At 40.5% G+C, this 68,794-nt stretch overlaps 2 protein-coding genes across 2 annotated transcripts; both read right to left on the minus strand.

The window, feature by feature from the left end:
* Positions 1–13,492: 13,492 nt before the first annotated feature.
* Positions 13,493–14,551, minus strand: LOC118773623 (C-C chemokine receptor type 4-like). Its single transcript, XM_036522638.1, has one exon. The coding sequence runs from the start codon at positions 14,549–14,551 to the stop codon at positions 13,493–13,495; it is 1,059 nt and encodes a 352-aa protein (XP_036378531.1).
* Positions 14,552–20,277: 5,726 nt separating this feature from the next.
* On the minus strand, positions 20,278–55,978 carry LOC118796245 (collagen alpha-1(XXI) chain-like). Its single transcript, XM_036555053.1, has 29 exons — positions 55,894–55,978; positions 54,988–55,548; positions 54,369–54,534; positions 53,255–53,480; positions 49,913–50,086; positions 49,580–49,657; positions 49,394–49,405; positions 49,234–49,317; positions 48,399–48,452; positions 47,490–47,543; positions 47,288–47,341; positions 47,150–47,203; positions 46,697–46,750; positions 46,039–46,092; positions 45,226–45,279; positions 32,958–33,011; positions 28,483–28,527; positions 28,211–28,264; positions 27,266–27,319; positions 26,811–26,864; positions 25,647–25,718; positions 24,868–24,903; positions 24,318–24,362; positions 23,845–23,877; positions 23,418–23,564; positions 23,283–23,337; positions 21,701–21,892; positions 20,921–20,998; positions 20,278–20,468 (listed from the first exon to the last, which is right to left on the minus strand). The coding sequence occupies exons 1-29, from the start codon at positions 55,976–55,978 to the stop codon at positions 20,278–20,280; spliced, it is 2,874 nt and encodes a 957-aa protein (XP_036410946.1).
* Positions 55,979–68,794: the final 12,816 nt, after the last annotated feature.

The raw sequence follows: 68,794 nt of genomic DNA on the forward strand, positions 1-68,794 counted from the left end.
TTTGTGTTATTTTACTTAAGACCACTAGCTGGGGACGCAAACATTCAATCCTGTATATCCAGAAGGCACATCTGGCATTTCCTGTTAAATTCTTGAATATACGTCATTACCATTTACAAATGTCAATAACATGGCCTCTTTACAACTCTGTCTTTTTATTTCAACAAACTGGGAGGAGAGAATGTACAGGGGAAATACTCACACATCTTGCTTTAACCTACTCCTGAAGTAAAAAATTTAATGGTATGACAAGTATTGCAGCTGAATTTTGTAAATGTCATAGCACTGACTGTACTGGTACAGCCCAAACCCCTGTCTCTCAATCAGCATTTGATGTGCGCTTTCAAGTAAAGGCAGTTGTGCAAATTTATACAAACCTTCTGCGCTCCGTTAATTTGCAAAAATAAATAATTAAATAAATAAATATAAAAATAAAAAATACAGCCTGCTACATGGATTGGATATCAATACTACATTCAAAGAGATGATGTGATTCTTTTTTTATCATGGCACTCTCCAAGCATGAAATATTAATTGTGTGTTTACGAAGTAGTATGTCTGGAAGGATCACAGTGGGAAAAACATTGTAAAATGCTTAACAGCTGCGCCAGTCCTGCTCTGTTATGTATGATGATATGTTGGTAGAGGCAATTATAACTACAGATTTGCCTCAATATTTTCAATCTGTGTTGAAAAGAAGGCATATTTAACACTCTGAAGTGCTTTTGTTATTCTTATTCTTGATAGCCTGCTCTTGCAGCCCTGTATTTAATTTCCCATTGTACATTATACTCCTTTCACTGGAACAGCCTCTGCACTGAAGTGAGGCAGATGCCATCCCCTGATACATTGGCATGGAGCCAATGGCTAGTTTTCACACTACAAGTCACACAGTGCACTACAATGAAGTGAGTGCTCATTGGATGATGGGCACTGCTCCAGTGATGTCATCCAAGCAACTTGCAGGCACCTGACAAGTAGCAGGGTGTCTGAGAGCGGTGAGATGAGGAAACCCTGGCTGACCCACCTAACCCTGTCTCCAAAACATCATAGCCAACTTATTTTGCCACTGTGGGCCTCCCAGTCATTGTTGGCAGACAACAGGGTCGGTTTCAAACCCAAGCCATGGGGCTTAGTATGCACTCAAGACAACCATGTTGCAGACTGAGTCACTTGAGAGACCACTCACTGGACTGTCTGAAGCACTGTTGTCAGTGTTATGCATGAACGTGTTAAAAAAGCGCGTTCATTAAACATGCTCATTTTTTTTTGGTCAACGGTGAACTTGAACATATCCGTTTGTAACTAAAGAACGTGAACTTGAGCTTGTTCAGTTTTGCATGAGATTCGGAATCCTTGGATGTGTTAAAGTTACTGCTTGATGAATAATCATGGATGGCATTATTCCTTACTTGAGGCATTTTTATTAGTGCAACTCATCAGATAGACATCTCGACAGCTCGCAACCAACTGCCCATATTCCGCGTAACAATCACTGCGCATGTAGACGTACACATAAAATAGTCCCTGGAGAAGCTCATTTAAAAATGGAAGATATGAACTGGGACTGTGAACTTGTTCAAAATTCAAATGAACGTGAACTTGTTCATTTTAATCTGTGTGAACTGAACTTTGAGCTAGCTCTTGTGAAGTGTGAACTTGCACAACACTGACTGTTGTGGACAGTTCACGCAACACATTATGTTAGTATTTCTATATTTCTGAAGGGCAAAGAGCATCAGAGAACAGCTATGTGGTGGGGATGGCAGTCCATGCCATTGAGTCCTGCCACTGAGTTGATTTGCTCACAGATTCAGAGGAGCCCCCATATTACCACCTTCTTATGTAAGTAACTGTGCTAAATGAACCCAATTTCATGTTATGAAGTAATTGTGTAAAAATTTACAGCAAGGCTAAAATAACTGCAACTGTGCTGAATGTTTGTGGGTGCCCAGGTGCCCTTGAATATAATTGTTGCCCTAAGGCTCAAACTTAGGCTAACTATATTACTCAATAAAGGGCATATGATGTCCTATGATGGAGTTTTAGAACTGTTGACACTCACTATTGGTGTATTTACAGTTTAACAATGAGAGCTTATATATTACAATTCTTTATCAGAAACAGTCATTTCTTTTTAAGTATTTTAAGAGTTGGAATATGTAAAATGCAGTTTTCTAATGAAACTGATTTACATTTTACTGGAAGACTTTCCTGGCTCACCTCTAGATGGTGCTCTTCTTTAGCTCCGTGGTCCTTACATGTTTTTTTTTCTTTTCTGTACCAGAGAGGAGAGCAGCGGTTTACAGTCAGAAACCATTATGTATAGTATCATTGTAATATTGCAATGTTCTTTAAGCATGACCAGGTAACCATTCAGATTCATAGGAGTCGACAGTTTCCCACTGCATGTAATTGAAAACTGAAAATACATTTCCTTTTATATTATAAACATTTTTTGTTTGAACTTCGTAGACATTGAAGGTAACTTCAGACACTAATTTTGGACTAATATGTCTCTGGCTGCCACTACCACCTCCCCCGGGAAACACAACCCACCCACCTCCACCCACACTACTGCTAGTACCCCCAGTAATTAGTAGTCCGATTTGGGGAAAGAAAAAAATGCTTGTCAGTTCTCATTAAATGTAAGGACAGAATCTGTGGAGGAGGAGTTCAGAAGAATTGAGTCCTCCTTTTATATTTCATCTGAAAGAAATTTTTATGACCTCCTCAAAGAAAGCATTTTTTTTGTTTTATTCGCCTAAGGAATGCAATCTAGAGCTAAAGGAATGCCACTGACTCCATTTTAATTAAAGGGAATTTTTTTAGGCTTTTATTTTTCTCTCCAATAATTTCAAACCTTCAGTTGATTTGCTCTTTTCTTCAGCATGGGTTTCCTTTGCAAAACCCAAATTAAAGACAAGCATGCTGAACATACATGTAAGCTATTCTTGTGATACTGAAGACAAGAAGTTTTAAAGAAGTTTAACTTTTGTAGGCAATGCTCTTCACTTCAAAGGACACAGTACAGTTTTGTCATAGTCTGCAAAATATGCCAGGTTTCATGCTAAATGATTAATAGCTTTTCATATGACATCGTATTTCAATCTGCTATCAGTCTTTTACTGATTAGGATCAAAGTGAAAAACAGGACGAAAGAGGAAGCTGTCTCAGAAGTTTACATCAAGCATAATATTTTGTGAGGTGAAGTAAAACGGCTTGATTATTCCAGATCCCATGTTTAGCAGACTTATGCAAAGAGTGTATATAATTGTGAAGGTTAGAGAATTCAATACTTTTATTTCAAATGTTTAACCATCAGCAGTTAACCACACTCTCCCCTAACACAAGCACCATTACATGAAGGTTTTTATTTTCTCCCTTGCATATTCAGTTCATCTTTTTTTTTTAATAATTGTATTACATTTTTTACATACTAATTTTAGTTTGTAGTATATTCTAAGCTTACTCATATGTGCTTTTGTAGATTTTGTTCAATGTTTTCTTATGGTAATATATCTTCCAAAGTCACCTTGAGAATATCAGGCGAGTTAAATGCTTACTAACATACCTAACAACCACCAGACAAATTCAAAATGATTTTTATATTGAGACAAACAGACAACATCAAGACTAGAATAGCAAAACTTAACATCTCATCTTTAGATAAAATTAATATGCAAAAACAGTAAAAATAGCAGTATTCAATCAACAAGCAAAAAACTCAGACAATAGACAAAACAGATTTCTGCCCTTTCCATGATATAGATTGCTCAATCAGTCATAGCATCAGATGTTCAGACTAAGGCCTTTAAAGCATATAGGCAGCTACCTGCAGATTGTGTGTGTGCAATAGGGAGACTGGGCAAGAAAAAAGATTTAAGAATTTAGATTTAAGAATTTGGCATGGTAGTGGGTGCCAGATACACCAGTCTGAGTATATCAGTAACAGAAACCCTGCTGGGGTTTTCGCATATGACAGTGTCACAGATGTATTAAGAATGGTCTACCACCCAAAAAACATCCAGCCAACAGCAGTCCTGAGGTCAGAAACAGACTGTTGATGAAACAGGCCTATGGAGGCTGACATGACCGGCGCAGAGTAACATGTAGAGTCAGTCAGTACAGCACACTACAGTATAGTACAGTAGTGTAGCATAGTGGCAGCAGTATATATCATAGTGGTGAAGAGCAGGACTCATAACCGGTGTGATTCCCTGCTGGGGCACTACTGCTGTTGTACCCTTGCCTAAGTAAATATCCAATGTATAAATTGTAACTTATGTAAGTCACTCTGGACAAGAGTATCTGCTAAATACCAATACTGTACTGTACTCCTGTACTGGAACACAAATTCTGGACAATGGAGAATTCAAAAAAATACCACCTGGTCTGTCGAATTCCAGTTCCTGCTGTTTCACACTGATGGGAGGACCAGGACATGGCAAAAACATCCTGCCAGGTGTCATAAATGTGTTTTCGTGACAGAGCAATGCTTGAGTGCCACAGGATATCTGAAAATCAGGATGATCAGGTGCATCCCTTCACGGCACCATTGTCCCCATCTGCAAATGGGTTTTTTCAGCAGGATAGCACTCCATGCCACAAGGCTAGGATTGTCCCAGAAAGGTTCTGGGACAATGACAGTGAATATGGTTTACTGCAGTGGCCTTCCCAATCACCAGATCGCCATCCAATCTATCATTTGTAGGATGAGATGGAATGAGCTATTTGGAGTAGAGATCCATCGGCCAATTTTCAACAAATAGGGGAAGCATTGGATCAACATGGGCCATCATCTGTGTGCCACACCATCCACACACTGTTAAGTCCACACTCTGACAAATTCAGGCTGTTCTGAGGCCTGAACACCTTCTCTACAAGTAGATGTCCTTGTCCTTTTTTTTTTTTGCAGTTACATACTTCTTATTCCTTTATTCATTGGTGCTTTGAACCTGAGATACTGTAACTTGTTGAACAAGGCATTTCTAGTTGCACGTGTGCAATATTTGCAGACTTCTGAATTTACTTTCAGCACCACTTTGTAACTCAGCTCCCATTGGCAGTCTTCTCTGATGACATCATGTGTCAAGGCACCCCTGTCTGGAACGGGTTATACTGTTAACATTTGGCTCTCCATGCTCTGTGCTTATGTTTTACGTGAAATTCCTGATTGGTTGTTATCCCTTAAATCACATATGCCTCTTGGCAATGGCAAGGGGGAAGGCAGAAAACGAGGAAATTCAGCTACTGTGATTGAAACCTGACTCGGAAAGGTTATCCTGTCATGGGTAAACAAACCCCAAGGCTGAAATATGAATATCCAGTTTCTGAGTGGTAGTAGTCCAAAACAGAATAGGTTGACCCTTTCCGCATTGCAGGTAAGTGCTCCAACTTATGTATCTGTCTATTTGGCAGGCTACCAGAAAGCTCTTTTCCAGAGATCTACTGACTGAAAACATTTCCTAACCCGCTGTAACTCCCAAAGATATGAGATCGATCAATATATGGTCAAATGTAACAGCTGATTACCCGATTGAAGAATTTGTTGATATTTAATATGACACACAATTTGCTGCATTTGTTATTTTGTGTCAAAATGACAATTTCACAGTTTGAGATAAAAATGCAAACTCCACTGAAACTGTACAGTGTGAACACAGCAGGGGCATTTCTTGCTGTTCAAAAGATCAGGGGCTAAGGCAAGTTTGCCTGGGGCTTGTCTCTTTTTTTTTTGAAGGGAGATTGGCATCGGTAGGTTGGGCTGGTTATATCTACCTTTATAATAAATACATATTATCACACCTTTGGTCGCTGCAAGTCAAGTTCCACTGTGTTACACAGTCTGTCTGTTGTTTTGCTACAAACATCTCCTTTTTCAGGGCGAAAATATTTGGAGTTAGGCTTAAAAAATTCGGGTCTATAGCCCCGGATGATCGGACCTAACGACACCACTGGAACACAGTATTGTAATGTATTATTCTACAATGGGGAGCCCACAGCTGATGGGTTCTGAAGCACTGATCATTTTGGCAGCTCAATTTTAAAAGCAGACATAAATAAACTAAGAATTTCTTAGCTGTAGGATCAGGCGATAGGTGAATCAGTGAACAAAAAAAAAGCTTCCCTTTTACCCCTTATAGGCCAGCAGCACATGTGCATGCATCACCCAGTCGACTCACTCTCCTTGGGCCATGACAGCCTAACACATTTAAAGCCACTTCTGCTTTTCTCAGTGAGCCTCCCTGTTCTTTTTTTTTGTTTTTGTTTTGTTTTTTGTTCTTTTCCGGGATATCTTCCGACCACAGTATACACACCCCAGGTGAGGAAATGTACATTTGCATTTACAGTGAATGCAGTTTTGAGATTTACATGAGCAACCGTGTAAACCTTGTTCAACATGCTTGTTTGTACATGGATGTACTTTTGCCTTGCTCTGCATATGCTAATTGTATAAATACTCATAATGCTTTATGACTACTGTGAGAGGAAGCTGTGAGTTGATGTTTTGTTCATGGAGAGGAAGGTCACATTTTCATGTAAAGTCTGTCACCCTGACTCTTAACGACAGCACTCCCAATGTAGGCACCTCCCAAGGTTTTCAAAAATCAATTTAGTTGAGGTCAATAATAAATCCAGGTGAAATATTAACCAGACGAAGGACCAGAGCTGTAGACTTATTGTCCATGGGAATCTTTTGGGAGCCACAAAGGCTTGGTATGAATTATGTCATACAGATCTACTTAATAAAGGCTGTCAGTTCTGAACAGTGTAACACATGATAAATAGCTGAAGCAATTCTTTAGGACAAGTATTTACATGTATTAATTCATTGCCACATTGGCATGTTACAGGATCCCATTTTTCCCATTTTTCCCAAATGCTGGGGTATGTAACTGAGAAAAATTGAGTAATCTAATGGGACCTCCCATCAAAATGATGTGCCAACCCCCCCTTTTTTAACAAATTCAGCCATACCCTTTGTTATGGGGGGGGGGGGGGGGGGGGTTCTCACATACAGTTTTTACCCTATCGTAATTAACATGTTTTGGAACATTAAAAGGCCCCGATGACGCAGAGTGGATATGACAGAAATTTCTATATCCATTAAAAAACATGGGACAATGCTGCCATAGCCAGAATTAATAAATGAAAAACAGAGTACTTTGCGAATCATCCCAAAAATAGCAGCTTCAGTTTTATAAGCTGTCCCAATTGTACCAGGACATATCCCATCAAGTATGGAAACCAAGCTGTCTGTGCTATTTAAGACTTAACTGTCTTGATGATTTAAACAAACTTGCCAATGTTTCCTTATTGTGGTGCATGAGCGCTGTAATACCTATCAACAGCTTATATTGCACAATGACATACAGTATTAAATGTGGGATATTAGAAATGAAGGCTTTCGCCAATGGCTTTTACTCTCAGTGCTCATTTCTTCCCTATGTCCTTGCATCTGACACATTTTATCATCATGTGTTGTAATTTTACTCTCATTCTCTTTTTAATCTGCACTCTTTCACGTCTTAATACATTATATTGATGCCCTGTTTAGTAAGGCATCATTACATCATTAAAGTAATGACACGAAGAAACCTTAAGTCCTGTACTCATTGTCACATTTAGAGTTAATGCTTTTGATTAAAAAGGCTTTTGCTCTTGCACATCCTTGTCGGATATAATTCATTTATTACAAATCTGGCTTGTGGTGCAAAGGGAAACGTCAAGCAACAGTGAGCGATTGGCAAACAGGATGTGCCAAATGGTGTTTCTGAGCGAATGTTTTAAATATGAGTCCTGAGTAAGACAAGGATAAGACTAGATAATGTACTTCTGGATTTAATTTGGCCTCCATTTAAAGATTTATAACAAGAAAATGTAAAATTGTGTAATACCCTGTGGTTGGCCTTTGGTTTTTTTTTTTAGGCAGAAATATTTATGAGGGAGAGTTTATGAAGAATATTCATTTTATTTTAGAGTCAAAGAAAATCGTTCTACTGCTGTTTTTTGTTTAGTCATGGAACACAGTATTGTTATGTCATCAACACATACTCAATGCCTGAATGTGACTGAATGTAAATGAATAAAACGGTTAATGGTTTCATGATGTGTATTTAGGTTGGCTCAAAGGTTGAAAACACAAATGCAAGTCTTCTTTTTTCTGCTTGTGGTTTGCATCTTAGAGCCACTGTATGTATTAGCTGAAAAGCCAACATTGACATGGAATGAATGTTATTCACTCAAAATGTGGTCTTAGGGAAACTTCCACAAGGGTTAGAGCTTGGATTCTTAAGGGAAGGATGACAACTTGGTGACGTATCTTTGTCGGTCCCATTATGTGTGTGTGTGTGTGTGTGGGGGGGGGGGGGGGGGTGTGGGGGGGTTGTGGTGGAATTTTGCTTTTCATCTTGTTGGCGAAGTTAGCCAGTTTTTGTGGCTAAAACCCCACTCATACTCTGCAGGATGTCATGGAATTAGTTCCTTTGAAATTGGGTAAAGGCCGGAGCTCACCAGCAACATCTCATCCAGCTTGAATAAAGTCTCTGTATACATTAATCGCAATTGTTCAAGTGTTGACGTTTGAATCACTGGCAAAGCTTGTCAATTCTGCCTTCTCCAAATCCTGGAGGGATACTGATTCCCGTCTTCTACATCTTTGATCTCTTCAATCAAAACAGTGTAGTTGGACTGATCCCGACGAGCTGAGGCAGAGCCTTTCATTGATGAAGTTCGATTTCTTAAATTATTAACCAGACTGGCAAGAAACTGCTGGCACCGATATTGACATTGCCTGTTAATGAAATGGTCTTTTGCAGCTGTACTTTGAGCTGCAAGCTTTTTAGTCCATGGCCGTCCTCTAATTCCATGTATGAAAAGCATGCTGCGCTGAATCAGGTTTATAGAAACTGATGTCAACCATTTCTGTAAGCATTCTGGCACCAGAGTGAATTCTCGCACTGAATTGTACTTGAAAGGTAAATCTGAAAGAATCTGCTTTGAAGACAGAAAGACCGACCTTCATAAGATTTTCTGTCATGGGCAAGAATGCACTCAATGATTAAAAACTGCCCCAGCTACAGACACTGTACATATTGACCTTGCAACCCATCGTGTGCTTATGACTTGGCCAGTCCTTGAAACTTGTGGTGGTTCACAAAGTTGTCTCTGGTTTAGAAACGTGATGTTATCTACACATAGTTTCATGATGTGATGTGATCTACACATAGAATATATTTTGTCCATTTTGACTGAAAATGGTTTAGACCACTATATACCTGCAATGACAAATAATGACACCAAATAATGGCTCTGCTCCAAAAGCCTTGGTACAAAGGCAGATTTGTTTCCCCAGCATGAAAGTGGTGCTAACAAACACAATTAAGTGCTTTTTCAAGAAGATGTCACCAAAACCAACTGCTCAGCCTTTGCAATAGATGTACCACAACTGTGTAACATTTTCAGTTTGATGTATTTGAGGTTCGATGTGATTAAGAAAAAACAATATTTTTATTATTTTGTTTAATTCATTTTTTTTTCATTGTTTTTATGATTGTCATAGGCACAGATTAATGCATTTATGATACTTGAAGATGGTATATTTATGGTAGTTCAGTACAGAGATTTTATGATCTACATCCCGGATGTGTTCACAAGTTTTGTTCCGCATCTTAGAAGCAATGTTATCAGTTATTTGTGAAGCAATGAATCTAGAATGCAGTCCAGGTTCTGTATGACTTCCATTTTCTCTTGGCAGTTCCAGCAAACCACAATGATCAGAAAAGCATCTGTCATGTTGAGCCACGTAATATGCTGAAAGGAACGTTGCACAAGTAGCTTTTAAGTAAGAAAGATTCATGCTGTCACACATCTTTTTGACAGCCTCCTCTCTTTTTTTCAAGAATATTCTTTACTGTTGTGTGAGCCTCAGGTTGCTTGTGATGAAATATTTTCTTTCTGAGCCATTTTGAATGGTATATGGACAGTTTGAGGAGGACACACTAAATGAATCCCATGACATTTTTACATCATCATTTCAAACAATAACATCTAGCAATGTTCTTCATAGACCAGTATTGTCTCAGGTTTTGAGATTATTTAGTACATTATTATTGTAGTACACTGATTCTCAATACTGCTCCTGGGGCCCCCCTGCTCTGCACGTTTTCCATCTGTCCCTGCTCTACCTACCTGACTGAACTCATCTGTGGCACTTCTGATTAGCTGAGCACACCTGATTTAATCAAGAGCATGTTTGGAGCAAGGATAGATAGAAGATATTCAGGACAGGGAGGGCTCCAGGAGGAGGATTGAGAAACACTGTTTTAGTACATTAGCAAAGAAGATTGTTGTTGTTATCACTTTAATTTTTGTGATATACATCTTGTTTTGCATGTCCCTGTATATAATCCAAGCGTATATCCCTATGCCCTGGGGATACTGAGCGCCTGCTTTTAGCCCAGAACTAGCAGCTGGAGAAGCATCAGGAATTTATAGGCTGGGATCAACCATTAGGTTTGGTCCTCAGTGGGAAAGGGACTACTGTTGATGCACAGAAAAATCGCAAGTGTCTTCTCTGTAGTAGTGGAAAGTCACACTTCAAAGCAGTTAAGGGTTTATGTCATAAATGATGAAAGAGCTGTATTGGATTTACATTTTAATAAACCGTGTTTGCTTCTATCAGCAGGGGACCAGGTTGATTCCCAGAAGGAAATGTAACTACAATAATTCACCAAGACAAAAGGCTTGATGCCAATGAAACCATAAGGAGGGAAACAAAAGGACAGCTATCTAGAAAGGCTTTATAATGCTTTTATGATTACTGTACATCACATGGCCATCTACAATTAGCTTTCGTCTCTAGACAGTGCAATGAATTTGTAAGCCATTATTGTGGTGGATAATGAACAGGAAAAGACCTTCTCTAAAAAAATAAGCATTTCATTTAGACAAGTCATTTTTGATGTGAAGAATCTTAGATTTGTATATTAAAACTGTCCCCATATTTATTTATTGCATGGGTTTAAATTGTAAGTGTAATGAGCAACTGATCCACATAGGAGCTTTTTTTCCTTCTCGACCCACTTTGGTTAATCTGTATTCCTTGACTGGAATTTTGTAGTCGCTGACCTTGATTAACGTAAAATGGACATGGAAGTGTTTATCGATCTCCTCCAGCAGACAGCAGGGAAATGGCAGTGGCTTGATTAACAGATGATGGTCATGCTACTTTAGGCAGCTGCACCATTAGAAACACAGAGATATAACTTTTATGTGACCTGCCACAAAGGAAGCGTTGAGAAAAACTGGATCATGCAGGGCACTTGCCCCGACAGGAGGCATAACAGGTTAACAAACTGATGCCTTTTCTGCAAATGCAGGAGCCAGCAGAACTGAAGTGTCCTTTTGGTTTTTGGTTTCGTTATTGATTTTCTATCTTCCGAATTACACAATGGCTTTCAGTAATAGGGACAGGTGTTTCCAGTAAGGCATAACTCACATTCTAACATCCAAAAGCTTATTTGGAAGAGGTCCAGCTGAAATTCAAGGGCGGATTTGCACCTGCAGTCACATATTATTGTGAGTCCCAAGTGAAATGTGGGAAAATACCAGGAGGCTGTACCTGTAAAAAGAATTAGTAACATTTAAAAAGCTGGGGTTTAAATGTTGTATGCTCAAGCTCTGCCAAAAGATAATGCGTTTTTTACAGTGGTTATTAAAGCCACATAAAGAGCCCAGGTTTAAAACTATAATAATCACATTAAAAATAACAAATGCATCTGAACAAACAGAGACTATCAAACAGAAGTGAAAAACACAGCAGACTAATTGTATACTTTGACAGCCTTAGGTAAGACACTTGTTGTAAAATAAATGTAGGGTATAATGTAGTTTAAATTGATATTCTGTAGGAAAATATAAGAATATTCTTAATTTACGAGATAGTTCATTCTCTCCATTTTATTCTGTTTTATTCCTTATTGCTCTGATTAATACATCAAGCATGAATACTTGCTCTTTCCTCTTGAAGAGTTTATGATACATGGCAAATATCACAAATGGAAATATGTATGAGGTTACCACACACAAGTGCCGCATAAATAAAAACAAAACAATTTAGATCTCCAGATCTTAACCAATGCACCCCCAGTACTGATTTTTTGTTTGAGTGGATTTTAAGTATACTTTATGTACGCTTTGGATATACAATACTGAAAAGTCATTAAATTTTGTAATAATAATAATAATAATAATAATAGATTGGATTTATATGGCACTTTTCCAGGATATCAGCATAGCTCACAGGGGCAGCAGTGGGTGAGGCTGGGTTGGGGGAGGGGGTGAACCTGGGGGTGATTCACCTCAGCCACCACCTAACATGAGTGTAGCACCCATGTGGAAGATGCACAGGAGCCGTTTTGGGATAGAATACTCCCCACACATCAGATGAGATGAGATGAGACCTAAGTATTTGCATTTTATCTAAGTATTAATTGTATATAAGTATTAATTTTAAATTAAATTAGATGAAAGGCATCATTAGGCTGTCAGATTTAAAAGCCTCAGTAGGAATTTGGCCAGGACACCACAAAAGTTACTATAAGTTTCATTTCCTCTTTGATGACCACAGGACTCAGAGCTTTAGTTAACCGTCTCATCCAAAGGATACTAGTTGTTTCATTTCTTTTCTCTCCCGTTCTCATTTCTCTTATTGCTCTTAAAAAAACTGAACATGTTTACATGCCATTCTGTGTACTTCTTTCCCTGTCACACCTGGCTGGCTGTTGACTTTTCTTATTTTCTGATCAGGGGTTTCTTTTTAAATGCATAAATGCATAAAAGTCAGGTAACACCTATTCAAGAAGTGAAGGAAGGTCACACCTTGTACACACTTAAACGATAAATGCAAAGAAACATCCCCAGTCAGTTTAATGAGTGAGTCACATGATTTTTTTACAGCACAAGTGAGTATGAACACAACACACAAAACACACACAAAAAAAAAATGAAAAATGTGGTTGGAATTTATTAAAGAGAACAGAAAATTGATTTCAGAACAAGCCATCTGCATGTTGTTGCCTTTTTTGATTTATTTTATTTTACATTGTTAATCACACGTAGCCTGCATAATACATAATGATATTTGGTTGTAAAACATACTGTACACACTTGCTTGCCTGGATTGGGGCACCACTCTTTGAAAAAAAAAAAAAAAAACATTAGAAACAAAGAAATTAAGATATGCATTAATGATTTGAATTTTTTGTACTAAAACTCCATCTGACGTAGATGTAATGCCTGAAAGTGTTTTCATTTCCATATTTCCTTTTTTTTTTAAAAAAAAAAAAAAAGTGACTTGGAGCATTATAAAATCACCTATTTTGCCAGTGCTGCTTTGGAAAGCTCTTAAAAAGGATCTGCTCAGGGTGCATTCAGCAGGCATACACAAATAGTTGCGGGGTGTTTCTGTACCACAGAGCTGCCGTGTCTACTCATGCATGGTGTGTGGGCTCTTCTGAGACACTGTCCTGCTGCTCTGGCTTCCCGCAAGCTGATTCCCTAGACAAGGAATGCGTTTTGCCAGTATCTTCTGGAAGTGGCTCCGGAACTTTTTGCCCACAAAAGTGTAGAACACAGGGTTTATGCAGCAGTAGAGGAAGGCAATGTTGCGGCTTACATACAGTGCATGGTCTAGACCTTCGGTACATGGATGAGCATCTTTGCTGGGTGAGTCTTGGAGAGCTCTCAGCAGTATGACCACGTTGTAAGGTGTCCAGCAAATGAAAAATGCCACAATTATCACAAATATGAGCTTCACGGCCCTGCACTTTTCCCTCATCCTACTGTGTATGATCCTCACCGTGATTCTTATGTAGCAGTACAGGACAACGGCAAGAGGAAGTAGGAAAAACACGACAAACTGCATGTAGTCACCTATGAGCTGCCATCGAGTCAGGACCTCTTTAGAGAAGCCAGTCTCCTCGCAAAGGGTACCGGCGTCACCATCGGTGCGCACGTCAAACAGAATCATCTTTTTCAAGCTGGCTAGGATGCTAATGAACCACACGGCAGCAGAGGAGATGCAGGCGTACGTGTTCCTTCTCCTCTTGAGAGCGGTGATGGCATGCACCACGGCCAGGTACCTGTCCAGGGTCATAAGCGTCAGGAACAGAATGGAGCTGTAGAAGCCAATGTAGTACACACTGCTCACCATCTTACACAGGGCCGAACCAAAGATCCACTCCGAGGCATGGTACGTAGCCCAGAAAGGGAGGCTGGAGGCGAACACCAAGTCAGAGATGACCAGGTTCAACAGGAAAATGTTGGTCATGCTGTTGAGTTTCTCGTACTTGTAGATGATGTACAGGACCAGTACATTCCCAAGCAGGCTGAGCAGGAAAATGCAGTGGTAGAAGGTCGGAAGGTAGACTGCACCTAAATGGTTGACGTTTCTTTTGGGACACAGAGTCACGTAATCATCATCGAAACTGCTATTGTCATACATCCACGTACTGTTGCCAAGCATGGAGGAATAGTCATAATCCATCACTGTGCCTTGAGTTCGACCTGTCAGAACATTCACCATCATCACTCAATCAAAAAATGCTGTTAAAATGTGCATGTTAAAGATGTCTTATTCATGTGGCTCACTTACCAGTCTTTGGGATGGTGTCAGTGCAAAGCACAAAGAGGAGGATGAGGCGTTCAGTTTTGTCTGGTGGGTGGCGTTTCGGCCACAAGAACTATGATTCAGAGTAGGCGTTGCTCAACATTCTGCTGAAACATTTACAGAACAGGATTCAGTGATCCCACTACCAAGTTAATCCCCTATGTGATTATTTGATGATTATCTGATTATCTTTTCATTACTTTCCCAAGTTTTTTATAATTATGTTCTTTTCTCAGAAAACAGAGCAGGCTCTTCCCATCATTCAACAACGGAAAATATTTCACTACATAATTTTATGACGTGCATGTCGTTAGTGTCACTTAGGTCTCGATACTGGCTTCTTTCCCGGTCTTGCTCCAACTTTAATGTTCAGCAGTAAGACATGAGCAACTCATGGTCCTTGAAAAGAAAGAGCGACCCAGTCATTAAATGACTTATGTTAAGGAATGGAATGAAACAATGGTTGCGCAACAATTTTAATGAAATGTTCATCCATGGACATGGCCTTTCCCACATCTAATAAGTACACACCTTGCCAGGGTCTGTGCTAGGTCAGAATAAGTATATATTAAGTAAATATAAGAACACTTTTTCCCACTAACCCAGCACCCTCCTACAGCATGCAGAATGTTAAGGCAAACTGAAATCTGAATCACCTAGATGGTAAGGATTGGTCTTTTAAAAAGCACCATCACCACGGTAACAGGTCATCAATGTGTCAGCTTCCTCTTTCCCCACAGCTTTTTTCATAACATTCGTCTGCAACTGTGACCAGCAACAGATGTTTTGCATTCCCTGTACTTATATTGCAAATAACAAATTGTATGCAGTCCCTCTTTACTTATTCATTAAAGAAAATGTGTGCACGGTGACCTTATTAGAAATATCAAGGTGTTTCCCTTAGGATTTGAAACAGCCACACACAGTAAGCTTCATTTCTGCCTTACATTCACACACGATTAGAAAATAATAAAACGCTCCTCATTAATTTCACACCTTGGCTAAGTTGATTAAATCTTGTATACTGTCCCAGTTATTAAGTAACACCACATGGGAAATTCTTTCAACCATGTAAACCGCATTGATGTAGTACAAATGAATGTGCACCTACACATCTGTGCACGTAAAAAGGGATTAACATTAAAACAAAGGCTTGTTTATAGTTTTTCACAGCATTAAATCAATAAAACAGTAAGCCCCCATGACTTAACAGCAGTGTTACTGGTAAGTGTTGCACTGCATTGGTGGTGGATTGACCATGGAAGCTGTTTGTGTTTGTGTGTGTGTGTGTGTGTGTGTGTGTGTGTGTGTGTGTGTGTTATGGGAGGGGGGCTCAAAAAGTCCAGTTCACAAGGGTGTCATGGATAAACAGTTATCTCTGAATTACAAACACCATCCACATTAATACATAAACATACAGAAATGTAAACAACTTAGCTTAAGGATTTGGGCCTCTCTTATTAATAGGAGCTGTTGATGTCTGGCATAGGTCAAACCGATGAATCAGAGTCTTGTCGGGACTTGTCTGGACAATGTAGTCTATATGAATAGCTTGGATGAATGGGACATCAAGGACGATTGCAAGACACATCTTACTGAATTCAACATGTAGAATCCTGACTTGTGGGACTTGTGGGTTACCGAAGGGGTAACAATGATTTGTACATTACATTCAAGGCTGCAAAACGTGAATAATGAAGTCAATGCTGGAAACTCAGCCTGTGAAACCCACCATAATGAGTGGCAGACATAACAAAAACCTCTTGAGTTAGGTTCAGGTGCTCCGGTGAAAGCTTACCGGTGCAATGTAGATCATGTTCAATTTCACCAAGGGAGTTCATAGCAGGAGACAGTAATGGTGTAAACCCGCAACTTTGGAGTCTTCACTCCCTCTTTTGACTCTCCTCATTTTGGCTAAAGTGAAGCAGCATATGGTGGATTTGTAAAGCAGTATCCAATAAAAATAAACAATTTGCAAAAAAAAACATGAACATTCAGATCGTTTGTTAAATAAACGGAAGTTTATTCTGATGTTTGTCTTTACAGAGGTGAATTATAGTCACAGTTTTAATATAAGAAAAAAATATATATTTACAACTGTTATAAATATCAAGACAATCCTCACAAATAATCTAATACAATACAAATAGGGAAAAATTATTGGAGAGTACCATGTACATCTGAAAGAATTTTACCTGGATTAATTCTCTGTTGATATTCCATGAAATCAATAAGACACTATTAATCCTATATATTATTTGCCATGTCTGTAGATGACATCACTGCAGCATATTAGGTATGAGGCCTAGAAATAAAAACTTATGAATTGTCTCAATTAAAAAATCAGAGTGGAAGCAATAACTGACAGAATTACACTAGCATGTGTGCAAAGTGTGCAGATTGCACTTTAAGTTAGCACAGACCTGTTTCCTTTTTGGTTAGCGTGATTCAGCAGCCATGATTTCAAGGACCCTCCCTTTTTTAACCTCACTGAGACATAATCTTGCTTGCTAGACAGTGGGCAACACACGTTTTATGGAATGTCTTGAGGCAACACAGACCTTTATTTGACTGTGCGTGGGAGTTCTGAGTGTGAATGTAAAATGATTCAAACAGGATCGTAAACTCTCAATTGTTCTTATACACGTATGTTCAAAACACATGCTGTTGAAAAATTGGTTATATGGTTATAACAGATTATCTGAAAAGGTCACTGTATTGTCTTTGAAATTATGCTATACTTACATGAGTAAATATACAAAATATGATTCTATTTTGTGTATTCTACTGTTATGAATGCTATAATTCTGTGTCATTCATTCCAGTCACCATCTTTTTTCATTCCATTTCAGGTGTTAACGTTGAAATATGTTTTCTGTAAGGACCTCAGAGAAGTGCGGTGTGACAATTCCATTACAAAAAGTACAACATTAGGTAATATTTGCTTGCCAGACTGACAGTTTGAAACAACAAAAAGTAAGCAGAAGGCTAATATAGTTTTAAATTAATGCTACATTAAAATCAGTAAAGTCACCCAGCATCTGACAAAAACCTGGTTCTCAGACACATAGTTTTTGGTTAACTATGTGTCTTTGTGCAGTTTGATGTGTCAAAAAGAAAAGTATTACAGCATTTTAAACCTTGCATATACAAAAATATGACAAATACATATGGAAATAATAGGCACAATGGATAAATGATTTGGATGTCATACAGACAAATGAAAACCTCATATAGAGTAGAAAATGTAATTAAACACAACAATACAAACCTTTACAATTTCATGCTGAGATAAACCGAATTCAGAAACTATGGCAAGCCACAGAGTCATAGAGTCCATAGAGCCAGTTTTATTTTTATTCAATACTAACAGTGAGTTCACATGTATTTGCTTTTTTGCAATGGCCCCTTACTTAGTGTATTCTCCCTGACAACCCCCCACCCCCCCCAAAAAAAGTTAAAGCAGAGATAAGGTTGGACTGAACTGAAAAAAGCTACTGCCACCTGCCAGTGTCATTCAAGAAAAAACAAGAAACACTAAAAGACTATTGGATTCCTCCCACTCATATCTTCTTATGAGTTAACAGTTAATGACAGATGAGCTAGGGAGTAAAGGTCAGGATATTGAGGCAACATGAGAGTTAACATGTGGATTTGGGTGAGGCCTAGAACCCAATAGGAGCAGAATGTACATTTGAAGGAGGAAAAAAAATATGATACTGAATATGTGAAAAATGTGTATGAAAAATAAATGCATACTTTATTCCTGCATTTGTTATCACAGAACCAAAAACTCAACTCTGTATACATGCACAGAACTACAAAGGTCCAAGATGCTGTTAAAGTACAAATAGTTGGTTCTGAAACTTCTAAAAATTTATTAGAGGCCACTAACTTTAAAATTGAGCCTCGCTCCTGAGACTGATGTTCACTCCTGTCCTCGCACCTCAATCCATAAATAACCATTGGTGATAAGGTGAAATGATTATTCTGCGTCTTGAAAACACTCATCGATCTGTTTGCCTGAACTCATTTGGATGTGTCACAAATAAAATAAATACTCAGAATCACCTGAAGTCATGAAAAAAACCTGCATTCAAAACATCCAGATCGACAGCAAGCAATTGTCTCAATGTGTCAGATACACTGTGGGACCTATTTAGACGGTGCACAATCACGGTGCATTTACACAGCACAAGATGCAAAGCACAATACTTCTGTTTTGGAAACGTGACTAATGACAGCTGCGGCAGAACTTCTATCCTCTCCTTGCTTTGTTAATGTTTGTGCTGAGGTGTGACAGGGACAGGAATATTGCTCTTGGGGCCTGGACTAATGCAAACGCATGGTGCACTTTTATTTAAACAGGCCTACACATGCACATGTGAAAATGTAGCTTTTTATGCTTTTCTAAATTTAAGCAAACCCTGTTTGGTAATCACCAGCTGTATGTCAGGTTTGTTCCACTACAACAATTTCTGCATTCACTCAAGAGTGTTGAAATGAGATTACTGCGACCCTCCGCAGTGCACTAGATTAGAATGGGAGCACATTGGAGGATAGCCACTGCTCAATCATCATCAGCCAAACAACTCACAGACACCTAAGGAATTGTAGCATGCCTACGAGTGGGGAGAGACGGAAGATGTGGCTTAATTAGGTCAATTTGTTCCAATACTGTGGGAACACAATCAGTGTGGGCAAACAATATGGTTTGGTTCCAAACTTGAATCTGTACATTTTTGGGAATTTGGATACTCTTTGGTTTCATTTTTGTATGGGACAGTGTAACAATCTCGTAGTTCAAGTAAAACTCAGATAACGCAACAGATCTGATATCTAAATGTGGACACAGCTTTACAAACCCTTTGCACTTCCCACTAAAAAATTCAACGCAATATGAACATTGCACATATGTTTATCCCTAGCCTAGTCACCCTACCCTAGTGGACAAGGCCAATTGTGTTACACCACTGAATACACTTATTGTTGGCGAATGACATAGCTCAGACATGAACCTGTAGGACCGGGTCCGCACTTGGAACTAGCACCTCAACCAATGCACAAAATTGATTCAGACAATCCCTTTTGATAGTGCTCTGTGTCTATGACGGCTAAATTTGGCCCTGTGTTTTTCATCCATTTCTTTTTTGGAAACTTGAATAGATATTAATAGAAACATCTGGAACGCTTGCTTGCATTGATACAGTACAATCTGAATGAGCAGATGCCTGTTCAGTCATCTGAAATATAAACTGCTTTTACAGTAAATTACTAACTGTAATATGTAATGCCTTGCGTCTAGCATGGAGGTAGCTTAACTAAGGCAGTGCATGATATCTGAATATGTACATGAGTAAAACCATTTCTCCTCTCTTCGGATTCAACCCAACCAGGCCCAGAGCACCATCAGTAATTGACTACATCAAGCCCATCATTTCTGAAAACTCACATTCCTCTTCTTTTTATCAGCCTGACCCAAAGGTCAAACTGGTTGGATCTATATGTAGAATCCAGCACCTTGTTGGGTAACATATCCCTGGCTTTGTCTCTTGAACTGGACACACCACCAACCTTGGCCATCCTTAGTTTCCCAGTCCTCCCTAGAAGTTGGGCCCTTTGCTGAATCGGTTCTCCCTGAGGCTGTAGGCTTGGTAGCAAATGGACATATCACACACCCCTGCTGGGCCTGGTGGGCCACGTTTCCCTGGGACGCCGGGCATTCCAGACTTCCCTGAGATGCCAGGAGGTCCGGGAGGACCTTCTCCATCAATTCCCCGAGGGCCCTGGAGCCCTACAATCACCAGCAGTATAACACAATGAGCATGTCATAGGTGTTCAAGTAGGGTACACAGCTTGTTCTTTTAAGACACTGATTCTCAGTCCTGCTCCTGGGGGCCCCCTGCTCCGCACGTTTTCCATCTTTTCCTGCTCTACCTACCTGACTGAACTCATCAGTGGCACTTTTGATTAGCTGAGCACACCTGATTTAATCAACAGCATGTTAATCACACTAATCAGGTGTGTTTGGAGCAAGGATCGATAGAAGACATGGCAGGACAGTGGGCCTCCAGGAGTAGGATTGAGAAACACTGTTTTAAGAAGTCTCTTTCACACATAGTAATCATTATAGAATCACACTAAAACAGTAATCACCACAGGATGTGCAACTACGGTTTGTTTAGTGAACAATAAAAATAAATAAATAAAAAATAATTATCTGCTATGCACATGAGAACTGCTCACCTATTGGTCCAGGTGGGCCTGGAGATCCAGGACGACCCTCGCCTTTGGAACCTTTAAATCCTCTTGGCCCAGTGTCACCTGCATATGGAAGTAACATAACACGCACCTGACACTGAGAACACTATCAAGCATGAAGATAATGGAACCAAACCTCAGATGGTCCACCTCCTAAATTTCCTCTCATCGGACAAACATTTCCCCACTAAATCTGCAATTAAGTGCAGACCGGAATTTTCTACGCCCCTGACCATTTTTATGTACACAAGACAGAAAAAGCAATCAGAGCCATGGTAATGGTATTCCATCTGCAAAGGAAACCAGTATTTATGTTTATAGTTCAAAAAATAATCTGTGTGTTAACTGATCAGTGCATGCCTGCATCCTGCACGTGTTGTGGCAGCAGATGGGGAATAGCCTGGGGCATAGTTACTGAGGGCCAGTAAATCAGAGCATCCTGACCCCACCAACAGGCCATATAAGGAGTTCCTGGGCTCATTTCCTTACACCTATGGACAATCAGCTCTATTGCTGGTGGCATAGAAACTCAGGCAGTACCATTAGGGAAAAGCAGGGAACATATTGGTAAAAACAATTAATTTGTGTATGCATGTATTAACATTTTTAATGCCCCCGCCCCCCCCCCCCCCCCCCCCCCCAAAACTCCTCTCAGTTTTGTTAATTTCGATAATAGTTTTTCTCTGGCTATTGTTTGATTAATTTTTTTTTACATTCTGCCACATGGGTTCATCGCACACCCTCAGTTTTGGTACAATATGTTACCTTTAATTCCCTGGGGCCCTTGCATGCCTGGGGGCCCGGGGTACCCCTGTGAGCCAGCCCTGCCTGGATATCCTGGGGGCCCAGCGGGACCCTTGGAACCAGGTGCCCCTGGTTCACCCGGAGGCCCCGGCACTGTCTCACACGGCTGGCATCGGCTCGGCACCATGGTCTGCAGCAGCTGAGGTAGCTGATCTGGGAAAGACCAGACGCACCACAGATATTTCGCTGTTCTCTTAACATTTATAAAAGACTATTTTGACCAAACTCCCAGGACTGTTTTCAGCTAACTTCTCTCCCTCCTAGCTGTTATAAAAGGAGCATTTTGAATGACACTGTAAAATGCTGCCTTGTTGTGGATGTACTGTGACACATCAGGAAGAAACCGTATTTACAATATTCTCCACAGGGCAAAATGATTCACAGTGATATGCACATTGAGTCACTCCTTACAGTTATTCACTGCACTTTTCAGCATTATTGTTCATTTTGGACCACAGCTCATCAGTTCATTTCATTGTTTAAATCAGTATTGAACTGTTCAAGATACTGTTTACCGTCAAAGACCTGATCAGCTGGTTAATAGTTGATACTGTTAACTGCTTATTTTCAGTTAAATTAAAAAAAAAAATCTCCCAAACAAAAAAAAAAACTAATGATACAGGGAATACATGCAACTGATGTAATACTGTTTGTCTTTTGTACAAGTATACTCGTCATGACATGACAAGTAACCAATTGCAAAATGTAAATGTTGCTCATCTGTTCAAACTCCAAACTGAACTGATTGATACGCAGGGAAAGCAATGAAAAACACAAGAACAATTCTTACATAAACAAGCGAGTGCATGACTGACAGTGTTTGGTTTGAGAGCCGAGTTCCATTTTGGGTCATTTCAGATAAGGAAACACAGGGGTGAAATGGTGCTGTTTGCTTTGAAACCCGCTTTTGGTCAAGTCATTTCCACCAAAGAAATATGAAATAGTGCTGACAGCTTGCATGATGCCCATTTTTTTTTTAATCACCAGCCACCTCAAGTGGCAGATGCCAGATACCTAAATTATTGAAGCCAAAATGCCAAAATGTTCAAAGTATGAGGCCTGAAGCATGTAAGTAAAGAGGGATTAGCGATGTTCTAATATTGCCACTGTAGTTGCACATGACAATTATTCTGTCTGCGAATTCTGCTCTGTGAATTAAGGAACTAACTTGACTAAGGAAATGACATTGTGCGAGTGTTACTGAGTGTTCAGTATTGGCACTTGGTGTGATTTATCGGTTCTCAGAGCCAAAAAGCATAATGCCAGTTGAATCATAACAGACATAAATTTTGTAATTTGTTTCAACTTCCTGTTTTTTCCATTTTCAGATTTTTGCTTTCCCGCTGCAAACCTAACAATGACAACAAGACAAAGGTGAATTTAAATGCATTTTATATTCTGTAGTTGAAGAGACGGTCTTCCTGTAAGAAGGTATTTCTGTAAAATTTTGCATAATACCCTCTCATGGAATTGTTGGATTCAGACATTGAGAGCTATTCTGTCTTTGTACCACAGCAGAAATTACTGTGTTGCAGGTACTTACTCCGCAATACGTTACTGCAAAGCTTCATCAAATGTTCGTCTGAAGGAGGTTTTCCCTGAAAGATAGATGAGATGGATGCTTTAGGGCAGTCTAGAGGTTAAATACGCTGTTCTGGAACAAAAATGGTTTACTTACTGGCTTCCCTGGATACCCAGGCACACCTGGTTGCCCTGGTAACCCATCCTGGCCTGGAGGACCGCGTGCCCCGACGCCTCCGATTGGTCCAACATCACCCTTCTTCCCATCAGGCCCCCTGGCTCCCATATCTCCCGCTGCGCCTTTCTGAGAATCAAGCAAAACTGCAGTTTCACCCTGTCTCCAGAACCCACATTTAATTTTCACAAGTTAATGACATTCATGTATAGTTTTACCTGAATGAAATTCTATGTTGAACACAATTTTTACATGAATGTCGCTTGATGTCACATCTTTGGGTAATGGCTGCGCTTTTAGCTGCTGTGAGGCATGCACTTTCATTGTATTTCACTGTTCAGCAGTGAGATAATGGGAGTCCTTGGGTAAAATTGAGCTAGATGGATTAAATCAATATAATTCAGCAAACCTCTCCTTTGCTTCCCCTGAGTCCAGCTTCGCCCTGCAAGAAGGAAATAGCCTGTTAAAAATGTACTGCTTTATATAGAGGTCCAAGCCTTTTTGATTGATGGCATTGCATCAGTGTTGTTCTGTCCTATAAAAAGGAAAGCGAGCAATTCCTTTACTGAGTAACATCCTACTTTGAGCAGGGGGATCAGAAAATTGCATGTGTAATGGCTTATCTATTCATTTACTGTATAGAGCCAAATTGTCTCCTGGAGAGGAAAACATAAAAAAACATAACCGTCTTACTACTGAAAACACGGAGCAGCAAAGTGAGTCAAAGACAATTCGTGCTAAAGCTTGAGTCAAAATGGGCCCAGCTGCCACCACAGCTCCACACGTGGTACTTCATTCCATCCCAATGGAAAGTCCTCCTTCCTGCGATGGACCTGTCGAACGCCCTGCCGCTTATAGATTTACGGGTGCAGCTCTACTCACCGGAGTTCCGGGTCTCCCTGGAGCTCCATCACTGCCTCGCTCGCCCTGAAACGAGAGGACCATCAGAACGAGGCCCCCGGGAAAGGTTACCTTTAGCATTCAGAGCCGAGCCGTGGTGTCAGAACCTTGTTGACCTTTAAAAGCCACATCACCTGCACTCTTGGGACATGTTGTTCTGCCCCTCCAGTTCAATTACTACTACAGTGCCTGAACCAATTGTCAGAGCTTTGAAGCAAAAATAAAAGTGTGTGTTTTCTGTTCTTCATTCAGTGTATCAAAAGAGCTCCAGAGGTTGCAGGCGTCTCAGAGCTCAGGAATCTCAGAGCTGAGGCACACAATAGAAACTCATTCCTTTCAGATCTCTGAAGTGTTTGTGACAGAATATGGTAATAACAATGTGCTGTTTCTTTTAGTGCAACTCTGCACAGTACAACTCCCAAGGTCTGGTATTGAAAAACAGATCATTTTATACCCAGATACAAAAGGCAAGATGTCCAAAGACCTAATTTCCTAACCTCTCTCTGTTCAAGGCAGATGAATAAGATCATACCTGACTTCCTTTAGGACCAGTTTCTCCCAGCTCACCCTGAAAAATAACATGAAACTTGCTGAAGCATACATTCATCATTGCAGTTAGGGCCACCTGGTTACACATTGAAACATTATGCACAATCTGTACATGCAGTGGTATATTCTGCTTATTAAATACTTAAAAACGTATGCATTTCCAGTAATGTACATTAGTAAGAAAATGGTATGGCTTTGAGTCAGATCTTGCTCTGGGGTATTTTCAAGTGCAATGCTGAGTAAAGTGTTCTGCATTGGAGCACACAGTACAAATTGCAATTGTTACTCACAGTCACTGTATGTGTAAGGCTATCATGGCTTTGCAATCACTCTTATATGGAAAAAAGTTTTATTTTATTACCAACACAGACACATGCATGTTCAAGTTGTGATTGCCATCATTCCACATAAATGTACCTGAATGTATATTATTTTCAAGTATATTCCCGCAATATTTGTCAAATACATTCCTGAAGTGAAATGTTCTGCTACATGAAAATCCTATACTTCAAATACAATTGTAAAAGGTAATTGCAAATACTTGTAGTGCGTATTTGACTAAGGTCTTGAATATATAGTGTTCAACGGTAAAACAATGGTTTGCTACTTTTAAATAAATTCATAATTTCAGGTTACTCTCAGCAAATAAAACATTAGGAGACAAGATCATCTCACATGGGCTATCCAGTTTTATAGTTACAAGTATTGATGGGACTATATTTCTGCTGTTTCTATTGTTCTGAAAAGTGCCCAGGGCGTTACCTTTTGTCCTTTAAACCCTGGCATTCCCATAGCTCCCGGTAACCCTTGAACCCCTGGCTCTCCCTGTGCACCCTGCAAAATCAAAAGAGTGGCTGTGGACTGTGCCTCCAACTTGTATTAGAGTGTCTTCTATGCTACTCTCCCTAACTTGTATAAGAGTGTCTTCTATGCTACTCTCTCTAACTTGTATAAGAGTGTCTTCTATGCTACTCTCTCTAACTTGTATTAGTGTCTTCTATTCTACTCTCTCCAACTTGTATTAGAGTGTCTTCTATGCTACTCTCTCCAACTTGTATTAGAGTGTCTTCTATGCTACTCTCTCCAACTTGTATTAGAGTTTCTTCTATGCTACTCTCTTCATCAGAGACACTGGTATCAGCTCTGCGCCACTCTGAGAAGTGCACCTCACCTCTGCAGTGGCCATAAGCTGAGCATGGAGGTAAAAGGGAGGAGTTTATTGTGTGAACGGTACAGACCCGAGAAGTTTCAGAGGTCCAGGGTAAGTGGAGAAAGAAGGGAGATGGGAGTCTTCAGCTAGGAACAGACATGGCAGTCAAGATGGCCATCAAGTGTCGTGCTTAATAATCTACAGTACCGTTCTTCATTTTTAATTCGTTCATAATTTCCAGAGACAGTTCTCCTCTTGTTGAATAAAAGTTAACATTATTAAAGCACATGCTATATTGCTGCCATGCCACAGTGCACAGTGTGTGGGTGTAATGCATGTTATCCCTGAGGCTATATTTCAGTCCATGTACTGGTAGCAGTAACAGACAGGAAGCGTTATATTTGTTCTTCCAAAATAACAACCTTCTGATAAATAGTTTGTTCTGGCACAGTTTTATAATTCATAAAATAGTGTTAAGACCCCTGAGTCTCACTAAAGGTTAACCAAAACAGAAAATGCCTGTGTGAAAAAAGGCAATGCAGCTAACTGCAGAATCTCATAAAATGGGACCAATCAAATGAGAGTAAGGAGAATGAGATGAGTCTCATTTCCAAGCAACTGGGGTAGGTCGACAGCGTGGGAAAGTTCATCTGAAATGAGTCAGAGATTGAGATGCCGCCTCTGAAGAGTAAGAGGGACATAACCGGAAGAGGAAGAATGCAACAGGTTCAAGTCCAGGACACTAACAAGAGCTCGCTCATGGTTCGCTACCTCACCTTGGGTCCGGGCAGGCCAGGAAACCCCGCTGTCCCACGCTCTCCGGGGCTCCCCTGTGAACATATATCAGAAACACAGGCTCTGGGGTATGCACGGCACCCAGGGGAGTAATAACACTTACTTGGAACTGAAGAGCCGGACTTGGCCGCTTGTTTTACCAAACAACAAGCACTCCCATTCAAACAGGCTTTGCACAAAAAGAGAGGAAGGCAAAGTGCTGTGTCCCAGCAGTGGCCGAAATTTTCCCCCCTCAACTAGTCAGGAGCTGTGATGAAAAGGACCGCATCACCCCTTCACCCTTTGTTTTCTGCCACAGATGGTTTGATTAGGCAGGGGTCTGTTTTGGCCCTCAGTCTGTATTACAGCCACTTTCCTCTTGATACCTCAGAAAAAAAAATAAAACAACCGCAAGTGAATGATAAGTAATGGTGGCATAGTAAAATGATCCGCAAACCTTTGGGCCGTCACGTCCATCCAGTCCCGGTGGCCCCACAGGGCCCTGGATCCCCTGAATGTAAAAAGGACACTCGATCAATGGCAGTGTGACAGCATGAGAAATGGCTTTACGATGACAACGGGCTGGATTTTGTGATGAGACAGATGATGGCTCAAGCTGGCCTGTCTTAATTTATCATAAAGGCAGACTGTAAGTGCACATGGTGAAAGAGTAAATAGTATTTTCAGACCATTTAAGAGCAAGTAGCACCAGGATTTTAAATGTCTGTTGCTAAAATGGGTCAACAGATGCAGGTAGTTGCAAATATTTACATGTAATTATTAAAATGTGGAGGTAAGCATCATCAAAACTGTCATTAGATAACAATATCATAGCATATAATTTTCAGATGATTTTAACTGCAGTTTTACGAGTCCATGAAGGCCACAACATGACTTTGCCTGCCAACCCTGCACTACTTTACAGATTCCAGGAGAGGGCAGCACAAGCACACTTCATTGACAGTTGCCATTTAAGTAATTCTGAGCAAACCTCGGTGGTTCCAATTTCCTCATACAACCAATGGTTGTAATGCCAACAACTTATTTGGACAGGTTTATAGTAGGTTTACTACTAAGGTATTTAAATAATGCACAGACACATTTAAATGAAAAATAATGTAACCTTTTGTGAAAATACAGTGTACTGTAATCAACTGACTCCAACCTCCTGTTTATTTCCATAACACCTATTTCTAATGATTCATGACAGCTATTTTGGAAGAGTGCAGAGAGTTGAAGGTTTCTGTTTTAGGTTCATATGGCTCAGTTCATGCCCCATATAAGGATACAGAGCAGGTCTTGACAGAGCTGGAGGAAAGGCTTATAACGTAACATTTTCGGGGCAATGCATTATAGATACAGAGGTACTCTGGAGGGGTTCAATGAAATCCACTCCTCATACCGAAGGTCCTTTTGGTCCTGCCAATCCTTTCAGTCCTGGCATCCCTCTTTCCCCCTGTACCAGAAAGCACACAGACACAGCATCTCAGTCCCTCGGCAATGCTGTACATGTAGTAAACTGCAGCACTGAAAACTGAGGTGAATTTAAGACGAAATTGCAAGACTTATTTTATAAGCAATTACTGCTATTTAAAAATGCAGGGCACTGGCAAGATAAGCATTTACTGGTAATCATTTTTTCTCAGTGTGATCATCTTTCAACGTTGACCTTACCTGCGGTCCCATTGGCCCCACCTCTCCAGGAAGGCCTCGGAAACCCTGGGAATAACACAGCACAGTGGCATCGCGGCCCGACCACAGGCAAACAGCAAGAGATGCAATTCATATAAAAACCATTTATCCCAGTTTGTCCTCAAATTAATTACTTCCTCCTGTGGTTTCCTCCAAATAAGCGCTATTAAATAATTGTTGCCACTGCCTCATTTAAATCAACTGAATGTTTTGGCAAACACATTGCTTGAACAAACCCCTGCCAAGGATGTTCACTGGCATGTAATAACATAATAGCCAATGTAAACATATATAAATGGAGAGCTCTTAATAGTACAGTATTCATTTTATGGTGGCTATCTGCATGTGTTCAGATGGTTATTTTGTTACGGTACTAAAATTGCTTGATATGGTCACTGTTTCTGATGCTTCCTCAGGGTCTGATTTGCAGAAAATAACTCATTCACAACCTGCAGGAGCTGTCTCTCATCTATGAAAGACTTGCGCACACGGGGCTGAGGGCAAGGTGCTAGATATTTTCAAGCTGCAGGCCCGGCTCAGCTGATGGAGCGATGCCAGAATCAAAACCCTGTCAGGCATCCAGGCTTACAGTCAGAGCCATTAAGGCTAATTTAAACAGGATGCTGTTATAAACTGAAACGGTCATGAAGCACACGTGGCCATATTGAATGGGACCTGCTGCTCTTTCCAGCTGCACAGAGCCTCTCCAATGAAAAATGAATTCTGATGTTATGCAGCACAGGACAAGGACACTCCAGTTAACCTCCAATTAACTGCCCATTAATCATATTCAAATTAATTACGTACTTATTATGTGATTAATTAATCTGGTACCAGTGTCCACTTCATAAGGATATGTGCTGGAATTCACAGAAACACCGCTGTCTGAAGTATTGGTGACAGCCTGAGGAAGGTTAGCGGTAATGACACTGGAGGTGCTTGCCAAGCCAGTACAGAGTAATTTATACCATATAAAACCATTAATGTGCATACTAATGAGATAGCAGCATCTACTCAAAAGAGTGTCGAACAGCACCTATGACCATTATTTTTATGATCATTGTGGTGGATGTGATTTTTGTGTTTTTTTTATTAATCTAAAGAGGATTTAGCCCCCCTATGGATTTCAGGTTATTTTGTTTGGGCTACTGGAATAAAGACTCAGCCCATGTTTAAAAGCATTCCTGCTGAGAAAGCCTCCACAGTCTGAACAATTCCCATAGCATCCCCTTAACTGCGACTGCTTACCCATGTGTACAGACAGGGAAGCTTGGGCTTCCGTTGCACACTGCGCAGTGTACTGCATACACTGCAGCATGCCAGAGTTTACAAGTGGAGAAAAGTGTGGTGCCCCCAATGAGAAACCTTTTAAAACCTCCTCAGAAAATTACAGCACAGTAATTCTCCTGTGAGGGGGCAGTGGCATATGGGTGGAAAAATTGAACACTTTCTGCTATACCCTATGACCTTTCAGAGGAAACAAAAAAACAGGCGATACCGTCCTTGAACGCAGTAAAGTGGGCCCTGTGGGGAACGGCTCCATTTTTCTCTTTTAATCTTCCAACACAGTACCCGCACATGTAGCCCAGCCCAGAGGTGGAAAGGCCTGTTTCCGCCGGGATTCATTAGAACAAGTCAAACACTTAAAAATCCGAACACAAGCACCTTCACAAACAGCGTGGCTCTCAGCCCCTATGTTCTATGGTCTCCGTGTAATTAACAATGAAAAATTGTCTCTCCAAAGACAGGGGAGAAATATCAAGGGGTTCGTCTGCCAGCTAGGGGCTACGTGCACTTTCATGTAGGTAGAAGTTTGCGGACAAAAGAACGGGACGGTCCTTTTGATGTGCGTCTCAGCATGATATTGAGCTTTATTGACTTATTTGATCCTGCAGACCCATATTAATTCCTCTGATCACTATTCACTGCCAATCCCAAGGGAGGATGAAGGCTACCCCTGCAGTGAGGCTTTTAAATTCTGATATGTTGCACACGGGCACCCGCGCTGGAAATGTTCAATTCGAGTGGGGAATTCGATCGTGCTTTGTCCTCCACTTTCAAGAAAAGAAGTTTAAAGAAGTTTTCATGTTTTGGTATTCATACATGTCCTTGTGAGTTCTGCAGTTGCTGAAATCAATTTAAAACATATTGTGTAAGAAGTGACAAACACTTTAAATGAGAAAGTTACTGTCCAGATAGACATAGTGACAAAGTGATAAAGTGCCGTAGTAGTTTCTTTGAATGTCCTCCCATGCCTCCCCCCATCACACACACACCCTGGCCCCAACCATCAAACTTGACCTTAACATCCCTCTCTGGCTCTTAAATACTTAATCTCTGGTACAAGCATTTGCTGTTAGAACTTAGATAAAAAGGCAATGCCACATCACCCACCTACTTTCCAAAACCTCAAACTGTATGACATTATAATCTGGAGATTGTGAGACCACAAGAATTCTCTCAGGAAATCAGGAAGTAGGGAGGTTTTCAAGGAGTGGGTGATCACAATGACAAAACCAGACAAATTCTTTAAATCCTTATTCTAGATTGTATGGCTATCCTTCATTGTGCCAGATGAAACAGTGTGGAGGTGAAAACCAGTCTGAATAATTTCCTTTTTCTTGTCTTGTCTTTGTGTACTATGTTAAGCCATTAACAAAGAGACATGAATTTTCAGATGCAGCCCATATAAATTAATAAAGATGAGAAATTAATTTTAGTATTGATCCATATTCTGCTTATTTAAATCTTAAGAAAATAGCTCTGGTCATTATCAAGCAGCAGGCCTTTAGTTACTTGTGTCAGAGCCCCAGTGAAAATTGAACAACAATTTGTGAGCACAGGTGCTTAACCAGAAGAAGAGAATGGAATGTCTGTGCACTGTTGGAAAGCTCCCACCAGATGGAGACCAACTTGGTCAAAACATCTGCACTGTGCCTCAATTAAACTGCACGTTTGAGAGCTCTCAGTGTACAGACATGCCATTCACCTTCCTGTCTGGACTTACTTGCCTCCACGTGCAACAGTGTTGGATACAGTGGCTAACATTAACTTTTCTGTCTGATATAACATGAATGAACAAATTAAATCTGATTTGGCTGAATCAGGTGCCATCAGCAGCCAAGAACACTGGTTGGGAATCACTGTTTTAGATGTTCTCTATTACTGATACCATTCTCCATGATTGAAATATGAACACGTTCTGTGCGAGAAATTACCCTGCCATTTGCTCATACTTCTCATCCATGTCATTTCTCGACACAAGATAAACAAATCCCACTAATCTCAACGGGATCCACTTGAGAATTATGGTACACTTCATAATTTAAAATGAGTCATTCTCAATCCCCGCTGCGTAACCTAAATGTATCCCTTGAAATCGGAGGTTCAAAGGCTAGTGCTGCTTCCACCCTGTAACACAGCAGGAGCTCCTTTTGATCAATCAGCAGCTTTCGAGTATTTTAAGGAGTCTCTTGGTGGTGAAATCAGGCAGAATCCCGATACTACACAGGGGTTTGGCAAGTAACAACCCGAAAGGCCACGTTATTTCTCTCTGGTGTCACCATGACTCCCATTAAGGATTTCTTTCAGAGGTTTGTCCTAGTGGTACAGAGGGCGGGGACTTTGGCTCTCTACATTAGCAGCGTACTCTATGGTTAGTAAACACTGTGGTTGTTTGAGCCCCACGTGCGGAGAACCATCAACACAAGCAGTGCTGCTATTTTAAGTTAAATGTCGCTGATTTCTTTTAAGTGGCTTCATAAACTCTCCAGGAAAAAAAAATAAGTGGTGGATTTTAATGTTTTTGTTATGCTGAGAGCACAAAAAAACATAACAAACATGTTTAGGGAATGTCAGTTTGTTGGCAATACATGTTCTAACTTGTAATTTATGGTGCAAAATTTAAATTTTGCAGAGGTATTCAAAATAATTCTTTTCAGTATACAGTGTTTTACTTACATATAGTTATTATTATTATCTGTATATACTTTCAGCTTCGAAATGTGTTCAGTGGGTTTGTGTGAAAAGTAGGTGTGATATTACTTGTTAATGATGACTGACAGCATCAGCAACACTGACAATGCTGTTATACACAGACCCTTGTGAAATAAGGGCCGGACCACATTTTTGCATGATAAGACATTGGACTGCTTATCTCTTTCTATGTCATGCTTTCAGTTTCCTAACACAATCTTCCCTTGGAAAAAAAACAGTGTTTATACTGTGGAAAGATATTTGATCTACAGGCTGAATTTTATTGATACCTCTTTTCATTTCATTCTCTGTAAAGGAAATTTAATTCCATTTTTACTACAATAATAAAAGACAGCAAAACATCCATGTTCTTTCTTTATTGAGGACAGATTTGTCTTATGAAACTAATGATATCATGATATTGAATGCAGTAACTTACAAAATACTAACCTGAATTTATCATTTTCTGAATCCTGACTTACCGGAGCTCCTCTCTGTCCATCAGCACCAGGCAATCCAACTTCTCCCTTTTCACCCTGAAAAGAATCAGAACGGACACTAGTATCAGAAAAATATACATCCAAGCTCTTCATCTTTCAAAATACACTGAACCCTGCACCATGGACAAGCGAAATGTGGCAATACTGGATCTGTCAACAACTGAAGAAAAAGCTCAACTTTTAAATTTGAATTTATGTGTGTCGTTTGATCATTTCTAATTCTATTACTGATACTCCACTAATACCTTATATATACTGTAGGACAATGATATTTACTATGGATTGATATTATATTAATATTCTACTTTTTGTTGGTTAATTGCCAATTAATTCTATATTAAGACAACTACAGATTGTCTTTATATGTATTCACTGCCTTTTTACCTTTTTTTACAGAGAAATTAATCAAGCAAGAACATAAGTTTGAGAGGCATAACATGATATTAGTGCTGTAAAAAGCATGTGGTTTTGATCTAGACTGATCCATTTTTAAAAACCCAGCTGCAAAAACTGGTTCTGGGATCTGTGAATCACTCTGGACAAAGAACAATAATGTGGTAGTCAATTGGGTAGTGAAGAGTCTCCTCCACTCAGCGGTGATTCAAAGGTATAAACCAATGACCCCTGTAGAACTGCACCCGCCTGGATTCACCAGACCAGCATGCACTGTGGTGGGACTCCATTCTGGTGCCAGGTCACTATGCTCCACTAGAGTCAGAACACTGCCAGGAGGTGGGCTGCCATCTGCTAGTTTCTTTCACAACTACAAAAGACAACGCTGTTCTATCCTGTTCTCAAAACAGAAAAAGCCACGTTGCAAGAATGGATGCAAACGTTATTCTCCAATGTATCTTTCAGTCAAAAATGATTGATTAGATGGGTGATCAAAGAAAAGAAATTCAAGTAATAGAAGTATCTCCTGTCCGAATGCATGATAGACACTAAAGTTTTGGCAGTTATTTGTTATTGTTATATATGTTATATATGTTATATGTTATTTTAAAATAAGACAACCAGAGAAAATGAATACATAAAGAGACATTCAGAAATCTGTAAGACCTGTATTTATAACTGACAAGTGATTCGGTTTCAAAAGATGTCAAATGACAAACTGAATAACTTCAATCAGGACAGGGCGGGGTAGAAAGTATCATGTCAGACAAATGAAAAGGTAAACGATCCCTAAAAGTCATATTTACAGATATCAAGCCTACAATTATCAGCAAGTGCTGCTTGGGAAAAAAACTCACTATGACAGTGCAGTATGCAGATGTAAAACACATGTTGCCTATTTTTGATAACTAAAGGGCATGGAAAAATTGTTCAGATGTCAGAAAATGGGCCAGTCCAATTGAGTATTAAAAATACTGAATGGCTTATTGCAAAATATTCCATTTCTTGGAAACATGAAAGATGGTTATTTCTCGAGAACTGTTATGTTTAGTTTTCATTTCATCCATTCCCAGGCTCAATGCTCGGGCACCTTCCGCATTCAACAAAAAGTGATGACAGATATTTACCAAACCGTATCTTCAAAAGTGTGGCACACCTACAGGGTGGACACAAAATAATATTCTTCTGTTCAGTCTTTTCATGGAACGGAATAAAATGTGTCATATCTTAAATACAAGATACACCCCTTAACTAGCTGCTGAATCAGTTTACTAATAGACTAGAATACAGATGTACATTAGTTAGAATGCAACTCATATTATGCTCATATTATAGCCAGACACTAAAAACAGTACCAGAACTAGGTAAAAAGTAACATTTGTAATTGTAATCAGTGGAAGTAGGAGTAGTATTTACACACAGGGCAGACACCCTTATCCACCCTTATTTACTGTCCATTTATTGACACAGCAGGTTATTTTACTGAGGCAGTTCATGTTAAATCTTGATAAATGCTGGCATTGTCATACCTAGAAATTATGGACAAAAAAACCAGACAACCCTCTGGTTACAATCCAAGTTCTTTGGAACTTTGGAACCACTACACCATTAGTACTGGGCTGGTCTCTCACAGACTACAGACCTTCCTTTGGCAGAGGGCACCACCTCTCCTGTTAGCAATTAATTTGGAAATGGTTCGGAAATGTAAGTAAGGCAAACAAAAGGGTCTGAACATCTTCATGGCTTCCTCACTCTCTGTAAACAGAGATCTTACACATACTGTAGCACTGCCAGTGAGCATAAAGAAGCAGTAAAGATTTCATGTGAGGTCTATTACTTTATAATTCAGTCAGGAACAGAGAGGTAGTGGGAAAAAACATGCAAACACTTGTGAGCAAAGCCTAGGCCCCAGGGTTTGTTCTTTTGATGGTTGTCCACAAAAAGTCATTTTATAAACCCTAGTGTTTGTTTATTTACCCCATGGTTGAAGCTGTCTGTCATCCTGCTGTACACTGCTTGCAAATGAAGGCAAAAGTCCCATTAATAGCAGCCCCCTTCTCAGTGCTTTGCTTTATGAGGTGCAAATATTGATTTTGGCTAATAAACGGAGCATCACAATCACATTAAGGTCCCATTACGAAATCCTGTGAGCTGAAGAGGTCTTTGTCAAACCCTTTCCCCAGCTCTGACATTCTGGACCTGGACCATGTGGTCCTCGCAAATTTATGCTTGTCCGGCGTGAACCTGTGACACCCGGCACGGAGACTGGACCGTTTCTCCGACGGGAAACACATTCTGTCATTCCTAAGCCTGAACACAAGAGCTCCTTTATGTCATCATGTACTGTAGGTGTAGGAGGACTTTTGTTTCCACACACCCAGCCTGGAAAGCCAGCACGTGGAGTGACAGCCTCCCTCCACTCCCATAAACATATCAGTTTACAGAGGACAGGGCATTTATCTAATTGCTGCAAAGAATGCTAAATCAAGCTTGTCTGAATGTTTAAAGGGTAAATTTGGAGGTAATTGTGGATGGAGCGGATTATATGCACATTTTTTGAGAAGCGCCCTGGGAATTTAGTCATCTGTTGTTACACGGCAATCATTCATGTGTCTTAATGAAGTGCACTGGTTTCACTGTTTAACAAGTTCTAAGACAGAAACCTGTCTCTAACAAAATAATTTGTGGCCCCTGATTTTACTTAAAAACTGAAATGTTATTGACTCTGCAGCATGAAATGTTACAAAATGCGTAACAGCAGTCCTTGCATGCATATTTAAAGGCAGTGAATTACAGATATAGTAAGAATATTAAACTGTTCAATGTGGCACACTCAAAAACATAACTGTAAACTTTAACCAACCAATGCAAGAATTAACTGAGACATAAATGGATCTATAATCATACATTATTACAGTATTATTTTGACAACACTTGCATTATTGTAAGATCACCATTTACTGTGTAGACAATAACACATCAATGCAAAGCTCCACCCAGACTTTGTGCGAAAAGGAAAATGTAAAAGGCATCAAAATCTTATGGAATATGAACATGTGCTCTATGATTACATGGCCAAATTTGAATTAGGAGTGAAATAATGAGTGTTATCTATAAATTAGATCGGAGCAGGAGTCCTGTCATCCACCAAAATTACAAGGCAGCAGTTATGAATACATTCAACCCACCACTGTCTTATTTTGGGGGACAAATCCTTTTTTGGGATGGTGAGTACTAACAATCCTTGTTGTCAAGTGTTTAGAGACAGCGTTATGGACTATACTTTCATTAGTGCGCATAACATGTAATTTCCCACGCTTCAGCTGAGGAATTCAGACCATGAAAGTCTTTCCTCTTTTTGCCTCTGCAGAACAGGCTGACATTTCTCTCATACCAGCATGCCTGTGCTATGACACTCAAACATCGGGCGTAGTGTTTGTTTGAAGGGTAACTGTGGGTTTTTAGATGTTTCTAAAACCTTTTTGTCAGTGTCGAAAGGTATCTTAGAATAACATTAATCAAAAAAACATAATGAGTATTTTTCCAAAAAAAGTGAGGAAATACTGAAGCCGTTTGATTATGAAATGCATCTTCCATCTATTGACCAATATTTGCAGGCCATCCTGCAGTGTAAGGCACTGTGTTCTTTTTGCTGGTCTTATTGTTTTGCTGCTGTATCCTGCTTACTGCCCAAAACTTACCACATTCAACAAGCAGCTGAGTACCTGTGCCAAATGCAGACGTAGCGCTGTAGAAATTCACTGAATATTCAATTTTCAGAAAATGCCTTAAACTGTGTACACATATTTCCTTTATCCTAAAACCCATGTTGTAGTGCCACATTAGATTCTCAGTCATTTGTGAACAAATAGCATAGCCGGAAACACAACATAAACATAAGCTTCTTATAAACTGCTGATCCGATCTGGGGCAAAAACTGGGGCTCAAATCATCTAGATTTGTTTTCCCGGAAATGTTAGGATATCAATTCCTGAACACTTTGTACCAACTTATTTAGAAACTTTAGAATATATTTTTCTCCCTGGGGCATTTGCTTGTGCTTGCCCCCATAATCACTTGCACTTATCTCCACTGAGTATTGTATGAGTAAAACATATGCTCCGGATTTCCGTCAATGCATTCACTTTAAATGACTAAGTAAGATTCAATATATTCAAGCTTCATACGCAAAAGCCATTTTCCAAATGTGTGGAAAAAAGCAGCCGTAATTCCTTATTTAAACTGGATTAGCATTTGAATTGGTGCCAGCCCAAAGTCCTAAAGTAGGTGGATTATGCCTTGACTTCACCTTTCTATCTGGGTCTCAGTCAGACTTTGAGATCTGAACATCTTGTTGTTTTAAGTGTGGGCCACTGAAGCTGAGACAGCAAGAATATAGGGACTTATGCCACTAGTGTGTGGTGCTTTTGGAGTCTGTCTTTACTCTCCTCCTTCACATATACGCCTTACACATAACTGCACTGAACTTCAGACGCCTGAAGACTTTAACAGACACACATGCAGACACGCACTGCAGACAAACATTAAGTGTCTAGTCTGCATCTTTAGTAGAGTATCATGAGGTAAAGACAGTCTAGCCATTGTTCTAAACTGGGAAAAATTGAGTTACTCAAGTGCTTTGGCATAAGGACTTTGCACAGTGTAGTTCGGAATTAATATAAGGATAACTGTCCATTTTATCTCATCCTCTTAAATTATTTCCATGAAAAGATTTTTATTTCATTTTATGAGGCATGCTGCATAGGTCTTAATGTGACTTTTCTGTATAACATAGACGTATTAAATCATGTTTTATGTCTCAGTAATACACAACAGAGGCATGTTATATGAAATTATAAATTAATCAAATGTGTTGTCAAGACAACAAGACAAACACAATAGTTAAAATGAATGTAACATCATTTAATGTTTACAATCAGAAAATGACTGATGTTCGAGTATACCCATATGTGTGTGTGTGTGTGTGTGTGTGTGTGTGTGTGTGTGTGTGTGTGTGTGTTTCTGTTTGGAGCTCAGCTTGTTCGAATACTTCCCCAACGAAAATTTTTATGTTGTGAACCACATCAATGCTTTTCATGGTTATCTAATCAGCCGGTATGTGGACAAGCTGGAAAAGGGGTTGAGACAGAGAAATAGGATCTTGTATCATTTCATACAGGGTGCAGTTATTTATGCTATAATATAATTTAAAACAGGCAAGTTTCAAAAGAACTAATGCTGAGTTGCTGAAGTCTTACTCTGACATGAATACATATTATCAGTTTATAATCTGGAAGTCTGAAGCGCATGGTACTGGTTGGTACTGGTACTGGTTTAAAATATTTTACAATTATGATCCATGCTGGCTGCCATTTTAGTTAGCCACAGTTTATTTTGTCCCTTATTGGTAAACATTTTAAAATACAGATTTCAAACATGTTTTGGTAAGTTTGGGAGATTCACTGTATGTGTATACTATAATATAAAAACTTCATCTTGGGAACACACTTTTCAATCAGTCATTTACTTAAAACATATCTGTTTAGAATGGATTTCTTTCCAAGAGTTTACTTTTCGTGTACCCACAGTATTAACTTTTTCTTAGTGATTCATTTAAATTTCAAACTATGATTGCCCAACAAAACATTTCCTCTGTATCCAGTTTCATTCGGATTCAGTCATTATTGTCATTTGTTACAACTGATTGATTTTCAACCTTTGCGCTAGCAAAGTCACTTTCAGTTGTCAAACTTTAAGCACAAGCTAACGCTGCCATTTTCTAGGCAAGAACCACCATAATTTAAGTAACATGTACTCTGCCCCTCATGACATTTACTGCTAAACTGTATGGTTTAACTACCTTGTAAAAGAAACAGTCCTTTTCTTTTTGACCGCACAGAAAGGGAAGCTCTATTGCTTCCAGCTGTAAGCAGATGTTAGGACAGATGCAGAAGGCCTGAAAACAGATGCAAGCTGAGCAAATATACGGCGCATTTAACTAAGCATGTTCTTATCTCTCCTCTGATGCCTCTGACACCACTGAACGTTCACTCCTAATTTAGGTCAGAGGCTGAGGCTGACAAACATACACTCGATCACAGAGAACCATTCCGTGCTCTTCTTCCTCAATTTCTTACACTTTCTTCATCTTACGGTTCTCTTCGTCAGACATTTGTGAGACATTCTTTGCTGGAGTAATTGTGCTGTTGGACCTTCCATGCAGTGCAATGGGTCACAGTGGGTCACAAGGGGACCGAAGAGAGAGCAAATACACCACCGTTCCCATGTGTGGGGAGCTGTGTGGCACTCTGTAAAAGTGGGACTTTGCTCACCTTCAGACTTGTGCAAATGGGTTTTTCCTACAACCATCTCATAAATGCACAGGACAATGCAAATGTGTAGGCATTTATGTGTAAGGAATATCATGACAAATCGGTAAAAAACCGACTACGAACGCAGCTTTTCAAACAAGCTGTACTCATCACCCAGTCCTCTTAAATCACAGAAATTACAAAAATAATTTCAATGTAGACTACTAAACTGCAACAGTAGTTTTCAACGCAAACCCTACATGACTTTCTGGTATTACATAAGTAATTATTAACAGAAGCAAACAGAAAGCTAAACACTGCTTGATCCTGTCCTGGTCACTTCCAGGTGACGGTCCATAGCTAAAATAAAATCAATGTGTCCAATTCCCATCACACACACACACACACACACACACACACACACACACATGCCTGCATGTATGTGTACCCAGTTCCTCTGTAACATTCTCTAGGAAGAGTTAACAGACTCATCTGTGCTACTGGTCGAAAGCAAATCAATGTTCTTTAAAAAAACATGTACATTTCAATACAAAATAGGTTCCCTTGTTAACCGCCTCCACCCAGCTTGCCTTTGTGTTAAAGATTCTGCCTTCAGGATTGTCAAAAACCAAAGATTAAAGCCTCCTGCCATTTCACAGATGGCCAAAAATGCAATAAAATGCATTGAAAACCACAAGTTACAGAGACATTGCCATGGACGTCTGTGTCAAGAAGGGAGCTGTCTGACACACTGTGTCTGAAATTACATTTTACATTTGTTTTGGCATATACACATTTTCAATCATAAACTATTATAGCCCATTTCACCTAAACTAACCTTTTGTCAAAATCCAGAAATCATGAATCTTTCTCGCTCCACTGTACAAATTCCATATGCTTTCAACATGCTTCACTGTAAATTGCTCACTGTTAAGAATATAATAATCAGATATACTCTCAGATGTTTGAAAAATGATTCATTGTGTTAATGTTTTCACTAATGTTCCTTACGTCACCATTTTGACTTGCCTCAGTACACATACCTGTAGATCCGAACAAAAGCGAGCAATTTTTGCATTTCCAATTCTTAGTAAATCTACAGAGTGAAATTCATCCTGGGCGTATTTAGATTACAGAGAAGAACATGGCCTTCTTAGGCAAGAAAAATAGGAGCAGCTCCATTTTCTTCCGAAGAAAACCCAAAAGCAAGCTAACGAAGCAAACATACCCCCAGCGTGCATGTGCTACAAGACCAAATATTTTGTTTTATATGCTGTGTGTGCATACACTGCCAGAGGTCTGACGGAATAAAACATTCTGCCTCAATATTTCATCTCAGTATACATGACAATGTTTTCCCTCTCCCGCAGTTGTGGCCAGGCATAGGAGAGAACAAAATCTGCAACAATCGGATGTACACTGAATACATTAACAGACACCTGTGGAGATACTCTGCTGGCACTACAATTTGACTACACCATTTGAATATACAGTGCTATGTCACTAATTTCACTAGTTATTTGCTCTAGTGCCTTGGTGAGTTTTCACACTGTTCCCTGAACATTACACCCCATAGTACAAACAAAAATATTTAACGATGGCAAAGAAACAAGACCGGGAGCAGAATACCTCACACCAGCTCCAAGTTTACTTCCTACTGAGTGAACAAACCTAATACAGAGCAGGGTCCAAGCACAGCTTAACTGGGCAATACATCCAATCACATCACAATGCAATGAGCAAATTCAGATGCATTTGGCAGAAACACCATTGCATCTACATTCAGCTTGCGGCTTGCTGGGAGCTAGCCAGGCCAGCTGTAGCAATGAAGGCACACACGTCTCAGAGGCAGCATGCTGAGATTCCCAGCGTGAAAGTCAATCTAGCTGTCACTGCGATCACACGGGCCATGGCTGAGTCTGCCAACAACCCGACACCCTCCAGTCGTGGGAGCCAGACACCTCAGACATTAGTGTGGAGAAAATGTTTCATTCATAGCATGAAGAAAGATAATACAGTATAGCACAGACACAGAACATTCCTGATTTGTAATAAACAAAGATGTTCAACATGATGACCAGGCTAGCTTCATCTGGACTCAAAAACATTCTTGTAACCCATGAGCATGTGACTGGGAGAAGGTGCCTCCAAGATTGTATGTTGAAGGCCAAGGCAAATTTAAAATAGGTTCAAACACAAGTGAGAGCTGAAATTAGTCTTGATGATATTGCTATGATGATGACAGACAAGCCTTGGCACAGATTTGAAGCATGTGCTCAGTGCAATGTGCAAGACCATATCTGGCAGGTGTGGAGTGTGCAGTAGTCTCGCTTACCAGCCAAACATGTCCTACTACGCGTCTGGTGCCATCGTCCATCAAAAATAGCGTGTTGATGGTGAACATGCAACAAATTAATTATTGCGTCTAATGACCTGTCACCCTCATCAGGCATCACTCCAAAATTAATGTATTTAAGTATGTAAGACTTCCAGAAAATTGCATACTCTGGAGATTTCTGAGGTTTTCTTTGACATTGCACAGCAGGATATATGGCGTACATCAACAAAGTGCTTACTGCTCATTGTGCTGAAACCACAAATTACCAAACACAACATCTTAGCAGAAAAAAATACCTTTAAGGCAGAACTCACCCTTAAGACATAGGTTATAGAATGGTTTCCAATCCCAACATCATAAACAAACTGAAATGCCATTTCATTACTATTCAAACAAGAATCCCAAACATGAATGAATTATGTACTGAGTATGATCATCTGGGCAAAAAAGGATTCTTTTAATGTTTGTGCCATTAAATGATAAAAATTAATGACTTGTACATGGCTTCATTTCAGTTACAAAAAGAGTTTTAAGGAGACCTGTTTATTCTTGCTCCCTATACAACCAAGTTTTATTGTATAAGTCTACAATAAAATGTTGGTTTTTACTGTTGGTATTACCATATTAAGGCATCTAGACCATTGTAAAATAGCAGAGTTAATTAACATTAAGCACAAATCATACATGACCAATATGGTCATTCATGGCAGCAGAATACCTAGTTAACTTTATTGCTCTACTAGCATGTTTTATGCTTGTTTATGCATGTTGTATGCTTTGTGCTATGAGTTTTTTTTTTTTAGCCAGCTAGTTAGCTAGGCTAGATTGCTTGCTGATGTATAGAAGAGGACCTCAGCCACCACCATTGTAAACTAAGTGAGAACATTCAAAACCCTGTTTGATTCCTAACCATAGCTGTGAAATGCTTGTGCTGACAGGGCTTTGATGTTGAAGGAAATTTTCTGCTGATGTGCTAATAAAAGAATGGCTTAGAGCCAGGAAGGAAATTTCGGCTCGGCTTCTTTAATGACAGTTTTAGTTCAGTGAATGGTCTGTAAATGCAAATTCTCAGCCTTCGTATCAGCCCTTAAAATAAATATCTATGCACTATAGATAGACAGATATAAAGTCACTGTAATGGCCATATCAAAGCCTGAAACACACTTCCGTACAGAATAACTGAATCTCTTGGATTCAAACCCACTATGCACACCTCTTGTTATACAATGTAGAGGTACTGAAGTGCTAGCTGCATGCGTGTGTGCATGCACTGACTTACCATTACTGTAGGCAAGTGGGTTTGTGATGCAAGTATGTGTGTAGTTTCTTTTTCTGATTTTCAGAAACATGTATGGACATTTAAAAAATTCTTAAGTATACTTAATATATTACATAAATCAATTGTAAAACTGTTTGGGATGGCTTGCCATCAATGAGACTATGTGTACAGGTGGGCAACTCTTTTAACAGGTAATACAGTGGAACTGATGATACTGAAGCCACTGAGAATCTGCATGCTATGATTCATTGGACATTGGAACCTTGAACAGAGTCCGTATTGGCTTCATTTTATCTTCTTGACTAAAATGAATTAAACTCTTGGCCACAATAACAAATACTCCTTTCTTTAATCAATGGGCTGACATGGAAATCTAAATACCCATGTCCTACTTAACAATTAATTCAATAATTAGCTCAAGCAGATTTGCCTTACTTATTTAGAATCACAATGTACTGCCTCAGATCAACAGCCAAACCATGAAGAAGGAAAAATGGCTCTTACTTTTCCATGTAAACACTCAAAATGTTTTGATTTACTAATCCTATAATCAAAATGTAAGTCAAAGCTAAAATAATCCATGTAAGATTAGCCCTGTTTATTTGAACTGCACAATAATTCTCACCAACTGCTAGTCTGTTCAATGAAATTCTGAAAGGTGAAACACTGTTAGTTTTCTTATTTAATTTCTGAAAAGAGTGGCAATTGAGTAACATCAGGCCAGCTGATATTTTATCACATGGGCTGCATTTCAACTGGTATTCACAAAATCATGCATCTGTTGCTCAAACGTATCCAGATCCCAGTCCCATAATAAATATTTTAGCATGAAATATTTTCCCATGAAATATTTTTCCTTTGATCTCAGAATATCATACAAGCAACAGAAAAAACAGTCTTTACCTCTTCAGCCAATGCATACAATCTTCCCACAACCAAATGGATTCTCCATCAGATCATGTACACAGAACAACTTGCTCATTACTTTCTTACAGGATCATTTTAACCAGGAGAAGACAGTTAGCACCTGCTGTCTGTCACCACTTTCCAGTGGGACTCTCCTTGAGTTTCTTATGAAACACATTAGTGTGAGCACAGCATTTTCTTATTACTGACCAAGTGTTCAGCCCACACATTGTCATATGAATGAAGATCGCCTTTATATAGTTTGTACTACATCATACTACATCTTAATTTTAAGAACACACAACAGGAAGAGGGTCAAACTGCACAGACTCTATGGTGGCAGCTCAAAAACTCATACAGACACAAAAAGTAAAAACAGAATCCTCACGGTCAGACAATGACAAGCCAAAGTCAGAGTCTGCAATCGTAGCCACAATAACATTTCTGTATTTAAGAACTGACAAGGAGTTTTGTTGTTAAACTTCTACTTTTTGTAATCTCTGCTACTGTATACGTAAGACAGACTGCAGTTGGTGCAGAGCCCATAAATTTAACATAAGGGAGGTGTACAATCTAACGACTGTGGCGCGTCATGCTTAGCTCTGAATCATAAGTTTAAAAAACAGTTATTTTTTTCCATTCTTACACATGATCCAGATGTTTGCTCTTTAAGACAGGATTAGACGTAACACTTACACCATGAGAATGAAAAGGCCTGAATAAACGTGACATTACACGGCCTGGATACAAAATCAATTGGCGTTCCGGCACACCAAAAGTAAATCTCACAAAGACACTTGAGTCATTTTATTTTACTTAATTATCAGGCACCAGCCTTCTCAACTAATTTCCATCTAGCGCTGAACAGGAAATGTGACTGTGGCATACCAGTACCGCCCACACACTCTGCCCTTATGAGTCTGCCAGAAAGCACAGTAATTGCTTTGAAACTGAAATTATTAGAGGATATAAAAGAGTGCTGTGAGATTAGGCGCATTGTGCAGAGAACAATACGTAGCCCACCTTCTGCCCCGCCGCTCCAGCCGGCCCTTCTTTACCAGGCTCTCCCGGCTCTCCCTGCATGGAAAAATAGACTTCCTCAGAACAAAATGGAGCAGAACAGCGGAGAACTGAATCTTTCTCCCTTCCGCATTGCCAAATCAAGCACAATTACGGTAATTATGCCCCCACTTCCACTACAACCCACATCCAGAGGTGAAGAGAGGAGGGAGAAAGCGGTCCTGTGGCACTGTAGAGGTCCTCACCCAGGTTACGGTGTAACAGATGAACTGTATCGCTGGTGTCGATATAATAACAGCTCTACACGCATTATTAAAGGGCAGCAATGCCTTTTGCTGTCACTTAATCTGTAAGAACAGATTCATATTACTGTTAAGCACAACAGGAGTCATGGAATGACACATGATCTCCTGACATGGCCAGTCAAGAGACCAGAGCTGTTGAGGCTCAGGGTTCAGGTCTCCCGTTTGCATACAGCACTTAATCCACCAGCAAGAAATGAGACATGGCTTCACCCCTTTCCACAGCTGAGGCCCATCTGGCCTGGGTGGGGATTTTGTCTGCATTGGGATGTCAGAGGTAATGCAATTCCTGGGTAAGAGCCTCCTTACCGCCTGACGGTAACATGTGCTAAGCTGAAGACTGGATGGGGTAAAAGGCCATTAACCACAGGTTGCCACATGAAAAACCGAATGCTGCTACTGGACTTCACTATTCGTCTCAGGCTACAGCAATCAAATAAATTAAGAGAGACTGCAGAGTAAAGTCTATAGAATAGTATGGATCTGTAAAGAAATGCATTCATTGTATTCCTACCATTGGTCCAGATGGTCCAGGAAGTCCTGGTGCTCCCATCTCACCTTTATTTCCCTATGAGTGATATTCAAAGAGAAATTTCAAAACAAGAATATTTTTTCATTAAACCCATACAAGCCACCATATTGGCCTCCATATCCTTTGGTCACCATTTTGAAAGCATTAACCAGTTATGCACATACAGTACTAAACTTACACTATTAATATGATACTTGGTCAAACAAAACCCTACCCTGCCGGTAAAATAGCATATTTTTCAAATAGCAGTCCATGAGGATACTATTTAAGGATACCATGAAAAAAGCATAGCCCTGGAAAAGCTGCAAATGTATATATGGTTGGACAAGAGAAACATTTACAGATCAGTGTTGTAAAGCACATTAGCTTGATGTGAGCTTGAACAAACAGCTAAGCACTTTTCAAACGTGTCAAATACTTTGGCGGAAAGGCTGAAATTATTTCCCACCTATGACTGGACTTAGTAAATGACACGACTGATCATTTTCCAGATAACAGACCTACTGTATGTAGTCTTTAAGGTATTTCATAACTCAAAATGCAATTTTGTATAACAGATGTGTTATGTCTCATTCAATTAAAGTAAAAGATGATCAACACACATAATAACATTTAAATAGGGTTGTGTTTTTGGTATTACCTTTTTCCCTGGCATTCCCATGGTACCCACATTTAACCGTGCACTAGCTGGTCCCTTTAGTGAGAAAAAAAAAACACATCGGTTTACAAGCAAGGGGACATATTTAAATGGAAACCTGTATGTTGGCCTGAGTAGCGGTGTTTACGCAAGGTCAGCTTTAAGTCATTTACTGTAATAGGTTCATATACTGCAAGCTGAGTAAATATAAAGTATACAGTTGATTTCCTTACAATAACATGTTGATCATATACAGTACACAGACTATGGGGCTTCGTTTACCTCAACATGCTGTTTCTATTCCCCTCACCCATGTTTTCAAATGACCTCCCAAAGCATTGCCTCAGGACTTAACATGACCACTCAACAAACCGTGGTGGAGATCAAATACAGAGCCACGAGAAACACTGGGCAGCCCAGCACTAGAGGATTGGAGAGGCCAGGCTCTGGCCTTACCTGGGGTCCTGGGGGCCCTGGTATCCCTGGCAGGCCCTGCTCTCCTCTATCACCCTGCACACGTACCAGAACAAGTCAGGCAAAAACAAATCACACTGAATATCCAATCCCTCATGTGTTGTAGAAGCAGACTCTTACTTTGCTGCCCCTCAGGCCTGGATCTCCATTGGGCCCAGGAGGGCCTGCTTCACCCTGCACAATAGTAGAAGACCAGGAAATAGTTTCATTCCTTCTTTGTCTCACCTTGGAATCAAACCTGCAACTTTTTCATCACACACCCTTAACTTTAACCAGAATGCTCTTTAATAAACAAGAATTTTAGACTCTGTAGATTTCTTACCTTTAACCCTGGTAACCCAGGGTCTCCTGGAATTCCAGGCTCACCTCGGATACCCTTTGTGAAAACAAGTAACAGTGATGGATGTCAACAGCCTGCTCACCTGACATGCTTTCGATGCAACCATGTATGAACGCCTCTTTTTTTTGCTCCTACCTGCAAACGCTCCACTCCACTTAGCTTTTTTGTATTCACATGTAGAGTATGTGATCTCACAGATAACACTGCTTTTACTACTGACAGGATATGTCTTTCAACATACATAATAAAGCAAAAGAGAGGAGAGTAAATATGGGTATCTGTAAAAATATAGCCTCAAGGATGCCAAAAAATGATCGGTGTCTTTTTTTTCAGGCCACTGAAAGGCTTGTGTTACTACAAATAAAATCATTATGAGTTTCAATATTTATATTACACTCTATAGACCTTTGTGAATTCAAATGTAGATATCGTATTATTTGAATAATTTGTTATAAATGCTAGATGGTACCTTGCCTGGCCAAACTTTGGAACTTTCTCATGCAGTACTTCTAATATTGTTGACTCTGTATGGTTTTTCGCTTGTGTTGTATTGTACCTCACTTGTAAGTCGCTTTGAATAAAAGCATCTGCCAAATGAATAAATGTAAATGTAAATTTCTAACAACGGAATAGGGACAGACCACTGCCTGTTCTAGATGGTGCTGTGGCGCTGTGAATTACCTTAAACCAAATACATCGTGAAACTTTACAAGCAAGAGTCTAATTGTTACGCGCTTACCTACAAAGCTAACTCCAATGGGAACTTTATCTTGTGTCGACAACGCTGTGATTTAACATGGCCCTAGGCAGAACTGTGTTCTGTTGCACTCATGGGCACAGAGATAAGATAGCAACGTGTTAAGGATGTACAAGACATTGATGAGTACTCACAGGCTTACCGTCAGGGCCTGGTGGTCCTGCCCTCCCTTTCTCACCCCTGAAACCCTGAGGAGTTCAGACAAACGCCAAGGAATTGGTCCATGAATGCTCATTACCGACAAGAGCTGAGTTTGCCTCCTTTCTCAATTTAGTTTCTAGGAGGCTAAAGCAGAAGTGACAAGAACAATTCATTTCAATTCCCAAGTCGTGATTTGTAAGGGAAAAGAACAAATAGAGGGGCATTAATGCAGACATGGTGTTAAAGTACTAGCTACTACCTCCTAGTCAGCTACAAACTATAGTCAATATCGTTCTCATTAAAAGAGGCTATCAAATGCATGCTAATGATGCATATTGTATTATCACTGTCCCAACAAAAAAGCCAACACTTCATTACTTACTCATTTTTTCATTCATTTCAACCTATTGCCCATCTCATAATCTTGTATGGAACATAAAAGTAATGCTTAATTCCATTATTCAAAGTTTAAAGGCAAAGTGCTTTGCGGTAAGAACGAATCAGAGCCTGAATCTTACACAGGGCTCTATGAAAAATAACTGCAGTGTATTCTCCACCGATGTCCTTTGAATAATGGGATATTATAATTATAATAATTAGGTTTTACTTGTTTTGATAATTACACAACATTTTGAGTTTGGTGGTCCCAACAGAAACAGAACTACTTGCTTACGTATGTCACAATAACAAAAGAACCCCTTGCAACACCTGGTTCTGCTATGAATTTTACTGAATGTACCAGGTACTGTAGTTTTTACTCTGATTTGTCAAAGTGTCAAAGTGTCCATTTATTTATGTTCATTAGGAAGACAGAAAGCAGTCACGTACCATTGGTCCAGGGAGGCCAGGAGGTCCAGGTTTGCCATCTGGGCAGTCACACTCCTCAACACTGGGCTCCCGGTCTAGGGGGCACTGAGGGAGAAACCTCTGTCACCTCATTGGCTCTCACACAGACAAAGAGTGAGTGTCCAAGAAAGACCATACATACCCTCTCATCATCCTGTTTAAATGAGAAAATAAAAAGAGAAACATTTCCTTAAAAATCCATAGTGGCAGACATGTAGTTGCACACTCTGATTTAATGTATTGCTGAAATAATATTCAGAAAACATATTTTAATAAATATATACTCAAACAAACACCAATGAATTTAATGAAAACTTCACAGTCTTACCACAGAGTAGATTTCACAGGCTGTCTCTCTCTCACTTTGCTGAGGGTCACAGTAAAGCCTCAACTTTTGAACCTCAATCTACACAAGAGAAGAAGAACAAAAACTAGCAAACCTTTTACTTTTGTTACATTTCTCTTCCAGTGGAAAATGAGGCCGCATAGACATATTTCACAATAAAGCTTCAAAATAAGTCCTTAATGTCTCTCATATGATGCAAAGCATCTGGCCCTTTCCATGAGTTTAAAGGTAGTCTATCTTTCAGGCCATCTGCTTTGCTAGTGCACCACTGCAACCTGCAAACTCTGTTCCCCTTTTTGCCCTCCATTGGCTCACAGGGACTGTGGTCTCCGTCTCGGACTCCTTGGCGATCTGCGTCTTCCCGTTGATGTAGATGGGGACCGACGGCTCCAGGATACGCTCCTCCACCTGCACGTCGTCCAGGAAGCAAGTGACACGCCTGGGCTTCACCAGCAGCTTCAGCTGGTGCCAGTCTTCATCAAAGAGCTTCTGTAACAGTTTCCAGCACAGTGCAGAGAGGGTACATGCAGTATATCGCATCAAATCTGAGCAACGTACATGCATCATAGGTCACTGACACATTTTTTACAAGGAAGCATTTGGGGCCAAATACGCCTGGCTAATTGACATCTTGAATGACAGCTTTGCCCTTTAATTACCTTGCAACTGAGTGAAACATGTTAATAGATAAAAGAAAGTCACTAGCAAAATCAATGAACAGCATTTTGTATCGTTCTGACACCGCCCGCCCCCCATCCCCCAGCAATGAAAGAGGCATAACTAGAATGGTCTAAACGCCCTTTATATATAGAAAGATAGGAGCTCTGAATTAATCTGTCACAAATGCATGAAATGGCTCTCTAACTTGAGGGCTTCAAAACCAAAGTATTATTTCTTCTGGAAATTGTATTAAAAATTCCCAATATGAAACCATTAAAACTTTCACAACCAGCCATATTGACGCTTTGATTTGACGGTTGTTTTGTTTTTTTTTTTTTTGTACTCTATAATTTAATGCATACATATAGAGAATTAATAGTCTTTGATATGTAAACTCTCATTATGAATCTGTCAGATCAGTCAGTGGGATTTTTAGACCCCGGCTTCGATGCATGGCCTGCCCCTGCAGTTAAGATAGCCTTTAGCCAGGTTGCAATGTCACATGAGGTTTAAAGGCCTAATTCATCCTTTGCCAAACCAGGGTCCCCTCTTTGCCAAAGCAGAGTTTCCTTTTTGCACATGAAGCCACGGAGAGGAAAACGGAAAATCTGCCACACTGTGGCTTTTGGCCATCCCATCACCGATAAATTACACTCAGGGTGTCCAACAAAATTACGAACATTTCAAAACTAAAGCCAAATACGAACAGATCAGGTGGCCAGATTGTGCCTCTGTGTCTCTACATGAATGGCTTCACTCAAAAAAGGGTGGGTGTGCTTCAATAAATTAGAAATGATATGATGAAATCCTGTGGAAAAACATAATAGCAGCATTAAAGGAATACTATGGCTGCCATGAAAACATGGGAATGCATTCAAAGTAAAGACACTCCACTTTGCAGCTGATTTATACAGAGTGTCCTTTGAATGAAGTTGCAGTTCCAATGGGAAACATGCTTCCTAAGATCCTCCTCTGGGAGAGAGAGTTACACTACATCCTGCACTGCTGTGCTTCCTAAAAGGCACCTTGAGTCTCTGAGATATGATCAGTATCTGGTTCATGTCCTACCTGACTGGTAGATCTTCCCAGATCTACTGGAAAGGCTCCACCTCTGCACCCACCCCCCTCACTACAGGAGTCCCACAGGGTTCAGTACTGGGACCCCTACTCTACTCTTCTCAATTTATATTAACTCTCTTGGCTCAGTTATCAAATCGCATGGTTTCTCCTATCACTGCTATGCTGACGACATCCAACTCTTTTTCTCTTTCCCTCCCTCTACCCCCCAGGTCAACGAAAGAATCTCTGCATGCCTGGCTGACATCTCCAAATGGATGACATCCCACCACCTGAAGCTGAACCTCAGTAAAACGGATCTCCTCTTCATCCCAGCCGGCCCTTCCCCCCTGCATGACCTTTCCATCACCTTCGATGGCACCACAATACCATCCTCTCGGACAGCAAAGAGCTTGGGCGTCACCCTCGACAGCAACCTGGACTTCAAGGAGTACATTGCTCGCACGTCACGGACCTGCCGATTCCTCCTCCACAACATCAGGAGGATTCGCCCGTTCCTAACCACATACGCGACGCAGCTCCTTATCCAGGCCACAGTTCTCCCTCGACTGGACTACTGCAACGCTCTCCTTGCAGGCCTCCCAGCATGCACCACCCACCCTCTCCAGCTCATCCAGAATGCAGCTGCCCGACTGATCTTCAACCTCCCCAAATTCTCCCATGTTACTCCCCTGCTGAAATCCCTCCACTGGCTTCCTGTCGCTGCCAGGATCAGATTCAAGACCCTGACCCTCGCCTTCTCTGCAGTCAACAGGACAGCCCCTGCCTACCTCCAAGAACTCATCCAGCCCTACACACCAGCCCGACCCCTACGCTCAGCAGCAACTGGACGCCTTGCTCCCTGCATGGTCAAGGCAGGAGGTGCTCGTTCTGCCAGACATCGGCGTTTCGCCTACATCGCTCCCCAGTGGTGGAACGTACTCCCGGTCTCGCTACGGACAGCTCCTTCACCCCAGTCCTTCAGACGGGGCCTGAAGACGCACCTCTTCAGACTCTACCTGGACTGACCCAGCACACAATTGCTGCCCCCCCCCCCCCCCCCCGCCCATCAGTGCTGTAAATTGCTGTGCTTTTTTAAAATTGCTGTGCTTTTTAAATTGTGCTTTTAAATTTTTGTCTCTTGTTGCCGCCTTAACCCTGACGCTCATTGTGCCGTTTTGAAGTTGTTGAAGTTTGCCGTTCGAAAGTATATCGTACTAGTTGCCCTTTAGGCTGTAATTGTAAAAATCTGATAGTACTGCGTCCTCAAACAGACCTTGCTCTCAGCTGAGAACTGTCTCATTGTGGAACTGTACACATCCTGTCCCCGTACTGTCGCTGTACCTACTGTATGCACTTTTGTAAGTCGCTTTGGATAAAAGCGTCTGCTAAATAAATAAATGTAAAATGTAAATGTACACTCCACTTTGCAGCTGATTTATACAGAGTGTCCTTTGAATGAAGTTGCAGTTCCAATGGGAAACATGCTTCCTAAGATCCTCCTCTGGGAGAGAGAGTTACACTACATCCTGCACTGCTGTGCTTCCTAAAAGGCACCTTGAGTCTCTGAGATATGATCAGTAGTTCACAATTATTATTAAACTGAAACTTGAAATACAGTCTGAAAGCACTGAAAGTAACTGACTCCAGGTTAAGCTTTGGAATATCCCGAGCAAATGTTGCCAGTGTAGCTTTGAAGGATGATTGCGTTCCTCCTACCAGACACTTTCCCTGGTTTTTATAGTTTCTTGGAGTAGCCTGGACTGGCACATATGTGAATTTTTGATGATTTTTTAATCGCCATCCATCTGCACTGATACTCCTCTGAGTCTTCTGAATCCCCTTTCCTAATAGTGAATAACAATTGCTTTAACTTTCAACTGCTGTGGAAAATATCAATCACAGCCACGCTCTGAATAAAGGTATGTAAAATTTACAAACCCTGAGGTCACGATTGCTGAAGCTGACAATCTGCTCCTGGTTAATGCTGTTAGTGGTGGTGAAGGTGACAGACTTGTCTCCTCCATTTAAGGTCACAGCAGCCTGAGTGACACCATCTTTGGACAGCACACGCCACAGGTCAAACTTCTCCAGGTTGGTTGGGGCCTTTAGCCGAAGGGTTGCCACAAACACATAGGAAGGAGGGAGTCCTTCTGGAAAGATGTCCCTAAGAAAATGTAACATATACCCCAGACAAGAAGAGGAGAAGGCAAAGAGAAAGGTTGTTATTAACTAATTCAGTTTGGACACCATGAGTAAATACTGTTGAAAGAATGATGCAAACAGAAACATTGAAATGACTCTCAAATGAGAATAATAAGAGTAAACAGAATAGGTGATAAATGAAAATGCATCTAGTATATGAACCGACAAGACATTTTGCTCATAGTTGCATGGTTCAAGCACTTCAATAATGACAGCGTACATAACAGTCATATCTTCCATAACCTCTAATTAACACCCATAATGGCAGCTTGTATCTCTTCAATTGTGCTTTGGCATTAAGACCCTTTTGGATGTGGTGCATTGTACTTAGCACAGCAGGTGCTTTCTACAGGGCTGGAAAGAAAATGTAGCACTTTACAATCCAAGCTGAGGGTTGACACCACAAGCATTTGTTTAATTTTTGTAAAGGCACTTGAATTCATCACTGCTCTCTGTGGTTGCTGATGTGTACAGTCAAGGTCTGCCGAGAGCATTATGCATCTATTGATTTAATACAAAGATGTAATTCATTTATAACTAAATCACAAGGATTCAGCACAATCCTACAGTAACCTCTTTCTCAACAGAGCAGGATGTTTCAGGGTTTTTGCTAAAGCCTTCTTCTGGGGCCCAGCACAACACAAATTGTTGTTATTTTTTTTTCCCATGGAATACTCGTTAAATCATTGCAAATGCACCAGTGTACCTCAGATCATCTGCATAGTGTTTGCTGAATGTTTATCCTGCCTGTGATCCTGTGAATTAGCACGGGGATTTCATGGTAATCCCATCTCTGGAAATCTAGCAGAGCTCTGGAGTAGTGCAGAGCATGCTGTGCGATGTCACCCACTTGGTGCTCTCTGTGATGTCCACCCGTGCGCTAAGCAGGTAGCCTGCCTCTGACGCCAGGGAACCCTGGATCTTCTTGGCCTTCTGGGTCATCTTCATGCCCAGCATCAGCTCGAACCCCTTCTCGTCCCGTGACGCCACGGGAATCCGCGTAGGGCACACAGACTCTGCAGGAATGATGAGCGAGACAGGTCAAGTCAGGCCATGTTCGCGATGTCATCAACATCCATGTGCTTTGTCACCCACAGGACAGTGACAAAAGGTTGAAGCAAAACCGAATAATTACAAAATCTCTGCTAACATTTGCATGTCATGTATGGTGCAGAGGCTATCCTATAGTCTCAAATGTACTTGTTGACAAAACTGTAAAACAACACCGCTGTCTCCAGCTGCACCGGATGCTTCTACACTAACATCTGTGTTGCACATGAAGTATGTGGCCATCTTTTTAATTAGTCTTCTTGCCACCGCCACATGTCTCTGGTTTGGCTGCAGCCCCTTGTGGTTTTTTTCCCACTGGGTGTGATTCGAATGCGGCCGGGGTTGAGGCTTTGCCCCCCCCCACCTCTCTGGACCTGCTATCAGAGCGGCCTATGGGCAGGGCGCGTGCGGCCACTCACCCTCACACAGCTTCTGTTCCATGGCGTCCCGGATGCGGTCGATGGTGGTGTAGTCCTCAGCGTACAGCACGTAAGTGGAGGACGGCTTGTTGGCGATGGACACCAGCTCGGAGGTGGTGATTTCACTGCCCACGCCCACGGCGAACAGGATGATGTTCTGGGCCCGAGCCTCCACGCTGGCGTCCACCACGTCGTCCTGGGACTTGCCGTCGGTCACAACCACGGCGATGCGGTTCTTGGCGGCGTGGGCGCGCTGGGAGGAGGGGAAGACGTGGTCGGTGGCGAACTTGATGGCCCGGCCTGTCTGCGTGTTGCCGCCCAGGTAGGGGATGGCGTCGACGGCCCGGATGAGCTCCTGGCCGCTCTGGTGCTCGCCCAGCGGGATCTCCAGCCGGGGGGTGTCGCTGTACTGGACCACGGCCACCTGGGTGTATTGGGGGCCCACGTCGAAGCCGCTGGTGATGTTGATCACCCAGCTCTTGGCCGTGTCGAAGTCGGTGTAGCCCACGCTCCAGGAGCCGTCGAGAATGTAAACCAGATCATTCATCGCTGTGCTGCAGCCTGAAAGCAGGAAAATCACAATCTCTCTGAGTTCATCCACTGGGGAATCGCATTACAAAAATCAAGTTATAATATCAAAATGCTATAATTCATTATATCAAGTCCATTAACCTTCCTTTTTCCACAAACGATGCGTTTAGACAGACCATTCGTTAGATCCTCAAGCTAACAAACACAATGTTATTCCCAGTTTAGTTCTATATTCCTGTAAGTGCACTCAAATAATTTTCTGGACATTTCAAACCGCATTAGGAGCGGGAAATGGTATTTACTTGACTGTATATACTGTGTCTATGATGTGTCAGTAATATCTAAACATCAGAAACATGCTAGAAAGGTCCATACCGGCTCGGATGTCCTCCTCATCGGCTCCTTGTACAAAAGGTAGGAGCAGAAACATTACCAATGATCTTAGCATCCACAAGTTCATTCTTAAACAGGTGTCCCAATCTCCCCCACCTAAAATGAAAAGAATGGCATCAAAATCACTCAAATAAAATACATTTTGTTTATTACGTTACTTGAAGAACATTCATTTTGCTCTTGAATACATCGTTCAAAAGAGACGACATCCAGGGGCTCAGCTAAACATGTACAAATACATTTTTGCAAGACATAATATTCAGTAGAACTATGCGTTGGATTGCACGGCAGCAGTATGTTGTACCAAGTCTCGCCATGTTATTTTTTCCAAGTGAAATCACAGAAAATGTCAGCTATGCTTTTGTCACATTTTCTTCAACATTACACGGCTCCGTGAAAGAAAAAAAAAACACTTATGACACACAAAGTGCTTCTTCCTGTGACCAGTTTGTTTAATGTCACTGTCAGTGTGACAACTACTGAAGGTACTGTTGCAAGGAGCCTTCACAATTCAAACAGTGTTTCAAGACACATTTGTCATCCAAACCCAGACCTTTTCCATTTGACAAAATTACAAGTTATACTCAGCAACTGTTTTAGCACTTTTCTATCTTTTTAGTGGGCACCGTAAGAAACATGTGCACGAGACGATGGCCAAGATAAGTAGGCATGCTATAAAAATATATATAAAACAATATAAATAAAAGGCCATGTGTAAGGATGTTATATTTACAGCCCATAACTGAGAACAAAATGGGCTTTTTCACTTGTCATATACATCAATCCCTTTTTTCAACCTCATTAAAACTTTCTTGGTGAGACTAAAATTCGTGCTGCGCCATTAGGCTTGTGGTCCATTTTTTATGTTGCGTAAACACAGCGCGTGTGCTTTCATTTTGCCGAAAAACAGCACCCCAACAACCACAGTCTTAAGCCAAAGAAAATAACAATGTGAGCAGAAGCCCAAAAAACACAAAACAAAAATAAACATGGCACGTTGATGTCTGCTGGCATGAGAGTCGGGAATTGAGGCGGAACAGCACGCAGACACATGTCCCTCTGTGTAGACGTCAGCTGCGGCCGGCCACTTTCCTACGGTTCGGTCGCCTGCGTTCGCTGGGCATCTTGAACTGCCAGTGTGCGTTTCTGGTTTTTGGCCTGATTGAATCAACATAACATTACCGTTTCCCTTCTTTACAGAGGAGAACATTGAAACAAGGTCCCCAGGCTTTTTGAAAAGGGAGACCTCACAACTGTACGGTCACATGCACAGAAGCCAGCCAGAAGGAGTGGAAAATCTACCCCGTGTTGACACAGACTCCTGCATACACCGCCCGCTACGTTCCGCTGTTGAATAAACACACCTTTGCTCCAGCATTGCCTGTGGATGTCATGCAGTGTGAATGGGGGGGGGGCAAATCCATCCTTTGTTGGGTCTATCCATCACTCCCATTCAGCTGTCTGTTTGTGAATAGGCAGTAAAGTGTTACAGTCCGAAACTAGGGACGCTGTCAGGAGAATTCAGGACATTCCCAGCAGCAGAGGCTCTGTGCCACTCATTAATCGCCTGTCTGCCTCTGACTGCACAGCACTAACCCGGCAGCTGTGCTGCTTGCAGTTCCCCCTATAAACAGCGAGGGAAACTCTCACTCAGCTCGCATCTGGAGAGGGACGCTTCCCCCAGGTTTCGGCCGCTACGCTTCCTCGGCCGACTTAGGGAGCACTCAGAAACATCCACAATCGGTCCGGTTCACTGCACCTGTGCTGATAGGATATACATCAGAACCAGCTCTGTCTCATTCGCTATGTGTAGTTCTCATTCCATATGACATGTGGCAGCAGTCCCTCAGTGAGCCCCCCTCTGCTCCTGTCTGGAGCGCTCACGAGTTGCCCTGTGCTTGGTGATGTTTCCCACCAGATGTGTCTGGCATAAAAGTGCCTTTCTAACAAAGTGCCTGTTTGTGTACAAAATCCAAGAGAGGTTTCTGACACGGCCCATGGAAACACATCATCTCTCCACGGACAGTGTCAGGTTAGATGACTGGAAATGCCCAAATTCTGTCAGTGATGGCTTTGAAATGTTTTTTTTTTCTTCCCGGTTCTTTGAAACATTATCCGAACAGTACCAACGGAAGGAATTCCCCCCAGATTAACAGACAGCAGTTGGCTCACTTGTTCACTTGAGCAGATATGCAGCGGAGCCTAGCGGCGGGTACATTCCTATGCTCATGCAGCAGCTTCCTGTGAAGTCAAGGATAAGAGGTAGACAATGAAATAGATAAGATTCAACAAATCCCCTAAATCCCTTAAATTCACTGACATTTACCTGGATCACGCACATTGTCTCAGTTCATGTGGAGACTCTAACAGAGACAGAGGGAGGTCACATTTACAGTAGATTTGGAAAATGGGTTTTTCTTCAGGAAAAAAATGTGGTGGCTTGTCCACAATGTACCCGGGGCCAGGACTGCTGCAACATCAACAGTCAGTAACCCATCACCACCCATCCACCACGTCACACTTCCTAAACCACCTGCTGAGTCTGGGGCCTTCATTTTGACAGTCAATACCATGGAGTTGGTATATTTTGTTTGTGAATGTTATTACAGCGTTAAGGCCTCTGCACTTATGTGCTGTCAAAAACATTTCTTGCGGGTACTTCCAAAGGATGAGAATATGCAAAGAATCCAAACTGTACCATGTTTAAAAGGTCCCAAACTCCTAAAAGCCTCACATCTTTACAGGCGGAGCTTCTCTCCATCCCTCGGGTCTGGCTGGTGTGACAGGGCCAGGGGTATATGTCATTCCCTGCAGTAAGCCTCACTCTCTACATCTGACCCAACGCCCCATCCCTCATTTATAATTGAAAAGGCCTTCTGCTAGGCTGCCTCCCTCTGTCACTGCTAAAGCCATTCACTGACTGTATAGTCCGTCCAAAAGGATGAATAACTATGATTGCCATTTCTCTGACAGACAAATGGTGAAAGGGAGGCACAACACTGAAAGTGGGCTATTTTTTTTCCTCTCAGTGAACTTTTGCAGTGGAGCCACGGAGACTAGATGAGAAGAAATACTCTCCTGGGGCATTTCCAGCAAAATGTGACTAATTACATGGTTAATTAGCAGCAGCGCTGCTGCGGGCTTTGGACCCGAATTCCTCCTGGTCACATGGAACGGCAGGGAACCATTCATCTGGTCAACTCACCGCTTCAGTCAGAATAAATCGCGTTCCCTGAAAATGATTGGCTGCTATACGTTCTGCGCTGTTTTCTTCTTTTCCCCCTCATTCCAATGAGCTTAATGAACGACGAACACTTGAGCACTCCTCCGTCGTGCACTGCATACAGACACTAATTACTTTCCTCAACCAAATTGCTTGATTAACCAGCTGAATGCTGCATACAGATTATGCACAGGCTATTCTTTCAACTTAACAAGTAATCGTTACTTAGACTCATAAACAGGTACATAAAAGCAGGCTCAAATTACTGCAGAGCTTAAACAGATCAGCAACGGCTCAATGAATATGGGTACAAAACAAAGCGTGCTTTTTATCTTGTGTCTGCTGCAAGAAACTGTTTTGCTAAAGAAGTGGCTTGTGCTGTTCTGTAGAATTACCAGGTACTCTGGCCACCTAGTGGAGAAAAAAATATTATTCCTCTCACAAAATTGGAGTGTATACTGGGAATTTGTAACTAACAGATGCAAAATGTTCTCCTAAGTGCGCTGTGCTGCAGGGACCTTTAGCACAATAAATTCAATTATCATTCATACAAGCTATAACACAGAGGCTTTGAGCACAATTTTGAAGCAGGTCAACCAAGGTTCCACCTTTCCACACTGCATCAGACCTGAGTAATTGTGAAACAGGCTTGTTAATACTGCTGACTGCTAAGCCCATGATAATTGTGAGAGTGTAAAATGCAGTAGTGCCCAGTACAGATGAAGATGGGTAATACCGCGCCAGAATGTGACGTCAGCGGAATAATTATCATCACGCTGTGCGATCTTGCACTAACTAAGCAAAGCAGCAACACAGTAAGCAGTGAGCATGAGTTTGCAGATAAACCAGAGCGGAAGAACATACAAACAAACTAGCAAGCACAGCATTTATGTTGTCGGCCATGTTGTCACAATATACCTCTTCTGGGCACACTGAGTCTGGCGATCACGTAGCTCTCGCGATCACCTTTACTAATGTGTAAGACAGGTAAAGTCTCTGATGCTGCAAACACATGCATAACAGCAGCAAGCTGCAGTGGGAAGACAGTTAAATCGGTATTAAACCCAGAAGTTGTACCGTGTCACTGAGACCTCTCCATATAATGTTTTTCCAGGATGTTACTGTATTGTTGTTTTGCTTTTGTTTTTGTTACATCACAAAGCATTGATTTACAGCTCAACCATATCCTGCTTTACAAAGTTATATTTAGTGTCACCACAATGACCTTTCAGATGTTACTGTCCTGCATTCCTTGAATTCTGGACATATAATCAGTCTCTCTATAATGTGCTGTCTGAGGTGGAAGAAACACTGTATTTTCCCTACAAAGCGGGAATGAGCCTGATCTCCTTTCTCCATGCTACGTCCTCCAAACCACACAGGCATAATCAGTTAAGTTGGTCAGTATGTTGGTCAGCGGGGACAGCAACAGCAGTTGAAACTAGCGGCATCTTCCTGCCAGCAGTGGATAGAGCTGCAGAATCTATGCCCATAGCAGAAGAACAGTGTGGCAGAAACCATGCCAGAATTCTGCAGTTGTCTGACAGAGGGCCACAATGCTTGACTGACACTCTGTCAGCCCTGTAATTGCACCTCAAGGGATAAAATATTGATTTTTACAAGTGTGAAGAATAATGCTTTCACAGGGGAAAAATTAAATGCATCTTACACGCTGCAAAAGCCAACAGCCAACATTGTTACCACTGACAACATGCTAGGAGTGAGTGACAGGGCTAGTGCTTCCCTAAATGCACAATGCCAGCTCTATAAAAGCCATCATGTGGCGTAATAGGTGATAATGCCGATTGTAATCTATTTGTTTTAATCAATAGAATATATCATTACACAGAGCCCCAGGAAGTAAGACTTGGAATGAGGGTTTTGCGCATGAAAGCACATGGAATTATCCTCTCAGTGGGACTGTTAGCTCCAACAGTTCTCAAGTAAAAAAAAAAAAAACTGGTGTTTGCCTGTGGTGAGTTGGGTATTCTCCTTACTGTTACTTACTTACTTAACTCCTTACACTTTATCGTTCATTTTACAATGATGTCAATGTGCAATTTTCAACACAAGGGCTACTAGCCAAGCACCTATTCCTAATTGACTTATGCTTTATAGATAAAACTGAAGCTCACTCATTCACACACAAAAACCGGGTGAACATTGATTTGTGTGGATGTTTTTGTGCTTTTTCCTTTTCTTTGTCTGCACAGCGTATTTGCACAGCGAGGAGTGGACAGCAACTGAAGAAATTCAGACTTACATCCAAACACGTGCGACAGGGTAGCAATCAAAGACACGATTTTGTTTTGGAAATCGTTTCGCTCTTGCTGCCACAGCTCTTATTGTCTTCGGCCTGCCTGTATTTTACCATCCCGCCCAGAATGTGCAACGAAAAAAAAAAAAGAACAAAGCGCTGCCTTGCCTGTCATCATTACAGGTCAGAGTTCAGCACTGATGATACAAAACAATGTAATTATTGCACTCGCAGGGGTCAGGTTTGTTGCTGTTTTATTCCTGCTTATGTAGAACTACCTACCTAGCTAGCTGTATTTTAAACTGGTGTTTACTTGCTTTTGTCTTTACAGCTATTAGAACTATTACAGCTATTTCCAACCACTGGAAAAATAAATAATGTATACCCGCCACATTTCTAGCTACCCACACCAAAGTTATTATCAGGCACATTAAAACTCCATGTGGGGAAACTGTATAGTATATTCCTCCAAAGAATAAAACTGTGTATATAATAGTTAACACCATAAACTAGATAAATTCTGAGGCGGCTTGCTGGCTATTTTATTACAGAGATTTTTCTTGCTTACCCTCCCTTCAGTGGTTAGGTTACGTGGAGGTTGGGTTATTTTATGATGAGCATCTAAATGGAGGCTGTGCCTAGCAACTGTTGGATTTTAAGGCCCATGATTCTGTGTGCAAATTCCCTGTTACCATATTTATTTATACCCCTGATTGCAAAGCAAAAAATATACAGTATAACGGAAAGAAATGAATTAATATGGAGTGCAGTGTATCAACCCGGGTGGTATGACTTGACTGCATCCAGGTACTGCTTGCTAGTAGACATTGCCTTTTCTCTTTCTCGACTGAATCATGATCAATCTGAATCAAACCACTTTCTGTCTGCCCCTTAGGCAGGTCCTTAACAGCTACACAAAAGATACTATCGATACATCAACACATCAAGGTCTACTGCTGATAGAGAGGAAACTGGTATTTTCGCTAATGACGTCCTTATTAACAGAGACATGGGCAAATGCACCCGCAGTGCTTTAGAGACTTGCTGACCATTCCTCACAAACACATTCACAGACTTCTAGCACTTTGAGGGCAGCAGAAGTAATAAGACAGAAGCTGCTGGCGGCACTGGCAGAGGGAGGCCCACTGATACCGATTGGGATGATAGTGTTTTGCCATGCTGTAGGATCACTCCGCTGCGCCCCTTTTCTCTGTTAGTACTCAAGATAAGTCTGTCCCTGAGCTTGTAGCACAGTAGACGACACAATTAATTAGGGAATAGTGTTCTGCTTTGCACAAGCCTCTATGGAGACAACACTCCCGACAAAGTGGACCCTAAACATGGACAGCACATGTACCCTTTCACACTTGTGCTCAATCTTTGTACAGAAATGCGAGGCCTGATGAACAGTCTTAATGCTTACAGTGAGTCATTGAGATAGACAGTATGACATCCGCTGAGTTACTGATTGGCAAAGCCCACCCCATACCTATATGACACAGACACGTAGGCCCTTTTGGGACTTACTATACCATTCATATACCAGGATTTAACTAGTATGACATGCTACCTTGCATTAAAACATACAGGGCTGGCGCAAGATGCACACAGGACCAGAAAAATATGCAGCCGATGAGAGCCCTTGGTCTGTGTGGATGTGAATGCCAGTGAAGCCAGAGAATGATTGCAGGGTAGGCGTTTGCACATGGGATTCTTTCTGGAAACAGAAGACAAGTCAACGAGGGAATATGGCAGAAATAACCCTCAATTAAAATATCTTTCAAACGTAGTAAATGCGTCGGTGATTTCTCAGCTGTTGAAAAAAATTGCCTCTGTGCATAATAATTTGCACTATGTAGATTTGGATTGATGATTTAAATGATTGTGATATTAAACTCAGTATCGTCCTTACTACTATCATTAAAGTTGCGTTTGAGCTTGTTTTTCCATGTCCACGTGTAATGATATAGACTCAATATGATGTCCAGTAGGTTAGCCTTAATTTGCTGTATAAGAAAAAGTACTATATTCGCGTCAGCCAGACGTCGGAGCCAAAGTTGCTCTTCGACAAACACTGTTTTGCCTTGTTTTCTTAATACGCTTCAGCACGCTGTAACGGTTCTTTCTATATCAAACACCAAAGTTGGTGGTATCCAAAGAAAATGTTAAAATGAAAATGTCAGATATGAAGAGGTTAATTTCTATTTTTTCTTTTTTTTAACTTCATAGTGTCCTTGGCCATGGCCACTGTAAAACGTGTGTCCATATTTTCTAAATGTATTAATAACACAATGCAGATAAAACATTTCGAAATTATATGCTAAATGCGATTGTACTATCTTAAAGCTTCTGACGTTGTGAAATAGACATCTTACAGCAGGACCGTGTTTTACCGTACTCCAATCACCAAAGGTAACTAAAGAAGAAAGGCAGAAAACATGTCTTACCTCTGTCCGTAACCCCTGAAATCCAATCGCTTCAGTTGTGAAGTTCAAGCCCAAAAAAGTGATGCGCTGTATATCGCAGGTGAGAAAGTTCTCTATATGGTCGCTAGAGGGAGATTGAGTCACAGCTGTCTTCAGGAGACGTTGTCGTCTGCTCTTTATATTTCACGAGGTTGTGACGTTGCCCCCCGAATACACGACCCGAGAATGCGACACAGTTTCAGGTGGAAATTAAGGCTTCGGACAGTCTTGCATCGAATTGAAGTCAGACCGGATCAATCCCAAAGCGTAAAACAATAATGATAGTCCGTGGGAAATCAAATGTTTTTGAAATTGGTAATAAATCATAATCAATTGCGTGTGATCGGTTTTATTTTATTATGTTAAGTGTACATGAACGTGTCTGTCCAATGAGGTGTATGGCAAAGAAACAGTTTTCCAGCTGTATATACCATATACTATATTGTTTGTTCCTGCTTGTATTTAGCAAGGCTATGAATGTGCTTCGTTTAGCCATTCATTCTAAAATAGATTTTAGCTATATTTTATGATTTCTTAAATGATATTTGGATACACTTCCAGAATGCACTTGTATAAATTTACTCAAGTGTGTGGAAAGTATCATTTCAAGGTAACGGAAATGTTGTTTTTCCTGTACACTGTTGATTATGACTCTTCTCCAACAACTCATTAAAGCTCAAACAGTTGTTCTTTATGAGAGAAACACAGAGAGAGAGAGCCTGAAACCACTTTGTTGCATAAATACAGACATGCTGTTCACACATGAACTTGGGCAGGGACGTTTCAATGTTTTCTGTACGTTCCACTAAATGCTGCCTTGAATGTAGGATCCCTGACACAGATTGCAAGGCATACTGCTGAAATACCACAGAGCCTCCACGCCCGCGCTCACATCCACGGCTCAAATAAACCCCTAAATTAACTATTTTTGATCAAAACTACCACAAGAAATGTTAAACTATTCAGAGACTTTTGACTTAGATATAAAATCCGAAACTTGTACAAATGTGATGATAATACACATACTTGCTGGGCTACAAGAATTTAAATACATTGAGTACTGTGTGTTCATGTAAGAGAAGGTTTTGTCATTTTTATTTATTTATTATTTATTTATTTATTTATTTTACTAGATAGTATCTTCACTAGACAGTATTTTTCCCATGATAATTGCTGAGCGCATGCATAATTTACAAATTAAAAACTGATGCAACACATTACAAATTTATGTAACTTAAACATAAAAATATTCATTCATTAGAGTAAAAAGCGTTCATCTCACTTTTGCTGAGCATTTCCGTAATTGCTGTAGCTACATTTGAGGAAGTTCCTGGAAATACTACTGATTTACATTTCATGACTGCATGATATGTCTTAGAGTTTTTTGTTGTTTTGGATTGCTTTAGAATGCAAAAGAGAAGTTGTTTGATGGTGGTGATGGGGGGGGGGGGGGGGGGGGGTGCATAGAGGTAGAGAGAGAGAAGCTAATGCAAAAATTCATGTAATTTGTATGTAAAACGGTTGGGATGACAACTAAGCCTAAACACTTGTGGAATTTCCCTTATATATTTTTTGCAAGCTACAAAAACAGCTAATGTGTATATAGGTTGGCTTTCCATTGCTGCCTAAATCTGTGGCCATGGTTTGGCATACCAGTGTTTATATTATGGTAAGTATTTCCTATTTGTTCGGTCAATATTAACATCTGCTGATATGTCATAGTAAGTAGAGTGTTCTACAAAATGTCTGATTTTGTTGATGTGTATTCATTAAACTACACAGCACAAACCCATTCCATGTGAAAAGGAAGTCCAAAAGTAGGTCTTTGAGTGGGCTGTTTTTTTTTTTTTTTTTGACTGGCAGAAATATTCTGTCTAGGAAAGTACTGCAACTGTTTGACACCTCATATTAGAGCAGGATGTTTTTAGAACACAGAATGCATAAAGTGCAATTAGCCATCCATTAAAGTATGTTGCAAGGAAAATAACTGGGGAAGTTTCAGTGTTGTATGCCAAGAAAAATAAGAACAGAGGCTTATATTCTTTGATAGAGGCGCTTACCATGAGGCAGTGATGTCTTTAACAGCAGCAGGAATAAGAACAGGGTAATAGGACCATCACAAGCACCATGGCTTGGTGCTTGGTGCTTTTTTTTTGACTGGCAGAAATATTCTGTCTAGGAAAGTACTGCAACTGTTTGACACCTCATATTAGAGCAGGATGTTTTTAGAACACAGAATGCATAAAGTGCAATTAGCCATCCATTAAAGTATGTTGCAAGGAAAATAACTGGGGAAGTTTCAGTGTTGTATGCCAAGAAAAATAAGAACAGAGGCTTATATTCTTTGATAGAGGCGCTTACCATGAGGCAGTGATGTCTTTAACAGCAGCAGGAATAAGAACAGGGTAATAGGACCATCACAAGCACCATGGCTTGTAGCACCATCTTTTATCTATGCACTTCTTTTACCCCAAAAGGCTACATTATTAGCACTATATTAATTTAGGTTCACTTGTTAAATCCTTAAGAGATTCAGTTCAATGGAATAGTGTGTACACTAGCAGTCCAAAGACATTAGTGTAAGACTGACTCCTATTCATAAAAAAAGAAAAAAAATCAAAATTCAGATAGACTCAAGTTCTTCTTTTGGTACTTCTTTAGAGTAATAATTACTTTTATATATGATATCTAGTGTTTCTGAAAAAAAATGACACAGGGCTATTCAATATGCCAAGCTGGAATATGACATATACTATAATTGTTTCAACCTGACAGTTTTTAACCATAGGTAATGGAATGAATTGATAAGCAATTATGAAGAGATGGGGAAAATAACAAAAAAATCTACTATATAAAAAATTCATGAAGACTCATGAAGCAGACACTGAACTCCTAGATCCCTAAGAGAACTGTGAATAATGGTATAATAGTGCCCCCTATGGCAAATATGATCACATTCAGTTTCCCTTTTTCTAGCCTCATACACATGTAAGAGGCCTATCAATATTTTAATTAGAGCACACTGTTCCCTGTAATCGACTATTACTTTATAACAAAAGACACTGTCAATGACACACTGAGTATTAATTCATAAACAGGAATTTATTTAAATAACCAGGAGGTCAAGTTTAATTAGTTAATGCAGAAAGTATGTTGTTGGCTGGGTTATGTATTTAATGTTTAACTTTAGGATCATTACCAACCTATTCAAACACAAGTATGCCTGTGAAACAAAACACTTAATTCATCACTACAACAGAAGTCATTCATCTGCTTGGATGACTCAAAATGTTGGAGCTCATCTCAAATTTACTTTAGGTTCAATCCCAAGAAATGCCTGCTGTTCATTCATAACTTCCTCCTTATTCACTGCGATCAGTTCATGTAACACTGAGTGCCAAGTAAAGTACCACTGTATTTCCTTATGGAATCTGTGGTATGACTCATATAGAGGTAATAAACCAGTGTATGTGAGCCTTTCCTGAGTTTGAACATTACCTGCAGGATGTTGTTTTGTGATAATTAATATCATCTGATGGTTCGGTTCAAATGTACATGTACTGTATGTGTGTGTGTAAATACTGTATATGTAATAGACACGTGATCTGTAAAACACTACCATCTAGTGGTAATTCACACTACTTAATGATCCTGCTATGCTGCCCAAAGACAACCCGCGAATCTTGAAGCAGCAAAAAGCATGTCTCATTACATCCCACTTTTTTAAAAAAAAGTACCCTGTGAAGGCGCATCAATCTTTTACCTCAATAATTCTAGGACTAATGCCTTAATGGGAGTGGTGCCTTCCTGAAGTAACAGCTAAGAGTATTTATGCACTGGTAGGGGTTTGTGTTCTGTTGGGTAGGTTGGAAGATATGTGTCCCAAGTCATGCTGTACTAAAGATGGTCTGAGCCCCACCTACCTTTCTCAGGCCCCAAAGTGCTCATACAGAACATGGTACGACAAGCAGCTGATCATTTGGAAGCAGTGAGGATCCCGTAAGTAGACTTATGACCAGAGGGATGGACCTCAAAGCTTGTGTGCGCCATAGCTCTTTTACTTTTAAGCTGCTTTAGTAGATATCAAGCCATAGTAGCGGATAATGTGTAAAATGTGAGCTATGCAAGTCATGCTGTACAAGGTTCTCTGCAAAGTAAGTAAATAATGAATCATGCCAAATAATATTTAATTTGGCCAAATATTAGCTGGTTTGTTATCACTTACAACATAAATGTGTCCCAAACATAAAGTTTACAAAAATAAATATAGCTTCAAGGAGTAATGACCATGGGCCAACCACAAAATGGCCACCTACAGTGTCACTGGTGTCATAAAGCGATGAGTAAAATTTGATTCACAGTCATGACATACATGTATACATATTCTTTTTAAATATTTAACAAAATGAAAGGGGGCATTCAATATTACAGCCAACACGAATGGTAACAGGCATGTTTGGGCACATTTCATCAAACTGAAATGTAGTTTATTCATAATTTCACATTAAAATTAGTTTTATTGGTTCATGGTCAATCAGTGAGACAGAGCATACCCTGAAAGTCCTATGCGCCATATTTTACAATGATTCACTTTCAATTCATGAGAATATTTTTTGACTGACAAACTGCTGAAAATTGTGAATACTAATTTGCTGCTAGCCTCCATGAGTTTTTCTATATGCAGTTCAAATTCTGCATGTTATTAGCTTACAGTATGTGTACACAAAATTTGCTTATATTTGACCTGATGCTCAATCAGATGTATTCATTCGAACATTTGTTTGTTAACACTACAAATTCATTGGTGGTTTACCTTTAAGTGTTCGACAGCCAATTCCAGATGGCCACCAAATCATGTGACATACAGTAATGCATTTATTGTGGAGAACATAAACGTAAGCTGTGTTTTTAAGTCTGTTTATCTGTTTAGAAACAAGA

The sequence above is a fragment of the Megalops cyprinoides genome, chromosome 2 (assembly GCF_013368585.1).
Source record: "Megalops cyprinoides isolate fMegCyp1 chromosome 2, fMegCyp1.pri, whole genome shotgun sequence".
NCBI lineage: Eukaryota > Metazoa > Chordata > Actinopteri > Elopiformes > Megalopidae > Megalops > Megalops cyprinoides.

What these genes read in the sequence shown, in the direction of transcription:
- LOC118773623 (XM_036522638.1), bottom strand. Translation starts at nt 14,551, where the DNA reads ATGGATTATGACTATTCCTCCATGCTTGGCAACAGTACGTGGATGTAT.
- LOC118796245 (XM_036555053.1), bottom strand. Translation starts at nt 55,978, where the DNA reads ATGAACTTGTGGATGCTAAGATCATTGGTAATGTTTCTGCTCCTACCT. An exon ending in GGAACAGAAGCTGTGTGAGG is followed by an intron (nt 54,535 to 54,987) that starts GTGAGTGGCCGC and finishes TCATTCCTGCAG; the next exon opens with AGTCTGTGTGCCCTACGCGG. An exon ending in TTGCAGTAACGTATTGCGGA is followed by an intron (nt 21,893 to 23,282) that starts GTAAGTACCTGC and finishes GGTCTTTCCCAG; the next exon opens with ATCAGCTACCTCAGCTGCTG.